This window comes from Rosa rugosa, chromosome 4 (assembly GCF_958449725.1).
Source record: "Rosa rugosa chromosome 4, drRosRugo1.1, whole genome shotgun sequence".
Taxonomy (NCBI): Eukaryota; Viridiplantae; Streptophyta; class Magnoliopsida; order Rosales; family Rosaceae; genus Rosa; species Rosa rugosa.
The window spans coordinates 37,424,393-37,496,481 of NC_084823.1; the positions used below are offsets into that span (position 1 = coordinate 37,424,393).

Consider the following 72,089-nt stretch of genomic DNA (forward strand, 5'->3'; position numbering starts at 1 on the left):
TTTGCTCCAACAGATTCCCTATAACTTTCTCTATTTTAGGGAAAGTGAGGAAAGAGAAAACCAAATTCCCTATATTTACAGCAATCTCTAAAATTTAAGGAAGAATATGGAGATTTTAGAGATTACTGTAAAATAGAGAATCTGTTGGAGTTAGAGAAGAAAAAGATGCTAAAGCTTTGACTTTTGCTTCCCTATTATACAGAAATTATAGGGAAGCTGTTGGAGTTGCTCTTAGTCACTGTTGAGACATGAGATCAATTTCATCCACACCTATTTCTTAGATGGAAGTTTAGCCGTTTTTCGAGTTTTGACTACTGTTCTGATGTTGCACCTTTAGTAATTAGTTAGTATGGACGATCTCTCAAATTTCAAACTTGAATATATATGCATGTGTCCCTTATACCGTCTCATCAATTAATTTCATCACCTATCACTACCGTGGTCTTCAATCTTCTATACGGGTCTGAAAGAGGCAAATTATATCAATCGTCTAAAATCTAATGATGACGAACTAAACTGAGGAGACATTGGAAAAAGTTGAAACTAGCTTTGGAACCATTCAAGATTCAAAATATGTTAAACTTTAGCCTTTGACATATAAGGAGCTACACAGCCTTTACACAACTAACATATCAGTATCGGATGGTTGTCAGAACCAACAGACGACAAATCAGTTGTTATTTTTCAGATCAGAACGAAAAAATGAGCAGATCATTGGACTAATTAACCCTAATGATGAATAAGATGAGTAAAGTTGAAACACGCATTCTGAATAGGACAATGATTTGAAATGAGATTGTATGGTCAATATGGGAGGGGTATTTGAACTTCGAACGCAATGAAATTGTTATCTGCTTTTCTTTCAAAATGAACTCATATATCTTTGTTAATATCTCGTGATTCATGTCAAACGAAATGTCGAAAATTTAATTTTTTGAAAGATAGGTTTGTCAAAATATTTATCCTGATCTTTTAGGAAACAATTGGCCCCGCTATGTATAAATTCGCTAATCGCACTAATTTTTAAGTTCATCGATTGCCACTACATAGATGATAATCTCCGATTTAATTAACTAATTTGGTTGGAGTGATATTGACATAAATCGACGGTTTGAATCATTAACTTAGATGATAATCTCCAATTTAATTAACTAATTTGGTTGGAGTGATATTGACATAAATCGACGGTTTGAATCATTAACTTAGATGTTGGGGCGTCATTCTTTTTTTTTTTCTTTTTTTTTAAAGGTAAAATTAAATTAGATACTAAAAAACCCCTTGGACAAGCAGAGTTTACACTGTCAAACAACAACGGCCTTGAGGGATTCAGAGGAACCTAAGGGCGTCATTGTCTTTACTTGTCTTAAATATAGGATTTCCTTCTTTGAGTCATTGTTAAGAGTTGAGACACTCGATCTCGACATGAGATTAATGTCATCCATACCTGTTTCTTAGATTAAAGTTTATCCGTATTTTCCGAGTTTTGACTACTTTTCTGATGTTGCCCCTTGTCAAGTATTTAGTTGGGACCATTCTCAAAAAAAAAAAAAAAAAAAAAAAAAGGGGGGGAGGGGGGGGGGTGGGGGTATTTAATTGGGACGATCCCTCAAATTTCGAACTTGTATATATATGCTTGTGTCCCTTACACCGTCAACTATCACTACCGTGCATGGTCTTCAATCTTCTATACGGGTCTGAAAGAGGCAAATTATATCAATCAACGAAAGCCTAACACAAATGAGAACTAAATTGAGGAGACTTTGGAAAAGTTGAAAATTAGGAACCATTCAAGATTCAAGGAAACATGTTGAACTTTAGCCTATGGCATATATATATGGAGCCACACAGCCTTTACACACCTAACACATCAGTACTATATTGGTGTCAGAACCAACAGACGACAAATCGGTTGTTATTTTTCAGATCAGAACGAAAAAAATGAGCAGTTCATATCGGACTGTTTAACCCTAATGATGAAAAAGATTAGTAAAGTTGAAACACGCATAAGACAATGATACGATGGTACTTTTTAAAGTTTTGATGAGAGCCATGCAATGAGAATATATGGTCAAAATGGGAGAGGTAGTGGAAGTTGGCATCATCAGTCCTCTGAAAACCCTAGCTGACCAAAAATAACGACCGTGCGTCCTCTGTAAATCCTAGATATATCATTCTGTGTATTTTCTTTGTGATTATTTCTTTATCTCTACTGTAGTTTCATGTACAATGGTGGGTCGACACATAATAGCATGGTCAAGTAAAATCATGGCAAATATCTACGGTCTTAACTAACTCAATGAGGCGGCCACCTTAGACTCCAAAGTTTTACCCAAAAAAGAGGGTCTGGCCGACATAGCTAGCTCTACATTCGGATCTAGCTAGCTTTTGCTGCATGCAACTTACCAGAAGAAGATGAAATGCATGTACCCCACACTGATGGAAGTAAAGGAGAAGAAGAAGAATAAATCACCCAACGAAAAGTAGTGAAGATAGAGATAAGCAAAGTTTGACACATATGGCATGGTGTAGCTGGTCTAAAGACAAAATTAAGTTATATATAGTAAAGGGCTGAAGGTGATTGCATGATATGCAAAGGCAAGGCAATATCATTTGGACTAAAGTAATGGTTTCTTGGCATCATATCACATGTATGCATAATTCCAATTCCTTATTTAAGGAAGATGACTCAGAGGAGATGACTTTTAGTATTATAATGTTCGTAGTTACTTGTTTGAATTAAGAAAGGAATTATGGTACGATCTCAACCTTCTCCTCCAGATAAGTCCTGATTTCTGATGTCCATTTTAAGGTATAAAGGATAAAATTAAGAAAGGAATTATGGTACGATCTCAACCTTCTCCTCCAGATAAGTTCTGATTTCTGATGTCCATTTTAAGGTAAAGGATAAATAATAATTAAGTTCCACTCTCTTTAGATCGATGAAATGAGGAGGACTTACTTATAACACGGATCCACCGGCGCGATTAAATAAAGTGATCATGAGATCACATTTCAACTTTATTCTCACAAACGAATCAAGGCTGGGAAAAGAACTGCGAATGCGGAACAACTTTTATGATACGGATCCATGCACCAATACTATTCTTTATTTCGAACACGATTCTAGGGTTATATGTAGTTGTTTGAGTCATTTTATTAGGACAATAGGACCATATGAGTTTGGAAATTGGATCTTATATCCAAGTGTGATTGACCAATAGTGTTTATCAGTTTATGACCAGAACCAGAAGAACGTCGTTCTTCTTAGACAGTGAGAGAGAAAGTTTCACTTGCATGGTGATTAGGAACGATTGTAGTGTAGTTGTTTGAGTCATTTTTGTCTAGCTAGGCTTCTGCATCTAAGCCCGCATAAGTACGGAGGGAGACGTTTTTAAGCATTGGTTTAAACTCGTACGTAACTACGTACTGCTATCCAGGTTACCAGGGAAATCATAATTAATCACCCACTGGTTGAACTCATACTTGGAAATATATTCTTCCCATTTCTAGGTCTTAGATTTAAAGGTTTAGCTTATTTAAGGAAGATGACTCAGAGGAGATGACTTTTAGTATTATAATGTTCGTAGTTACTTGTTTGAATTAAGAAAGGAATTATGGTACGATCTCAACCTTCTCCTCCAGATAAGTTTTGATTTCTGATGTCCATTTTAAGGTAAAGGATAAATAATAATTAAGTTCCACTCTCTTTAGATCGATGAAATGAGGAGGACTTACTTCTAACACGGATCCACCGGCGCGATTAAATAAAGTGATCATGAGATCACATTTCAACTTTGTGAGACGAATCAAGGCTGGGAAAAGGACTGCGAATGCGGAACAACTTTTATGATACAGATCCATGCACCAATATTATTCTTTATTTCGCGCGAACACGATTCTAGGGTTATATGTAGTTGTTTGAGTCATTTTATTAGGACAATAGGACCATATGAGTTTGGAAATTGGATCTTATATCCAAGTGTGATTGACCAATAGTGTTTATCAGTTAATGACCAGAACCAGAAGAACGTCGTTCTTCTTAGACAGTGAGAGAGAGTTTCACTTGCATGGTGATTAGGAACGATTGTAGTGTAGTTGTTTGAGTCATTTTTGTCTAGCTAGGCTTCTGCATCTAAGCCCGCATTTTTAAGCATTGGTTTAAACTCGTACGTAACTACGTACTGCTATCCAGATTACCAGGGAAATCATAATTAATCACCCACTGGTTGAACTCATACTTGGAAATATATTCTTCCCATTTCTAGGTCTTAGATTTAAAGGTGATTGACCAGGGTTTACTAACGAAAAAACACTATTTTACAGTGAGAAAAAGTGGCCGGCGGTTTTACGTGAATGATGATAAAATATAAAATAAAAATAAATAAATAAATAAAACGTTTAGTGGAGTTATACTTTTCTTAGTGACTTAATAAGTGTTGTCCTTGCTCTAATTTCATATAAGTTAGTGAGAAAATCATTGCCATTTCTTAAATTAATATATAAGTACGACACCTAGGAATTCAAATTAATATGCAGTATTGCAAACTTTGGAGACACTACCAATAGAAATTCAAACATGACGTAAAATATGTGTAAAAAAAATTTGACTTCCTCTACGGCACATTAATATATTGACACATCAATTAGATCAAAAATGATAATGCAAAAATTTAAATAAGCAGATAAACCCGTCCTAGCTAGCTCAGTCTTTTAATTATTTTGCTTCATTAATTGTCCTAACCTTCATGATGCCAACTTTGTTACTAATGCTTTCTCTACTCTTGACGGGAGTGTATTCCATGCACCGTCAGTGCATGGATACTTGCAATATGAATGGATGTAATTTTTTTGATATTAAAATATATAAATGAGTAGATTAGATGAGTGACTGTTATTTTTTTAGAGATTAAAATAACTGACAGTGCAAGTTGCACTGTCGGTGCATACAATCCTCTTCCACTCTGGACCATCATCAAATTTTAATGTTGTAGGTTTCTTTCCTCGGAGATCCAATAATGTTTTCACATTGTCGTTTTAGTTGTGGTGTGCCCCTGATGTTGAATCGCATTAATTAGTCGGTTTCGTTTGGATATATCTTGCAGATGCTCATTACCTTTCTGACTTTCTCCAAAACCAAGTAGAAGCAAAAGTATCGAAAGGGATAGGCAAAAGTATCGCAAGTTGCAAAATTGGAGCTATCCATATATATAGCTGGTGCATCCTGTACGCTGAACTCGCCTCGGATGACTAATATTCCCGTGCGTATTCCATGTGTCTCTGTTCTGTGTACATGTCCCTCTCTGAAAGTACTATAACTCTGCTCATTCGTTGATCTTAACCTGCATGCCATCACTATAGTCCACATCAGCTAGACCTCACTATCATTACCAATTGCTGCAGAATTGAACCGTGATCGTTTCGTTCAAAAAGGAACAAAGACCCAATAAGTGTCTCTCGCAGCAGTGGTAGGCTAGGCTAGCGAGGGCACTACCGAGTCTCAGAGAGTGCATGCAGCTGTGCCTCACTTAGTTGCACAGAGAGAGAGAGAGAGAGCGAGAGGGACTCAGCAGCATTGACTTTTGCCCTAAATGAAGACTTTTGCCCTAAACCAAAAGTACAAAGGATATGACGACAGAAGACCTAATGGCGGTGGTCCATATATATTGAATTTATTATCCTCTCTAGGCTCTTCTCTTCTTGACGTTTTTGTTCTCTTCGATGTGGGACTTCTCCACTTGTTGGCACCAACAAATTTGATAAGGCCAACAATATATACGTGTGGGTGTGGTTCTCGCTTAGTTGTTTAAGCTAAAATCTGGAAAAGGAAATAATCTACTTTGTGCTCATATGTCTGTGACTCCATAATTAGTCTCAACCATTCATGTGGTAGAGTAGAAATTGAATTAGAATATTAGATCTTACCAACTACTCTCATGCATGCCCATTAAAATTTGGGAAGGGGGCTCATAATAAATATGGACGACTCACCCTACCCACTAATCCACTATTGATCAAATGAGTGAAGAAAAGAAAACATAGGAATGAAGTCCATCAATAAATTCTCAGTTTTGTAAAGAAGAATATATACATAGGAAATAGGAATGACTCACTCTACCCATTATTGACCATTAAATTTGTTAGGTGATGAAGACCATAGATAGGAGCGGGTTGGAGATTTTGAGGCCATGCTTTCTTATTTAGAGAAAGAGAAACGACAATCTTAGGTCATTTTCTGAAAACAAATGTTTATAAAATTATAAGAAGAAGCTGGAGATTTTGGGACCCCAGTCTTGTATGAAAATGAACAATTCTGTTAGTACTTACATGCGGAGTTTAATCAGTTTATGCATGTAATTAAGAAAAAGTTTAGAGAATTGTGCCAGATTATTTTGGACATGAGTATGAATCTTGATGGGGTTGGACTCAGTTCTATCGTATCGGTCTTTTGGTCGTATATCAACTCATTTGGTTTCTCAACAATGAGAACTACCACTGGTGTCGTATATCACTTCTTTAGTTTCCCAAAGATGAGGATTACCACCGGTCTTATAAGGGTTAAAAGTTAAAACTATAAGTGCAGTACCCCATGGAGGTTTCGGTGCTTCAAATATCAAAGATAGTGACTGAAGAAGATGAATTATAGGATTTTCAATACCCGAGTTTCGATGGCTCCAAAATTTTTATGGATTTTTAGATAGGTTTTGGCTATGGGCCATGGTGTGTGTGAATTTTATGTTCTGGTAAAGATGCTGATTGCAGCATACTATAGTATGTCTGTACGTGAGATTGTGAGGCCTTGGACTAGACAAGGAAATTCTATATCTGTTGGATTGTCGTACACGAGTTCACAACAAAAATATCAACAGAATGGAGTTAGTGGACCATACGAGAGAAAAGAAACCCGGCCGTGCACCACAAAAAAGCACTATTGAAGATCCCAAATCAAGGAACAAAGCCCCAATGAATTGTCCCTCACAGATGCGAAAGAAGTGAAGCAACTCCTGTTAGCTGGACCACATCTACAGTATAGAGCTCCATCTCCAATACGATGAAAGGTAAGAACAGTTACAGACAATTTGCCAGAACTTTGGCATTGGAAATTTCCGACTGCCCAAACAGGTCTTCTCGGATAAGTCGAGCTGAGCTGAGAGTCTGGAAAAAATGCCATCAGAATCCAACATAAAGAAACAAAAGGAATACATAAGGAACACTTGCTGGCTAAGGATTCTCCCATTCATAAATTAAGCATCATTGGTTATTCAAAAAAAAAAAAAAAATTAAGCATAATTGTTTTCCAGACAAATTGACAATGTTTTTCTGCAGAAAAATTGACGATGCCCTATGTCTAGCAGAAACATTACGAGGAAGTAATGAATCAAAACCAATAGAAGACCACATCATTGTAACGGCCAGAATGTCTCGAGTTACTCTGTTCATAACACTATTCTTTATCCATAAGAAATCCTAACTAGCAGTACAATTTACACACCAACTAGAAATACATTTTAAAGGGAAGACGAGCCTGGAACTGAAAAAGAAATGTTGTACACAAACTCAACAAAAACAAAAAGACCATCCTCTGGAAAAGCTTCAAAAAGTTCGAACACAATGGTCCGAGAAGCGGTCTTTCAGAAACCAACTCTGTTTAAATTTTGGTCAAATCCACATCTATTTTCACATGATGATGCAGCGCTTCCTTTCTTCTTGTGGCTGAGCTGGAGGTTGCTGGAACCTGCTTGAATCGGATGGGTCATATGGATACAAAGATGTGTCGAGCCCATACTGGATTGATCAGCACAACCGGTCACCAAAAGAAAAAAACAGAGCATCAGAATTAGAACCATAAGCTGTGGAATAGATTGCAACTTAAAGCAAACTGACTGCAAACTTTTCACTAGGACCAATCAACAAATTGTCAGTATCCAATAGAACCATCAAATTATTTCCTAGACTCCATATCTACCTAGAACATACATGGTGTAGTAACTATCATGGCAAAACTTGCTTACCAATTCAAAACTTAAGACTACTACAAGTCTGGCTAAGGCCAATATTGCAGTAATCATATACAGATGCATGTTTTCCGTGCACATATACATGCATAGTTTTGGTTTGAGGATAGGGGAAGTTAAATGCGGTACCATACAAGAGTATAAGCAAGCCATCTTGACACAGAAGTCTCACCTTTTCCCTCATGCGTGCACTCCAAGCATCATTTCTGATTGCACGCTTACTGGGCCCAGCAACAGGTACACCAGTTGCTGGAACCGGTGGCGGCCTGTCGATCAATGGCTCTTCATCACTATCATACTCCACTGGTCTATTTACAGCTCTAACTCCGAGGGCTAGCAAGAACATTAGAGCCTGAAATACAATGAAAACTCATTACAAAAACCTGTTTAGAAATGATTCAAGTGCCTTCGGGCATCTCAATAACATACTTAACTAGACTCGTGATAGGAATGATTCTGTGCAGCTGATAAACATAGACATGAAGAAAAAATTTAGCCCGAAGGAAGATTTAACAAAGACCAGGGTCTTATAACCCACACAGGCTCCAGGCAGCTGGCTGGCATTTCCTCATAAACAGCAGTTCTAGAACCATTAATGTCAAATGTGAATGTTTCGATATTGGGGTATCATATGCAAACAATTGCATTGATATCATTGTCATGCAGATACAAATGTAAAGAAAATCATTCATATCATTTTCAGCCAACAAACAAATTTCCCAAGAGGAACAAAATCATGGAGAAATTTTATTTAAGCAAATTTCAATAAGATCCTGGTTCATGCGTTTAAGCATTCCCTTCATCACATTATAGAAAATATGAATGGTAACTGCAAGCAATGAAACAAAAGTCGAACTTGTGAAATAGACAGTACAGCTGACTTCCAGTGAGTAACATTTTTCTTCCTAATCTTGATTGGACAAATACTGGCAGGGATTTAATGAGTATTCCAGCAAATATATTTTCCACATAAGCACTACTTTGGGTCCCATTTTACAGCTTTGAATTATGCTTTTACTTTCACTTCAGGGTAGCATTGCTAATGAATTACAAACTCCAAATATTATTGGGAGGAAGGACTATTTTACTCAGAAAGAAACCGCCAAGCAATGATTCAATAGTTTGATACAAGGATCAGTAGAAAAATCCACAAAGGAAGAAATAGAGTTCATACATACCAAGAGGCCTAGAAAAGATTTTGGATATCGTATTTACCTCAAAGATAACAGCTCCAAGAACAACCCATTTGACAATATTCCAGTGCGTGTCCAGAAACTCATATATCATATCAAAATCTCCAGTTGCATCCGTCGGGATTTCCTATAAGTAACTTATGAAACTGATGAGATGGCCAACCAACCATTACCCTCTAAAATTTGAAAAAAGTTGATACAACACTTACGGTTTGCCAGCTTTTGTCAAAGAATATAAAGGCTGCAGCAGCCAGCTCTACCAAGATCAAAAGGATCAACAACACCGAATACTATGCTGACTTAAGGAAACCAATTTTGGGGAATGAAAACGAAAAACAGAAAACAACATAGAGCACATGCACATAAGCATATTTATCAGCCATCAAGTAAAGTGGCATATTGGCATCTAATGCAGCATGATATATGAAATGGTTGGCGGTGATTAACCCATTACAGATAGTCAAGGACTTAGAATCTGACATAATATTTGAACAAAAAGTAAAGATTTAGGATACACAACTCAAGCAGCAGCCATTCCGTGTTACAATTCCGATGCAACCGAAACAAGAGATGACAAATATAATGACTCCAACCCCAATAAACAAGTATATGAACCTGCAAAAGCATGAGATGCCAAAAATGTGAGGATTAGAGACTAATTAGACAGCTTAAACTCAACAGGTATCACAAACAGTTTCTGACCTTTAATAACTCCTTCAACAACTATGTAAAAATATATGAACATGCATACATGCATATATCTAATATAAGTAAGTAGTGGGTTCATTCAACAACAGAAAAGGCAGAGAGGAAAGAAAAAAAAAACTAAACAATAATTGTTAGAAAAATGACTTAATGCAGAAAATGAATGGGAGAGCATGAACTGAAACATGATCAAGTTAACCTTAAACCAAGACCAGCTAATTTAGGTGAGCTTCAAGTCTGATTAACTAACTTCAATCCATAGAATCTGGGTCCACAGAATGGACAGACCCTAGAGACCAGAAAGGAGAGTCGGGAGTTTAGAGTTTAAGTAGAACTGTAGAAGGACAAGAACATCTGCAAGATCTCTAGTTGATCAATTAGCCTTTCAGAGCTCCACCAAATTTAAAGAGGATGATCCACCCCTGGTCTTAAAGTTTAAAGAGGATGATCCACCCCCGGTCTTAAAGTTCACTTTTTAATATGTTAGAGATGCCACCATCAACCGATTAAGACGTTATGGGGTCCTCAGCTCTTCATTGTTCAAATTAAATTGTTAACGATGTGGATCAGATTTAGCCTTCTTCCCAAAAATAAAAATAATAAAAATAATTAAAAATAAATAAAATGAATAACCTTTATAGGCCTATCTTGTGAAGGGGAAGACTTTTCACAATTCATAGAATTAACGATACCACAATTATAACTTGAAGGTCTTCTTAGAGGACTTGAAAGCGTTACTTGGAGGAACAAAAGTGCATCCACTGAATCCATCCAAATCTAGCAATCTGGGGGGACATGGCTGTCCAAGACTTTTGGAGGAACTATCCTACTCATTTGTGCAAACGCATGCTTAAAGGAACAAACTAGAGGGGGACTGCAGCACCCAGAGCTAGTAGAGGTCATGTCATCATAGAGCTATGGAGAGGAAAGCTATCTCTATCAAAAAACAAATCTTCATCTAAAGTATGAAGGCTAACCCTATAGGTAGTTATATGCTAAGACCAATGAAGTTAAAGAGTCCATAACATCTCAAAACATGTTTCTGCTAGGTATAATCTTTCCAACATCATCTCCTCAGAATTACTTGAGAAAATGCAATAGATGTAATACATCTAGAAAATCCAATAACCTATCTTGTTGTTAATAACAAATTTCCGGGCCAACTTTATGGAGGCCAGATGCGATGTTTCATCTCATAAAATCTTGGCAAAAGATAGGAACATACCCACTTTATATTTGGAATATTGGACAGTAATATATTCAGTTTGAAACAATTTAATTCTAAAATATATTGGACAAATGATTCAAAGAAAAATGAAGAAAGATCTCTATGACAAACCTACTCGAGCCAAGTTTGCAATTATACACTCATTTAAACATCCATATTTCATTAAGATAGCATGGCAATTCAGAGAAATCTCTGGTTGTTTTAAAGATGAAAAACTATGAAGTGTGAGAGGTTTAAAATTGCAATGAACAAGATAATATCAAATGCAAGAAGATAGTCTATTAGAAGTATATTTAGTAACTTGTTCTATTGACTACAGCCTATCTAACATCAAGTTTGCAGTACATGACCTCAATTATACTAATATAAATGTTTAACTTGAAAATCTAAAACAGAATTATAGAGGGCAGTAGGCATACCAGGCTTTTGGCAACTTGTCAAAAAAATTAGAAGAAAGAGACACAGCCGTGAGCATAGGGCGGCCAAGCTGTATCAGAGCATCAGTTTCACCCACAGGTGAATGCATATTGGCACCGTCGGCTACTTTCATGTATTCTACCAGCAAGTAGATCCCATAACCCACAATGGCCAACCCAACGAGGGTCAATATAAAGTTCAATAGCTTCAATAGGCACTCCAAGCACCCTCTGCAGGCCATCTCGAACAAGTTCTTGGACCCCTTTAACCTCCGAATTCAAATCAACGGGGCCTCTTCTATTTCATCAATTAGCCTAATAATTTCAACAAACGGTCGTCCACATTTAGCCCGAGGATCAGTAACTCAACACACACACAATTCTGACTTCAAAAGGTCAACAGATAACTTGTAATTGAATTCAGCTGCCTACTCTAACCTTTTAAATTATAGACCATTCATTTTCTAAGATCAGGTTAATAAATTAACAAAAATAGCTGAAGCTTATAGAACTTCAGCTTTGTTGACTTCTACTTCTTCAAAACCAAGAACACGTCCTAAAACACGATCGACACAGAGGATTCCAGTCTTTTACCAAAACGCCATTACTTCAAATTCCCAAACCTAAACAACTATGATTTACAATCAACCACGAATTAAAATCGAAATCGCTCAACTAAATTTAATTTCAGGTCCATATGAAATGAATCATAAATCTTCCTGGATTAATTGTACAGTAAGAAAATAAATAAATTAAAAAAAAAAAAACAAAAAAAAAGAGCTTCAGAATCTCACGGTAATCAAACCAAGATCGAGCAATGAGCAAAGAGATTGAACACTTACAGATTCAAAGGCCACGATTCAGAAGGCTTCAACGGATTTGAAGCCTCTTCCGATTCTGATTTCAGACTGAGGAAGAGAGAGAGAGAGAGAGAATCAGACCAAAAAATGAGAGAGAGAGAAGCAGAAAGGAGGGTGAGACCTGTTTATTTGTCTAGTGGCCAGTTGGCATTCTGATTTCTTGCTGTGTTTAGTTTTTATTTTGAAAATGACGTTAGTGCCCCCATTGATGTTCGCGCATTTATGTGTTGGCAAAACAGTACAGGGTATGGGGATAGTTTGGTCCATTCATGAGCTATTTAGAAACAGAGACGTGACGGACGACACCGTGTCACCGCTTTTTTTAACGTCTTTTGCTTCGTCCGTGTCTATCCATTTCTTCTCACCGTTAATCTCTATCTATTCATTAATAATTTATTCTGTTTTTCTTTTTTATAATTTTCATTTTTTTAAAATTAGTTTAGTGAAAATCTGGCTATGCTAACAAGTAGAGGTGGCAAACGGGCCTAGTCGTACTTCGTGCTTCGTGCCGTGCTTGGGCCGACCCATTTATTATCGTGCCGGCCCATTTACTTAAACATTAAGCCCGGCCCGGCCCATGGCCCGAGCCCATATCGTGCCGGGCCGTGCTCGTGCCGGGTCAATAACGGGCCGTGCTCGTGCCTACCTACTATAAAGTACGATTTTAAAATCTTAATTTGAACAAATAAAAATTAATTTTATTTAACTATTTAGAAAATTAAAATAAATTAAGTTCTACAACGTTTTTCTTAATCTTAGCTTTTTAAGATTAGATTTCTAATAATTTTTTATATTCCACTATAAGAAAGAAAGAAAAAAAAACTCAGAATATATTGTTTTTAGTATATTATTGTGAGATTAATCTTTATTAATATAATGAAGATTTAGTATCTATTATTTTTTCCTTCATTCTATAGTTGTATTATTATGAGATTAGTCTTTATTAATAAACATATATTTAATATTTAGAAAAAAATACTTATGTCAAAACTCAAAACAAGGATATAATGTTTTGTTTCATTATTTTGACAATATAAAAGAAAGCATTGGTGGAATTGTCATGAGATTTTAAATAAAAATGTCTCATATTCAAATCTCATCATTGTAGTTTTTTAATATTTTTAAAAACAAAATGAAATTTTGTGTTTGTAACGGGCCGGCCCACAATATGTCGTGCTCGGGCCGTGCCGGGTCCATTACGGGCTCGGGCCGGCCCGGGCCAATGGGCCAATATTCTTAGGCTCAGCCCGACCCGTTATTCTAACGTGCTCGGGTCGTGCCGGGCCACTAACGGGTTTGGGCCGTGCCGGGCCGCTTTTAAGCGTGCCGGGCCCGTGCCGTGCTCATGCTTAGTGGCCCGTTTGCCACCTCTACTAACAAGTTGGGCAAATGTAAGCTGGATATTCAAAGATGTCCAGCGTTCGATCATCCACTTGTGAAAAACATCTCATGAAAAGAGTTTTATCCAAATCAGGTCCCGATTCAAAGTGGTAGCACACTTTGCCACCATATTTGTAACAAAAAAGAATTATAAATTTTTTTTTTGCCGATAACTAAATATTAAATGATAAATTTAGAATAGTTTCTTAAGTAAAAGATTATGAGTTCTACTCTCGTAGTCGGCTACCTTTTGATGTAAAAAGAAAAAGAAAATTTAGATTTTGAGTGTCAATTGAAGTTATACTCGCATCATACTAGTGTTTTGATAGACGTTCGCATGCCTCTAGTTCGTGACGAGCTATGTATGAGCAAATATATAAATAAGATGATTGCGCTCGTACTGACTAATGTTTTTGTGAAGATCTACTATGATGATCTATTATGATTACTCAAGCATGCTTATAGACCCTTCAAGACATGACTTTGATCATATTATTCTTTGAAATTTGATCTTTTAAGACGTTACACTTACAACCCAAATCTTGCATTGTCTATTGGTTACATTATTTTTTAGTTTAACTCTTTTTGTAATTTTATTTCACATGAAATTTTTTATATTACACTGGTAATATTTAGCCCAGTACCATTTGGTATAGTAGTATAATCTTTTCTTCGTAAGTGAGAGGTTGTGAGTTCGACTCATGAAAGACTAGTTGTAGCATTTGAGTTGTTTATCTGATAAAAAAAAATTCAAGACCCTCTAGAAGGCTGGTCGACTACTTATTCTTAATTTTGATATATTATACTTTCTCTTGATCATAATTTCTTTACAAAATAATAATCCCAGTACGTTTTTCAATTGTTGTGTAATGAAGACCTATACTCATCATGAACTAAGTGGCCAAAAAAAGAAGTCATTGTATAATTTACTTCTATCTCTCTGCATGATTAGGTATTCAAGGCAATGTCCCTTTCGTCAACAATCTATAAGAATGAAATTCTAGATCCAATCAGAGACTTACCTAACATTCTTTATGTAGTTAATTTATTATGAAATTACAGAAACCAAAATGGAATTAATCTTGAAATGAATGTTGTTTTTACTATATCTAAACTAATAATATCTGTTAAGAAAAATTATAGTATTCATTTTCTAGAAAAAAAAAAATTTAGCACGAACTTATAACCAAACTGAGCCATGTTCTATTCAATCAATTATTTATTCATTTATACTCGACTACATTGGATATAAATTAAATGGTGAAGAATAATAAATAAGTTACAATAGATTTATTTATCTTATTATATAAAGTTGTAATTAAGTAAGGTATTTTGGTTGTCTATCTTTGCTTGCTGAGGAACATGTTAGGAATCTTATTTATAGATCACTTTAGAGAATCATGTTACGCAGGCCCACTCTCAGAGTGAAAGCCCCATCTCAATGGGTGGGTAGCAAGTTAAACATAAATTTAGAAACGAAAATGGTCATGGACTAAATGTCATAATCATTTCTTTTTTGTTTGATAAAACAATAATATCATTTCCTACAAACAAAAGTAAAATTCAGCAGCGAGTTAGTTTAGTTGGTATGAGCGTACTTGTGGTTGAGCCTCAATTCAAGTTCGATCCCCTCTATTAGCAGTCTTACATTAGGTCAAGCAATATGTAAATCTCCCGTGGAAATTCATATATTTGGGGTCGTATAGACATGTACGTGTCAGCGTGTCCCACGTCAATCCTTTAAGGTCGAAGTTGTTGATCTGTCCTGGCGTGGAGATGTAGGATGGTCGTTCTCTCTCCAAACTTTTTGTAACAAAAAAAACAAGAAGGAAAAAAGTAAAAACCATTAGTGCTATACTTGTACTGTAATTGTAGACCCAAAGAAAATACTTGTACCAGAGTTCCAGATTGGTCCCTACCCAGAAGTCGGTAGAAGAATCTGTCCTCTTGTAACCTAACCGTCGTTCAAGCCATCAACTATAGGTCAAACAATATGTGTCAAATGCCTCAACCCACAAACTATCTTATTTCTCTTATTCATTTTGTTGTGGTTGTTGTTATTATTATTATTATTATTATTATTATTTTCTGTACTAACTTACCAAGGATGTTATGCACGTTTTTGAAAATTGAAATGGACAACTTGGACGCATTAGAGCCACTGCCTCGTTATACAATTATACATGGCTATTCTTTAACACTCCACATACTTGAGCTACCTAATCCAACATTGGGGAAATAAAATAAAAAATAAAAAAAACGAAAGAGGATGCATAAAGTCCATGGAAAAATTGTCTGAAATATCACTAAGAACTAACATCTACTTATGCATAAAATCTAGACGCTCAAAGTCTGTGTGGTGGCCTGCGTTCTTATTTGGGGCAGTCACTTCACTATCTTCGATTAGATGAGCCTTCTTACTTAGAGTAATTTGGAAGATGTCTTACCAGATTGATAGAGTACTTGGTTATTCGTTTGATGGCTTTTTTGCTGCGCGGCTTAATTGGCTAACGAGGAAAGTATATTTAGATCCGCTAACCTGACTTTTGGGTTAGAAGTATGTCATTCTCGACTCATGTTTGTATATGCAATCCTACTTCTAACTTTTCTTTTTATTAATATTGGAATGGATTGATTTTAATTATTAAAAAAAAAAAAAAAGTTAACTCAAGGACTGGGATCCTGGACTTCACACAGTTGGTAGGACTGGTAACAATTTCAGGCCATGAAGATCTCTTTAGTCTATTAATTTTAGTGACACCTCAGTCGCTATGCTGAATGCTCTTACTGTCGTGAGATGACCTTGGTGGTGTAAACCTAATCGGGGCATGATTGGCTTAGAGTAATTTCCGAGTTACACTAATGGTATCCTATGTAACTCATCAGGTGAAATAAACAGTTTGGTAATGGATATTTAGAGAAAAAAGAAAAAAAAAAACCATTATAGAACACATGTATCACCAACCTAGTCCAAATTAACCATGATGAATTGATGGTCTCCTTAATTGTAAGAGTATTTTGAATTGATCATAGTTAGTTTACCCAAGTCGATGCGACAATTTGTCATAAGCTTTTAGAACAAATAATCAAATTTGCATTCAGTGGTCGTATTTAACATGAAGTCTAAGTTGCAAATGAACTAAAAAGCCCATGTTTATTTGTTGAGAAAGCCCAGTTGAGATGAATAAGAACTTTAACCGGCAGAGTTGGGTACTTCCTATTAGGTTCCTGTTAGTTGAATCCTTCATAGGAGGGACTATTAGTTTTTTTTTTTTTGAGAATGTGGAATTGCCATTGATAACAAACGATCAACGTACATAAGAAGTTACAATACGAGACACCCAAGGAGGGCTGTCATTGACCCAAACATGAAAGTCGGGAACCATAAGCGCATTCCTTGCCAGAAGGTGCGCCGCCCGATTGCAATCACGTGGGGTAAAAATACAATGAACTGAACAAAAGAAACAAAACAAAGATTTAACTTCTATAAAGCACAAGTCCCTCCTTCTGTAATCTCAAAATCAATTCATAATTCAATCCCATGCATATCTGATTGCAATCCTAAACTTTTCTATAAAAGTGCTTTTGTTATGTAGGTCTTCCAATACATGCTGTTTTCACATAATATAAGTACTTTTTTTTTTTTGGTAAAAACACTTGATGTATTCAAGTAAATCCAGAATATGTGTCTGACCCAAACTCTAGGTTACTTGACCTAGTTGTAATAGGGTTTTGAATTGGAGATATTCTCGGAGATATTCATAGATATCCAATTAATTGTACGATTATCTTTCCTTGTACAATTCTGATTCTATGTTTTGTAATCCTCTATTGTCAATGAAAGCACGACTCAATTCTCTCACAATTTTGATTTTCCTTAAACACGTTATCAGCACGAAGCTCTAACCCTGAAACCCGAAATTTGTAGCCTTCAAACCCTAACCACCACCGCCGCATACCTTGAAGCCTCAAATCCCAGGAGTCCAGAACTGGCGGCGCCACCCCAAGAACCGGCCGGATTTATACCGAACCAGCCTTTAGAAGAAACAAAAGGTTCCCTGACCGGTTCGCATTCTTCCAGTCCTCCTCCTGCCGTGACATTTTTCCAAGATAGGCAGCCAAAACCCAGAAGTCGGGAACCGAAAAAATCACGGCAAAAATCGGCCTGCAGAACCTCTGTACCTTGAACCGCCAGCCAAATCTTCATCTGCACAAGTGCACAGTCACCCAGCAAGTGAGGAGCCCAACAACGCAACCCAGAAGGAAAAGAAAGAAAAAAAAAAAAAAAGGCAGCGGGCCTAGAAGGCGCGGCCCCGCATCAGAGAAAAAAAGAAGAAGAAAGAAATGCCAACCCAGAGAAAAAAAAAGAAAAAGAAAAGAGGAGAGGGCTTGGGCCGAGTCAGAAAAAAAAGGAGAAGGGCATGGGACGAAGCAAAGAAAAAGAAAAGAAAAAAAAAAGAAGGAAAAAGAGGAAAGGAAGGGCAGCCCACCGCCAAACAATTCCGGCCAACCACCGCCAAGCTCCGACCACCTCCGGCGACGACTTCCGGCTACCAAATTCCGACGATTTTTCCGGCAATTTTCTACACTTTTCAAGGTATGTTTTAAAGGTTCCTTTAGTTCCCATTTTTGAAGTTTTTATTGTTTTTCTCTTTTTTTTCTCGGGTACTTGCAACCTCCCTTTTTCTTCATCATAGGGGAGACCTAATTAAGTCGAGCTGTGGGGGTTCGTGCTCAGTGGTGTAGCCAAAAATCTCACTTAGGAGGGTCAATTTTTTTTTTTTTTTTTGAATAAAGGGCTGGTGCGGCTGCCCTCAAGCCTTGATTAATGAAACTGTCGAAGACAAGTGGGGGATATCAAGCCTAAACCCCTTATTACAATAAGCCTCTAGAGAATGTCCCGAAATAATATCAGGAACATATACCAAATACATGTATTCTAACAAGCACCAATTAGCAAAGAGTGCACAACTAGCAACTCTATTTACTTTGACATAGCAGTGACATACCGAAAAGATTACTCGATTATCACGAAGCATAATTACTAAAAGCACAGCTTTCCTACTATGTTGCCGCCGGAAAGTAAATCCGACGGCACTTAGTTTCATTTTGCCACTAGGAGGTTGCGACCATTTAACAATGGAACGTCACCTCGCTAGGCCAGACAAGGCACTTAGGGTGCATACACAGGCATTTAGCCCGACTAGACCTACAAAATACTTGTAGGAACTTATTACACGCCAAAGGCGTGACAATACTAAACAACTAAAATAAATAAAACTAAATAGAAAACTAAAGCAAAAAGCCCAGGCTGGGCCCAAAAAGAGAGCCCAAGCCCAAGCCTCAATCCAGGAAAAAGGAAGACCAATAGTCACCAGCTGAGCCCGGCCCAACCTCACCATGCTCACCGTCGGTAGACCACCAATTGCGCCGTCCGTCCATTGTCGCCGGACCAACATCATCATCATTCTGCCATCCCCGCTGAGCCAAAGGTAAGCGCCGCCTCCTCCAAGCAAATCGATCCCCAAATTGGATCCGTGAAACGCAATCCAGATGGGATCAGATCGATCCGATCCAATCCACGCCACCACAAATCCAACCTTGCCCGGCAACCTCCGAACCTGCATCTCCACACTGTTTCATCGACGATCCCAGCGAGGCAGCAACCCAAACACAGCTACCAACTCAATCTTCCCCTTCCAGCTAGCCACCGTGATCCCCTCGAACCCGGCCTCTCACCAGACCCACACGAAGTCAACAAGACCCGTCCGACGACGGCAAAAGGGCTCGCCGCCGGACAGGAAGGAGGAGCTCTCAAAATTTTAGGAGGGTCAAATTTTATTAACTAACAAATTAAACTCATTTTCAGTCATCCTATAGGAATAACAGAATCTTTGCCAAAAAAAATAAAATAATAACATACATCTTTCAAAACACATTAGTATAAGAAAATTTTAAGTGTAATAGTAATTGTACTAATGAAGAAATTCAAAAATATTTAATTCAAGTTGAATAAATTTTGGGATGTGAGATGAACTTAAATATAGAAAAAAAAATGTGTTACTTTGATTTAGCATATTAACAAAGAATCGTAAATATAGGCATATGGGCATAATGCCATTACGAGCATATATCGATCAATAAGGTAAGAAAACTTTGAAAAGATTTATATTAATTAGATATATGTAGTGTATTAATAGTGTAAACTTTTATTTCATTCGATTAAAGTTCAAGGATAATTAAGACTAATTAAGATAATTTTGTATTAAATTTTGAAAACTAAGACTAATTATGGATTTTCCAAAAAGTGAGAAGGGTCAATTTTATTTCATTCCATTAAAGTTCATAGATAATTAAGACTAATTAACAATTTTCCAAAAATTGAGAAGGGTCAATTGACCCTTCTCGCCCTAGGCTAGCTATGCCCTTGCTCACTCCAAGCTTGGAGCTTGTTGAGATCTCTAAATTAGAGTTTGTAGAGAATTTATGATCGACCACTTACATCATTGTTTTGATCTAATCCGGCCAATATCTCTTGGAATCGGATTTCTTGGAAGCGACTACGCTCAGAAATTTTATATGTTTTCGTGGTAGCTTTTTCCGCTCCGAAACTAACCCTTTTTCTTGTTCTCTTTCAGGATGAGTAACCTGAACAAATTGGACTTTGCTCCATTGGGAACAACTGGCTCTGGATATCACAGGTGGGTTCGTAATGTCTGCCAGCATCTCAAGGCCGATGAAATCTTGGATACGATTCTTGAGCCTAGCCAGGACGTGCTAACTGTAGAGCAAGCTCAAGCTTTGGAAGCAAATTAATAGAGCAGCCTTAGAGGCAAATAAGGCGAAAGTCATCATCCTAATGACTCGTCATATGGATGATTCGCTCCAGTACGAGTGTATGAATGAAGAAGACCCCAGAAGGCTGTGGGTCTCACTCGAAGAAAGATTTGGCAACGTCCGTGACTCCCTGCTTCCTAACCTAAAAGTGAGATAGCACAGCCTCCGCTTCTGTGATTTCAAGTCAGTCCTTGACTACAACTCGGAAGCACTTCGCATTAAATCCTTAATGAAATTCTGTGGTAAAGAGATCATATATGCGATGTTGATTGAGAAGACTCTCTCTACCTTCCCCATCTCTGCATTTATGGTTGCTAAGAACTACTGAATCGATGTTATTGCAGGACGGATCACAAGGTTTCATGAGCTCATTGGAGTTATGAATGTCGCTGAAAAGCATGACAACATCCTTGTGAAGAACTATAATTTGAGATCCATGGAAACAGAGCATATTCCGGAGTCCAATTATAGTCGCGCCCCTAAGAGAGGGTGCCAAGAGCGAAACCCTAATCTTAGGGATACTTCTAGACGTTCTGGTCCATATAATCGCTCTACTTGGGAAGGTAACCGCCAAAATAGGCGAACATGGAACCGAAGAGGTCAACGTGGAAAGAGAGAGAGAGGCAACGCCTCTGGCCATGTTGGTGGCACCACCAACACTAAGAGCCATCTAAATGACTCTTTCAAAGTGCCTCAATCAATGGAGTCTGAGCAAAGAGATGTATGTTCTCGATGTGGAGTATCCGGTCATTGGGCACACATTTGTAGAGCTCGTGAAGAAATTGTCACCGCCTACAAAGCATATTGTTAAGCAAGAGAAGCTCACTATGTGGAACAAGAAGATGAAGAAGATGATCTAGAGTGAAGGGTTGAAGACTACAAATCTGGCTGGGATCAATAGGGTCACCAATTCTGTTTAAGTCTTTATTTTTCCAAGAGATGTGATAAGCATTTGCCATATATTTTGTAGTAAATGTCATTGGTTTAGTTTTTCTTCACATAGGCTCGTCCAAAACGAGTATGATGTCTAGGAAGGTTTTGAGATAAGTGGTACTTAAGCGAGCTTTGCTCCACCGACATCTCTCTACTCACCTGGTCATATTTATTTTGGAGTTACCGAAAGAAGTCAAACAACTACCTTTGTTTTGCATTAGGTAGCATTTGGATTAGATTATCCTAATAGTTAAGAGACAATAATGTACTCCGTTGGTTTATGAATAAAATTTCGAGTTCTTTTCATTATGACTCCATTTTGATTCTGAGCATATATATTACTTTGTGACTACGATGGCTGGACCATCAGTATTAATTCAAGGACATGGAATAACCCAAGTTTCCCTTGCCAAATGGCATCTTGATTACTGTTACAGAAACTCTCTACACTCCTAAGGCAAATCGCACCTATGAATAGCCAACGGATTCTATGCGAAAACGCATGTACAGAACGGAAATGAGTTCCTTTGCAATATGATAGGAGCATTTTAATGCGATGATTTAATAGTTATTTCCTTACATAAATCAATTGTAATAAAGTTTCTATTTTTAGGTACCTTGGAGCAAATGGAGAAGAAATGAGCTTAAAGGCACATGAGAAGCAAGGGAATGTTGGAATGATAGAGGCAAGGCACGAGGGCTGCAGAAATAAGTTGAATTGAAGAAATAAGGTTTTCCTGGTCCAACTAGGAAATCCTCACTACAAAAAAGAATTCAAATGGCCACGGCGCAACGCCGTCGCGGAAAGTCAAATTACCGTCGCAAAAGACCAATGGCGACGGCAATTTTGCAGTTGTCGTTGAGGGCGTCGCCATTGCTATTTGCTACGGAAATTACGCCGTAGCTTGCAGTTTGACTACGGCAACTACGCCATCGCAAAGGTCAATAGCGACGCCACCTATCGCAATGGAATTTTTGCGACGGAAACAATGCGGTCGCAAAATATGAATTATTAATTAAAAAAAAATCTTTTCTTTTTTAACAAAACGCATACAATTGACATTCTGTTCAATTACTTAATTATGCAAACAAGATAATCTATAAGTACAGAGCCAACAAAATTGAAATACAAAGCTTGGATAGATAATATTTGAGGTATGATTATACAGATACAAAAATGCACTAATATTTAAACCTTAGCTAAAACTAGGCAGCTTGCCCATGCGATGCTGCCAGTTTCTGTTTGATTTTCTTAAATTTTATACAGAATCTAAATTTACTAAAATTTCATATCACTCTGGTCTTTGTGCCGAAAGGACTTTCGGGATGGTTGATTTCCAGGATATCCTTTCCCTGAGAAAGTTGAAAAATGTAAATCAGATAACGAATTCAACCATATTATAGAAAACTCTTTAGCCTCTAAACCAGCATCAGAAAGGAAATATTAATTGTAAATTAGAACTCAGCTGAGCTACAATAACAACTTTCCAGATAAAGCAAGATCACACATTCACTTGCAAACAGATAGAAAAAGTAGAGAGTTCATACCAGAAGTGAAGCAAATGATCACAGCAGCCTTAGCTGCCCAATAGTAATCAAATGATGTTTCCTAATTGTTTCAGTTGCTAACACCAGCCAAACAAACAATGCAGACTAAGTATCACATCAAACCCAATTAGCAAAATAAAAAAACAGGCACTGTGAGAATATGGTCGTTTATTTTGATTGGAACTGCATACAATAGTAACAAAAAAAGGAATCATGGTTTCAGGTCTTTTCATTCCAAACCATAAACTTGAATATTCACTACACAATAAAAAAGGTAAGTAGCAGATCAGAAGAGCAACGGTCGCAAGGTGGCTGTAATACCCCGGAAAATCCAAATTAAATTCCGTGGATTTTTAGAAATGATTTCACGATAGTAGGAGCGAGTACGAAGCTTGGAGAAGTTGTGGAATTAGTTCGAACGATTTTATTTTCGAAAACGAACGTTTTTAGGGGGTCAACAAAGTTGACTTTTTATACGTTCAAAATTTGGGAAAACTCCCTTCATGAAAGTTGTAGAGCTCGTCGATACGAGTTCGTGGACATGTGGAACGCAATATTCGGAGTTCGTATGATTAAGTTATGAATATTTGAAAATTGAGAATTTTCTATAAATAGGAAAAATATCAGATTTATTCATTAAGGACGAAAAAATGCAAATTTTGCATTTTGGCCCCCGGTTTCCTCCGTTCTCTCTCCTCCCTACGCAGCCGACCCGACTGACCCGACCCGGACCCATCTCCCTCCTCCGGCGTCCTCCGGCCACGACCCGGCCCTCTCCGGACTCGCCGTGCCAGGCCCAGCCGCCTGGTGGCCTCCCCTTGCACCGCCGCTGCCCCCAGACGTGGATCGAAGCCCCCCAGAGCCTAGCATTCGACCCGACCGGATCTTGGCCGTGCCGGCGTTGCACGGGCCGATCCTCCCCATTTTCGTGATCTCCTCCTCCCCCTGATCATCCCCATATAGGCCTTGCTTGACGATTTGGAGTGTGGAGTGAAAGATCACGAGTTGAAGATTTCGACGTCCCTGATTCAATCTGGAATCTGATCGGACGCACGAGATTAATCCAACTTCAACGCTTGATCTAGGACGATCTAGGCCAAACCAGACTTAGCTCCAGGTATGGAAGTCGATCACCCTTTCATTTTGAACCAGTTTGTAGTTGGTCACTTTGCCATCTGAGGTGGTTGACCGGCGTTGACCGCCCACTGACCACCGCTTGTGGCGGCGCATCAGACCATATTTCGAGTTTTCATTATCTAGGCGATGATCTATGCATCCATACGAGCGTTTTGATATATAACATGGTCATGTTAGAAAAAGTTGATAAATAGTGGATTTACGTTTTGACGTTACTATTTAACGTTTTTACGTTTATCTTCGGTTTACGATCTGTGAAGATCTGACCATCGTTTTTGCTTCAATTTTGGATATGTTGATCGTATGACTGTCCCGGTGACCTTGTGAGGTCACGGGCGAAGATCCGACCGTTGGATCTTCGTATAATTGAGAAATAGTGATTCGGAAGGCGATTCGTGAGAATCTGACCGTCGGATTTTCATATAATTTTATGGAGATGTTTGTTAGAGTGATTCAAGAAGATCTGAGTCTTTAATGATAATTTTGGAGGATGATCCTAAGGGCGATCCGTGAGGATCCGACCGTTGGATCATCGTATAAATTCGATCTGACCGTTGGATCATCATTAAATTAGAATCCGACCGTTGGATTTCCGTATATGTGTGCTTTTGAGTTGTTGGCTAAGTTAAGATCATTATTGGATTAGGTGATCGATGGATTTATTTGGCGGACGATTCGTGAGATTGTTAATGGAGCTGTTAAGAAGACGCAGCTGGATTAGAGGTGAGTAAACCTCACGTGGTTCATATTACGAACCCAATATATTTAATTGCTTTATTTTGCAATCATATGAACTATTGTTGGTGTATTAGACATTCCTGTGTGAATGTCTGTATATATATTATTACGTGAAATAATATGTATTGTTGGAGTTGTGTTGAGTTTATTGTTGAGAAACAATATATTGTGAGAGGTATTGAGTTTATTGTTGAGAAACAATATATTGTGAGAGGTGTTGAGTTTTATTGTTGAGGAACAATAAATTGTTGTGATCTGTGGAGATCACTAGGTCACGAGGTGACCATGGCATCTATTAGTGAATCACGCTCTCGTACCGGGCTGGTGGTTATTAATAGTATTAAATCGTAATCACGTCTGTGGCCGGACGAGTGGTTACGTTCAGTTAGAGCTCTAGTCTGTCTGCCAAATGTGGAGTGACCTTATGAGTGAAATTGAGAGTAACTCATAAGTGTCAATATATATATGGTAACCTTATGAGGGAAATTGAGAGTAACTCATAAGGGTCTATATATATATATGAGTCTGTCTACCAAATGTTGGGAAATCTTATGAGCGAATTTGAGAGTAACTCATAAGTGTCTATATGTATATATGAGAGTGAGTGATCTTATGAGCTAAATTGAGAGTAACTCATAAGTGTCTACATATATATATGAGAGTGAGTGATCTTATGAGCTAAATTGAGAGTAACTCATAAGTGTCTATATATATATATGAGAGTGAGAAAGTAACGTGGGTTTGTGGTAGTCTTGAAATCTAATAAATCAACAGTTCTTTCTTGTTTACTCATACTGGCTGTAAAAAGCTTACCGGGTTTTGTGTTGTTGCAACTCCCGGTACACTATTCAAATTGTGTAGCGGGTAATCCTACAGGACAGGAGAACCAGGACGGTGATCGTGCGGTTAGAGCAATTGTTAGAGTTTTACAACAATTGTAAGTTGTGAGGTGTGTTATGCTCATTTGAGCTTTATAATATATTGTGAGAGTGAATTGTAATAATGAACTCGAAGTTTCGAGATTTGGTTTTTTTGTAATTGTAATTATTCAGGTTTCGGATTTGAATTTATCATTCAAAATCCGGGGCGTGACAGTTTGGTATCAGAGCGTAAGGTACATATTTGGTGATAATCAGTACCTCCCGAGTGATGGCCCGTCTGCAGCGGATCCCCATCATATACTCTTCGGTACTGGTAAAATCATTGGGTATGTCTTAGTATGGGGTCTAGACAACGTGTAAGTCCGTAGGACGGTAGAGTTGTCTACTAAGTTCGTATTAGAATAAGTTTAGTTTCCGCGAGTTGTGATCTTCGAGGAATAGGAACCTCTGGATTTAACTCTGATGAGTCGGTGAGGTAGAGGTCGAGTCTGATGTAGGGACAGGACCTTTCTATGGAGACAGTTGAGGATGAGGTGGAGGCATTAGAGGTTGAGTTGCCTAGTCTACCTGTAGTTGATGTGATGGATGTTATTCTTGGGTTGAAATGGTGAAAGAGATTGAGACCCTAGGAATAGTTGAAAAGAGAATTGATCTCACCAACTCAAGATGATAGGAGTGTGAGAGATTATGAGACAGAATTCTCAAGACTATATTGGTGTTCGAGTGTAGTGATGTAATTTGGGAGATACTTATGTTACCTTTAATAAGGGTAGTATGTCAAGTGATCATGGCATAGGTTGACTTTGTAAGTGAAGTGGTGGAGCTTGTGTAGCTTCTTTGAGTTATCACCTTTGAGGAATGGGAACCTTTGGATTAAACTCTGGTGGAGTTATTGAGGATGGTTTTCACGAAAAACAGTATCCTTATGTGCATTGTAGTCGTTGGTTGTTGGGGTCATGGTGTTTGACCAATGCTTGTATCTAAAGTCGTTACGAGTATTTGACTAGTAGTTGTGATACTTTCCATTAGTTGGATATGCAGATGTTTTGAGTTGAAGAATACTTAGCAGTTATTGGTTGCTTAGTGATGGAATTGTGTTATAATGGAGCATTCATTCATGCACAGTTGTTTGGTGTTTAGGATAGCTACTATATATTAGCTAAATGTCGGGGTGTGGTTTGAGATCTGCGGATGGTATTGGAAATTATTGTGGAGTGCTGGTTCACTGACTATTGTTGAGTAGTAATGCATAATTCGTTGTTACTATGATGGATTTTGTGTATGGTTGACTTATGGAAAGATTGATATGACCTCGTGATAGAATTGACTGTGAAGAGACATTGTGTTGATGTATGAGCTTAGGTAATAACGTTGTTTTCAACTCTAGGAGTGCTAGGGTTGTATAACTAATTTATGAGGCCAGATACTGTTGTGAGGACAGATTATGGATTATGACGTGGTTAGTGTGAAGTGCTATAATCACAGAATTTTGACCCACTAGATGTTGACTTACCACCAAATGAGCAGTGAGGTGATTCGTGGGTGAGATACTGAGTGTGGTACCAGTATCGATTAGTGGATGCTAAGATGGTACATATTGCTTGTTGAAGCAATTGATAGATGGAGTGATCGAGATTTTTTTTTAGAGTTGTAAGTGTGACTCTAAAGATGTGGGTTTTTCCTAGCTAACTCAGGAAGTGTTTAGCTTTATTAATCCCTAATTCTAGCGACGAAATTATTGTGTTTGGTTTGACTCAGAGGATACTAGCTTGACCTCTGTGTGACTTAATTGATTGCTAGGTTTTGAATGATTGTTTGTGATAAATCATTTTGAAAGATGTGTGCAGCAGAGTCTCGATGGTTTTGAAAAGAGTATTAAGTGACCAAGGTTCGATCCTTGGTGTTGTTGTGGTTAAACAAAAAAAAAAAAAGAAAACATGCACACAATCTTATTGATTTTATATTACAAAAAGGGAAACGAGGACTATGCTATACTAAGCCTAGTCAGCAGCTCCGGATGGGTTGAGGCTGAGCTCAAGAGAAACGTTTGAGCCACTGTGGTAACCGCCTGAGCCACCAGAATAGTAACCAAAAGCGCTACCTTCCTCGGAAGTAGCCTTCAGGTTACCAAAGACGTCCTCGCCGTGCACGGGGAACAGAGGAAGAGTTTGAACCTCCTGGTGATCTCCTCCTCGTTGTTGCAGGGATGTTTGTCCTCCTGTTGTGCCAAAAGAGTTGTACTAGTATTAGTGTTGAAGTGTGAGGAAGAATATGAAACAGAATTTAAATCAAGAAATCCTTCATTACCAGTAGAATAGGTGGAACCAAAGTTGAGATCAATGGATCTACCATCATCAGTAGAACTAGTGGACCCAAAATTGATGTCAATGGATCCACCAGCTGGCCCAAAATTGATGTCGATGGATCCACCAGCACCAGTAGAACCAGTGGACCCAAAATTGAGATCAATGGATCTACCAGTACCAAGAGAACTAGTTCTCATGGGCACTGGAGCAGCCTGATTACACCTATTCATCTGCTTCTCTCGAGCCCTGACGTTCTGGAACCAAAAGTAAATGTTCTTACCCTCAACATGCCCATACTGGTTCAGCTGGAGACAGATCTCGTGAATCTGCTCTGTAGTTGGGCACTTAAATCCCTTGACATAGTAAAGATCCTTGAGGATTCTTATTTGTTCTGGAGTAGGAATCCACCTGGTACGGCTTCGCCAGAAATCCATGTTGGCACTACTTCCAGCTGCTTGGGTGTTTCCTCCCTCCTCTGTTGGTTGCTGTTGTTGTGGTTCCATTTGTTGCGGGGTTTGGAGCTCCATTAGTTGCAGAGTTCGTGGCTCTTGGGTCATGGGGTGAGAGGATGTGGAAATCGAGGAATACATGGTTTAGTGTTTGAGGGAGATTTTGTTAGAAGGATTGGAGTTGTTGAACTGGTGATTGGAGATCTGAGATTCTCAGAGGAAAGATGAGATCGAATCTTCAAATGGAAGAAAAGATCTGAGAAAGAAGGATTGAAGATTTGGAGGAAAATATTGAAGATCTGAAAGTTCAGAGGAAAGATGGGATTGAATCAACTAGATGGGAGAGAAGATCAGAAGAGAAGGATTGAAATTGATGAAGAAAGGATTTGAGAAGAGAAAGGCTGAAGAGTTGAGAGAGAAAGACTTGAGCTCGGAAGAAAAATTTCTTTTCTTTTGGAGTGAACAGTTTTTCTCCAGAATGCACCTATTTATAGAACAAGGTGAGCAGATCTCCACCGTTGGATGAACGATCTCAGAATTTGAATCCACGCGTTGGATTAAAGTCGCCCCGAAACCCGGAAAAGCTGTTGGCGCGTGTTGAGCGTGTAAGGGGACAGGCCGAACCTCGAGACGCTGTGGCAGACAGCTTTAGCCGAAAGTGATTTGCTTTCCGTAAATCACGGAAGAGACGTGTCGTGGCACGTGGAGTGTACCGACAGTTTGTTGTTATTCTATCGCTTATGATAGAATAAATAAAAGAAGTTGCATGGATAGTAACGAGAGCAGCTGGTGCTCTAGTGGTTGAAGAGCAAGGCTCATGTACAAGAGGTCAGAGGTTCGAACCTTGCCTCTCGTTTATTTTTATTATGTTCGCTTATGACATAATAAGTAAAACATTTGTACACATTATATTAAGCACAGCTTGTGCTCCAGTGGTTGGTGGGCAAAGCCCTTGTGCAGCAGGTTAAGGTTTCGAACCTTGCCTCCCCCGTTATTTTATTTATGTCGCTTATGACATAATAAATATAACACGTGAGCATATATTAATGAAGGCAGCTCTTGCTTCAGTGGTTGGGAGCAAAACCTTCGTGTTTGAGGTCGGGAGTTCGAACCTTACCTCTTACAAATATTTTTGGATCTCGTATATGCTTGATATACGGACGTATATACGGTATGTACGGTATACATACGTATATACGGTCTGTACGGTATGTATACTTATATACAGTTGTACAGTATGCATACGTATATACGGTCTGTACGGTATGCATACGAATATACAGTTGTACGGTATGCATACGTATATACGATCTGTACGGTATGCATACGTATATACGGTATGTACAATTTCATACCGTAGCCGAGCTGGAAGTTGGTGGGCCGATTGGTAGGCCCAAATAGTAAGCCCAAATAGTAAGCCCGAATGGTAGGCCCAAATGGTAGGCCCAAATGGTAAGCCCAATTGTTCGGCCCGAATAGTAGGCCCAAATGTTAAACCCAAAGTGGTTTGGGCCGGTTCGAAATGTGGATGGTCCGATTTCTTCAGGCCCAATTGGCCAGCCCTAGTGCTTAGCCCAAGGATTGAGCAAGCCCAAGTCATCATCATTGGATGACATAATTTATTGGCGTGCTTTTGGGGATGATTTGTTTTGAGTGATGCATCTCTATGGTTGTGAAGAGTGGTGCATGCTTAAGTTTTACTATGGAGATTTACCGTGATGCTAATTGAGTAGCGAAACACTTTGTGGGAGTGTTTACTGTGCTTGTATGCCAGTACAGAGTGATGATCTATGTGATGATCTATGTGAAGATCTATGTGAGGATCTATGAGATGATCCATGTGACGATTTTGTGTATGTGATGTGGAGTGTTGTTGAGCAGTTGTTGTGTGCGTTTACGTTTGTGATGAAAGGATTTAGTGGCCATAGGAATGTATTTTTATACAAGGGTTGAGGCTTTGTAGATTACTACAGCTTTGGGAAAGATGGATATTCGATGGTTAGGTCAACCTTAATCGAGAGGAATTGACTTACGCTCAAATTTCGGGACGAAATTTCTTTAAGGAGGGTAGACTGTAATACCCCGGAAAATCCAAATTAAATTCCGTGGATTTTTAGAAATGATTTCACGATAGTAGGAGCGAGTACGAAGCTTGGAGAAGTTGTGGAATTAGTTCGAACGATTTTATTTTCGAAAACGAACGTTTTTAGGGGGTCAACAAAGTTGACTTTTTATACGTTCAAAATTTGGGAAAACTCCCTTCATGAAAGTTGTAGAGCTCGTCGATACGAGTTCGTGGACATGTGGAACGCAATATTCGGAGTTCGTATGATTAAGTTATGAATATTTGAAAATTGAGAATTTTCTATAAATAGGAAAAATATCAGATTTATTCATTAAGGACGAAAAAATGCAAATTTTGCATTTTGGCCCCCGGTTTCCTCCGTTCTCTCTCCTCCCTACGCAGCCGACCCGACTGACCCGACCCGGACCCATCTCCCTCCTCCGGCGTCCTCCGGCCACGACCCGGCCCTCTCCGGACTCGCCGTGCCAGGCCCAGCCGCCTGGTGGCCTCCCCTTGCACCGCCGCTGCCCCCAGACGTGGATCGAAGCCCCCCAGAGCCTAGCATTCGACCCGACCGGATCTTGGCCGTGCCGGCGTTGCACGGGCCGATCCTCCCCATTTTCGTGATCTCCTCCTCCCCCTGATCATCCCCATATAGGCCTTGCTTGACGATTTGGAGTGTGGAGTGAAAGATCACGAGTTGAAGATTTCGACGTCCCTGATTCAATCTGGAATCTGATCGGACGCACGAGATTAATCCAACTTCAACGCTTGATCTAGGACGATCTAGGCCAAACCAGACTTAGCTCCAGGTATGGAAGTCGATCACCCTTTCATTTTGAACCAGTTTGTAGTTGGTCACTTTGCCATCTGAGGTGGTTGACCGGCGTTGACCGCCGCGTTGACCGCCCACTGACCACCGCTTGTGGCGGCGCATCAGACCATATTTCGAGTTTTCATTATCTAGGCGATGATCTATGCATCCATACGAGCGTTTTGATATATAACATGGTCATGTTAGAAAAAGTTGATAAATAGTGGATTTACGTTTTGACGTTACTATTTAACGTTTTTACGTTTATCTTCGGTTTACGATCTGTGAAGATCTGACCATCGTTTTTGCTTCAATTTTGGATATGTTGATCGTATGACTGTCCCGGTGACCTTGTGAGGTCACGGGCGAAGATCCGACCGTTGGATCTTCGTATAATTGAGAAATAGTGATTCGGAAGGCGATTCGTGAGAATCTGACCGTCGGATTTTCATATAATTTTATGGAGATGTTTGTTAGAGTGATTCAAGAAGATCTGAGTCTTTAATGATAATTTTGGAGGATGATCCTAAGGGCGATCCGTGAGGATCCGACCGTTGGATCATCGTATAAATTCGATCTGACCGTTGGATCATCATTAAATTAGAATCCGACCGTTGGATTTCCGTATATGTGTGCTTTTGAGTTGTTGGCTAAGTTAAGATCATTATTGGATTAGGTGATCGATGGATTTATTTGGCGGACGATTCGTGAGATTGTTAATGGAGCTGTTAAGAAGACGCAGCTGGATTAGAGGTGAGTAAACCTCACGTGGTTCATATTACGAACCCAATATATTTAATTGCTTTATTTTGCAATCATATGAACTATTGTTGGTGTATTAGACATTCCTGTGTGAATGTCTGTATATATATTATTACGTGAAATAATATGTATTGTTGGAGTTGTGTTGAGTTTATTGTTGAGAAACAATATATTGTGAGAGGTATTGAGTTTATTGTTGAGAAACAATATATTGTGAGAGGTGTTGAGTTTTATTGTTGAGGAACAATAAATTGTTGTGATCTGTGGAGATCACTAGGTCACGAGGTGACCATGGCATCTATTAGTGAATCACGCTCTCGTACCGGGCTGGTGGTTATTAATAGTATTAAATCGTAATCACGTCTGTGGCCGGACGAGTGGTTACGTTCAGTTAGAGCTCTAGTCTGTCTGCCAAATGTGGAGTGACCTTATGAGTGAAATTGAGAGTAACTCATAAGTGTCAATATATATATGGTAACCTTATGAGGGAAATTGAGAGTAACTCATAAGGGTCTATATATATATATGAGTCTGTCTACCAAATGTTGGGAAATCTTATGAGCGAATTTGAGAGTAACTCATAAGTGTCTATATGTATATATGAGAGTGAGTGATCTTATGAGCTAAATTGAGAGTAACTCATAAGTGTCTACATATATATATGAGAGTGAGTGATCTTATGAGCTAAATTGAGAGTAACTCATAAGTGTCTATATATATATATGAGAGTGAGAAAGTAACGTGGGTTTGTGGTAGTCTTGAAATCTAATAAATCAACAGTTCTTTCTTGTTTACTCATACTGGCTGTAAAAAGCTTACCGGGTTTTGTGTTGTTGCAACTCCCGGTACACTATTCAAATTGTGTAGCGGGTAATCCTACAGGACAGGAGAACCAGGACGGTGATCGTGCGGTTAGAGCAATTGTTAGAGTTTTACAACAATTGTAAGTTGTGAGGTGTGTTATGCTCATTTGAGCTTTATAATATATTGTGAGAGTGAATTGTAATAATGAACTCGAAGTTTCGAGATTTGGTTTTTTTGTAATTGTAATTATTCAGGTTTCGGATTTGAATTTATCATTCAAAATCCGGGGCGTGACAGTGGCACAGTCCCAAAGCAAGTAGGTTTGATGTGACATTGAACAAAAAAACCATGGATATGAAATTGAGACAATCTATGAAACTATGAAACACAGCATACCCCTTGAATCCTCTTCCCAGTGACATCCTTGTCCTTAAACTTTACAATAGACACTGCTGGTCTTCTATATCTATGTTTAAATTTTAGAACACTTGTAACTCATACAATGATTCTTCATACAAAGGACAAAGAACTAATGTGAAGTGTGGAAATTGACACACTGTTGGTCCTATAGACCAAGATAACGTACGTAAGAATATGTACCTTGACATTTTCCTTTCCAAATAGCATTCTGGACCAAGATTCTTTTGCAGGATATACTTCATCCATAAGGATGTCATGATATCTAGGATTCCTTGAAAATTTTGGTTTCTTAATCCCATTGTCTGCCTCACTGATTTTCAAAAAGAAAATAAGTTAGTAATTTACAAACCAAACACTACAAAGAAATTAATAACTCATGTTTGAGTACACTAGCTACTTTGTTCTATTGGCAATACTATTGCATGATCCAATCTAAAGAAGATGTGAACCATCGTGTAAGCAGTTTACATTTTGAAGGCCTAAAGATCCGAAGCTCATTTGATAATGAGAAACGAAAAACCAAAACAACCACTGAATCTCATTTTCAATACCTGACAAAGAACTAAATAAAGCAATCTGATTTCAGTTGTATCAGTCTTTGCATATGATCATATTTACAACCATATAAAAACTTTTGAAAACGTGTAGCAAAACAGAAACTGAACTGATTTCGTTCTAGTTTGAAGACTAGAGAAAGATTACAAACCTGAAATATGTGACTATCACTTATTTCAATATAATACAGAACCATGCAAATGATTAACAAATATATACGATTCCAAGTCTAAATGCAGTACTAGTCCTATTAGCAGTACTTAAAATCACTCAAATAACCTTGACAACAAAAATATCAATTCTGAAGGATCCAATCCTAGAAATAGAGTCAAATTCATGCATATACCAAAACACAGGACCAACAAATCATTCTGCAATCAAATTAAAAAAAAATTGTAAACTGAGCTGACCTTTAAGTGCGCAGCGGCTTTGTCCTTGTCAGTGAACACTCTAGTAGACTCCAACAACAATATCGGCACCAAACTGACCCCATGGGATCTCCTCTGGGTTTCTGTAACAAACAAATCCCATAATCAGGGGCGGAACCAGGATTTGACATCAGGGGGCGGGTCCAGACATATATAGTATATAATATTAAAATTTTGCAAAAAATTAATGTTTTGTATATTTCCCTTATAGAAGATGTTCATCTTCAAACCAAGCAAGATTCTATTTTATACATCTCCTAAACTCATATAAAGATTACAAATGTTCATGTGAAGAAAGTAATAACTTATTCATCAATTACTTTACGTTTTCTTGGTAAATTAATTACTTTCTATTTTTCAAATAAAACAAATCAATTACTTTACTTATTCAGACATAAAGACTAATCAATTTAATAATTATGTTTCTTAATATAATTGATTAATTATTCAAATTGATTGGTTATAGAAGTTTTTGGGGGGTGTAATACTTAAATTAAGCCTATTTTTAATATTAATAAGGTAAATACGTAACTAAAATTGAAGTATACCAAAAATTCTGGGGGGGGAGGGGTCCGGACCCCTTCGGGCCTATGAATAGGTCCACCCCTGCCCATAATTGATGTAGTACTTGGATCTACAATCCCATACTTAACAGCAACTACAAAATCCACTCTATGTAAACTGTTAGTATAATATTATTGGCAATTCCAAAACACAAAACTATAATCATGTGAAGCCCAAGAAGAATTGTTTAATCATGATGATTAACTAATTAAATGCAAGTATGGTTCCTATGGTGGTCTTGCTGTCAAGACATAAGATAAGACTACGGTGGTCTTGCATGGATTATTAAAGTATGGGTTCTGTTTTCTAAAGCAATAAAACGAAAAGAGAAGAGAATGTGGGAGACATGCTTTTTAAGCATGAACAACCTTTCTGTTACAAAACAAGGAAAAGCAATTGCATTCTATTTTTTTCTCCTTCATGGAGAACTAGCTGTCCATACACAAAAGGTAGAAGAGGACAACAACGGGTTCCATCTTCTCATGATGAAAAGCTTGTTGTCAAAGATATTTCAAAAAAAAAAGCTTGTTGTCAAAGAAGAAATGTCAAGCAACTGTATCAAATTTCAATCTCGTCTTGCTGTCGACTCGATTAAACCACTATGAACTAACATATATTGGCAGGAGTAAACCCCAAAAGAAAAAAAAAAACCTAAATCTCTTAAACGAAGTTACAGAGAGAGCTCGTAGCTCTTTCGATCATTGATATTTCTCAAGTGTCTTCTCCATGCTGAAATGAAATTAAGCAACCACCATGAAAATGACAAACAAAAGAGAGCAATGAACAAATACTAGAAAGAACATATAATAAACAGGTGGAGATACAACTTGTTTTAATACAATGATGCTTCACATCTGTAAATGCCTAACTAAATTAGTTCAAATCCAACACCAGGTAAATGCTAAACTATGAAAGACAACTAGAGGTGTAGATCTATGCCACACTTACTTACAAAACTGGTTTTCTTTCTTCGGGATTTTGAGAGGAATCAGATGTCCATTTCTTGAGCTGTGTAATCAACAACAATCCACAAGCCCTACATCCAAATTAAACAAATCCACAGATTAAACCAATCCATAAGCCCTGCACCCAAATTAAGCCAAAATAGCAACCAAAAAAATAAATGAATTGAACTGTGAAGCAAAATAAGAATGAACTTACTATATAAATTTTATTATCTTGGCATTGATATGCAGAAAGAGAATGAAAAATAGGAAGGAGATGGAGTTTGAACAATCGCAGATTGGGTCATGAGAAGAAAATTAGGGAAATCGAGAGTAGGAGAGGGGAGAGTGTAAAAAGTAAGAGCTCCCCATTGCAGACCCATTTGAAATTGAAAATGGTTTTGAGTAGAAAGATGAGCAAAAGTAGTGCTAGCCTTCTTCGTCGGCCACTCGATTGGGATTGATAAATTAGATAGCAATCGAACAATCTGGTGAAGGAGCCAATGGAACGACAGAAACAAAGAACCCAGGTAGAACAATCCTAAAACCCAGGCCAGATTCCTTCTATTTCCCCAAACCAACCCAGATCTTAAACAAGTTTCCACCCCTAACTCAAAAGTTACAGATCTTGACCCCTTTGACATCACCGAGTTCGATCTGCAACTCCACCAAGCACTCTCCTTTTCTCCTTACTGAATACCAATCCATTGAAAACAGTAGAGTGAACACGAAGGGAACTCAATGTTTCCCAACCCAAAAAACCTAAGAAGACATCTAATACGATGGAAAGAAAATATATAAAATAAAAATATACGACGGCATCAATTACGGTAGCTAAAAGAAGTAAATTTTGGCGACGGAAAGATATTGCCGTAGCAATTGAAGGCATATTTATGCAACGGCAACGCCATGCCGTCGCAAATAATTTTTCTCTTTGCGACGCCGTATTTGCCATAGCGAATTTCTGATCAATGGCGACGGCATTCTGACGCCGACGCTAACTGGTGAAGCCAAATGAATTCTTTTTTGTAGTGCCTGGTCTGACTAGGAAACCCAGTCAAAGTAGGAATCTTAATGACACAAGGAATCCCAGTTGAACTAGGAAAGCAAAAGAAGATTTTGGAAGGTTCAAGAACATTTCATATGAAGAGTCCTTGTTTGACTAGGAGTCCTAATGATTGCTTGCTTTCAAGGATCTTCAAGTTCTTCGTCTCAAGTGCCGGGACTGGGATTGGTGGGCAGTGCCTGCTAGGAGCCGCGTGGGGCTGCTACAAGGGTGGAGGCGGAGGTGGGGGGCGCTGGGATCTGAGCAGCAGGTGGGCTGGAAAGGAGGAGGCCGGAAGAAGGATCTGGAGGTCTAGCCGGACGTGGGGCTACAGGGATCGGTGATGTAGGAGCGAAGGCTGGTGGGCGGGTCGTGGTGCACAGGCACGGGGTTTTGTGCAGACGTGAGTTGGGGAGGTCTGCTGCAGGTGGGTGGGCTGTGCAGACGGTGGTGGGGCTGTAGGTTGGTGCAGCAGCGCGATGGAAGGTGGGGTGCTGCTGATGTGCGGCTGTGTGGGCTGAGGAGGCGCTGGTTAAGCAGCTTGCTGGGCGGCAGAAGGTGGATGGGCAGGGGCGCTGCCGTGTGTTGGAGGCAGCAAGGTTGGGAAGGCAATGTGCGCGGGGCTGCTGCACGGAATTTTTTTTTTTGTTGGTGGCGGCAGAGAAGAAGAAAAAGTTTTTTTTTCTTCTTCTAGGGTTTTGGTTTTGGTTTTTTTTTTTTTTTTTTTTTTTCCGACCGGAGGAAGAAAGAAACTAGAAAATTAGAGTTTTTTGCTTGGCTATTTGCTCTGAGCGTGCTGATAACGTGTAAAAGTAAAATGAAATTGAAATTGGTCTACTCATTTCATTTCATAGTCCCTTTATATAGGGAGAGAATTACAACGGAAATATCAATTACAATGATGACATTAAATGCTGATTGATCCGTAATCCTTGCTGATTGATGGTAATCGCTAATTCCTTGATTCCCTCTTCGTCAGTCACTTTGACGAATGCACATAATGTGTTTTTCCTTTAACAATCTCTTCATTTTCTGTTTTTACTGTTTGATGTATTCCTCTTTGACTCTTTCAGTTTCTTTTATTAATAATTTAATATAGAGAAAATTAATCACAATCAATATTATCCAATAAATCAATCTAGCTAATTAGGTCATTTATCAAGCTAGGTATAAGAGAATTATGTAAAGATTATACATGAGAAATTATGTTGTTAAACGATTTTTTTTTCAATGTAATAACTATTTATGTTTTGACCATCCTAGATGAAATTTTTAGCTACACCAATGGTTCCGAGCTAAAGTGTTTGAGGTCATTGGCTTTAGTACCCACTTGCAATGATACTTTTCCAAAAAAAAAAATCTTTTATTGCTAAATGATAATTCATGTGAGCTTACACTTTAATCTCGCCTCAGGCCTATAAAATTTTAGGACTGGCCTTAATCAAATGTTAGCGGAGAAAGGCAAGGTGGAAGTGGAGTGAAAAACATTTGATTGTCTTGTGGAAGTGTATTAGAGCACATGCAGCAGAGGGGTAAGAGCAAGTTCACCCGTTGGGTCACCATGTCACCTACTATTCACTATTTTTTAGTGTTTATTTTCACTCTCTAGGTCACGGGCACAGTGTATTTCGTGCCCTGGGATTGGTGGGCAGGTGAGCGAGTGCCGGGACTGGGATTGGTGGGCAGTGCCTGCTAGGAGCCGCGTGGGGCTGCTACAAGGGTGGAGGCGGAGGTGGGGGGCGCTGGGATCTGAGCAGCAGGTGGGCTGGAAAGGAGGAGGCCGGAAGAAGGATCTGGAGGTCTAGCCGGACGTGGGGCTACAGGGATCGGTGATGTAGGAGCGAAGGCTGGTGGGCGGGTCGTGGTGCACAGGCACGGGGTTTTGTGCAGACGTGAGTTGGGGAGGTCTGCTGCAGGTGGGTGGGCTATGCAGACGGTGGTGGGGCTGTAGGTTGGTGCAGCAGCGCGATGGAAGGTGGGGTGCTGCTGATGTGCGGCTGTGTGGGCTGAGGAGGCGCTGGTTAAGCAGCTTGCTGGGCGGTAGAAGGTGGATGGGCAGGGGCGCTGCCGTGTGTTGGAGGCAGCAAGGTTGGGAAGGCAATGTGCGCGGGGCTGCTGCACGGAATTTTTTTTTTTGTTGGTGGCGGCAGAGAAGAAGAAAAAGTTTTTTTTTCTTCTTCTAGGGTTTTGGTTTTTTTTTTTTTTTTTTTTTTCCGACCGGAGGAAGAAAGAAACTAGAAAATTAGAGTTTTTTGCTTGGCTATTTGCTCTGAGCGTGCTGATAACGTGTAAAAGTAAAATGAAATTGAAATTGGTCTACTCATTTCATTTCATAGTCCCTTTATATAGGGAGAGAATTACAATGGAAATATCAATTACAATGATGACATTAAATGCTGATTGATCTGTAATCCTTGCTGATTGATGATAATCGCTAATTCCTTGATTCCCTCTTCGTCAGTCACTTTGACGAATGCACATAATGTGTTTTTCCTTTAACAATCTCTTCATTTTCTGTTTTTACTGTTTGATGTATTCCTCTTTGACTCTTTCAGTTTCTTTTATTAATAATTTAATATAGAGAAAATTAATCACAATCAATATTATCCAATAAATCAATCTAGCTAATTAGGTCATTTATCAAGCTATGTATAAGAGAATTATGTAAAGATTATATATGAGAAATTATGTTGTTAAACGATTTTTTTTTCAATGTAATAACTATTTATGTTTTGACCATCCTAGATGAAATTTTTAGCTACACCAATGGTTCCGAGCTAAAGTGTTTGAGGTCATTGGCTTTAGTACCCACTTGCAATGATACTTTTCCAAAAAAAAAATCTTTTATTGCTAAATGATAATTCATGTGAGCTTACACTTTATTCTCGCCTCAGGCCTATAAAATTTTAGGACTGGCCTTAATCAAATGTTAGCGGAGAAAGGCAAGGTGGAAGTGGAGTGAAAAACATTTGATTGTCTTGTGGAAGTGTATTAGAGCACATGCAGCAGAGGGGTAAGAGCAAGTTCACCTGTTGGGTCACCATGTCACCTACTATTCACTATTTTTTAGTGTTTATTTTCACTCTCTGGGTCACGGGCACATTTCCCAATAAGATCTGGGTCACCATGTCAGCTTGCAGGTCACCAGGGTGACCCAGAAAGTGACCCAAGGTGACACACGGCAACCCAGGGCACGAAATACACTGTGCCCGTGACCCAGAGAGTGAAAATACAATAAAAATGTGTGAATAGTAAGTGACCTGGTGACCCACGGGTGAACTTGCTCTAATTGGATGACCAATTGGAGAAAATCAGTTTTTAGGCAATGCTGCGGCAGATTTCTGTCCAGGCAATTGGAGGGGGCCACATGCCCAGGCAATTTGATGACTTGATATATGACTGATAATTGCCTCTCCGTTTGCCCGACTGATGAGTGCCACATGGGCCTGCTGGCAACATTTTTTTTTTTTTTTGACTGATCCTATTTAATATGGTCATTTAATATCAACTGTAGGATCATTTGATCTAATGATTGCAATTAAATGACAACAGTAACATTTATTTTTTTGTTTTCACCCTAAAAAAAAAATTCTGAAGGTAAAAAAAAATCTTAAATTTATTTTTAAAATTTTATAAATATCAATTCCCTCACCTTAATTTCTCACACCAAAATTTCTAAAATTTTTACAAGGTCATCAAAAAGATAATTGTTTTACAAGTTATTGGGATGGTGGTTTAAGGCAAAACCAATATCCAACAAAAAATGTTAAGGTACAAATAGGATTTGTCAAGATGACACTCAAGCATTTCACAAAACTTGACTCAAACTATGCACAGTATGCTTCCATAACTTGGTGTATCGCATATTTGGGTTATCTTCACCACTGAATTACTTAAACATAAACATAAATATAAATTTAAACATAAACCTAGAAAACGTGGTGCACATGTACAACTTTTTGTTTCCACTCGACAGGAGTATTATAGGTGGGTCTCAATTTTTGCTGTTAAAGAGCTTCGCGTACAACTTTTTTCTAATGGTAACTTTGTTCTTCCGGTAATCCAATCCACTCCCATCACTATCCTCTTATTTCTTTTTCTCTTCTAATGGTAACTTTGTTCTTTCAGTCCACTCCCATCACTATCCGATTATTTCTTTTTCTCTTTCCCTATTTCTTCTTTCCACGAAGGCCCAAATAAAAAGAAAAAGAAAAGGTAAAGAAGCACTGGACAAAAAAAAGTCGAGAAATAGAACATCGATCTTTTTCCACGAGGACCCAAACAAGAGATTAAAAAAAATAAAGTAGGGAGGCCAGTCACCCACGATGGGAAGTTTTCCCTCTAAATATCCTTAGAAACCAAATGATTTCAGGGCTAAAATCGGAAAGTTGAAAAAGAAATTTGATGCTGCATCGTGAATCATGTATGGTGATTATCTTTAAGGTACACAAATATACAATAATGAAAACTTTAGGTGACCAAGCGGGACCGCAGCAGCCCTAATATATATAGTAGACGGTGTGCTTCAATGAGTGAAGCATCAAAGAAGAGAAGGAAATCTAGAAGAAACAAGAGTTAGTGAAGTGAAGATGAGCGGACACTCCTCATCAGCGGCCTTTCTGTTAGCAATGATGATGGTGATGATGACAATGTTCATCACCAAAACTGATTGCTTCAGCATCAACCAGACAATCACCGTCTCCTCTACTTGGTGCGATGGCCTCAACGACGACTTGTCGTGTCTAATTGGACAAACTGATTTGGATTCGGACGAGTTCATGCTGGACTCCGAATTCAGCAGAAGAATCCTGGTTGCAGGTCAAGGATCTTACTCTGGTAAGACCTTGAATGCTGGAACGGCTGTGTCGTGTGACCGAACTGGGTTTCCTCCGTGCCACACTAGCGGGGGAAACAAGAACCCCCCACCAGCACACTGCAACAAGGCGCCCACCAATCGAGATTGCTACGGCTATTCCTAATTAGTTTATCTGCTTCTGGTTAATTGTCACTGTCATCAGATTGGGTGCATGGAGCGAAATAATAAGGATCTGATAACTGTCTTTGATTTTAGTTCTTGCAGTATATATGCTGCAACTGTATTATCAATCAACTTATTTCAAGTGTGGATTTTGTTACTTTGTTTTGCTTCCTATATATGCATATCTGTGATTTATTAGGAGTCTATGGTAGTCTCTAGTAACTTTTTATTGTACATTTTCTCTAGCTTAATTTCTTTTTAATCATGATTGTACTGTCTGTGTTTAATATTTAAGTTGTTGTCGAGGGTGCATCAAATGGATTCATTATGTGTAAGTTTTGTCCTGTATCGAAAATGCATGGATGGAGAGGGTTTTTCCTTCTTTTTGAAATGAGCCTCTCTGTTTCATCGGAGAGTCTTCTGTCCACCACGGTAACGATTTACCGGAGTTAAATCATGCGCGTGAGCAACACGCAACCAGAACGGTAACCAGCCTTAGTTAGCAAACGTTCGACCAAAGCTGTCCTCGTCCTCTGTCCTCTTCGTTCACTGTTCATCCTACTTCTAATCTTCAGACCAAAGCTGCTAACCCAACCACTGTGCCCATATCATAAGACCAAAACTTTCTCCATTAGAATTTGAAACCAGAAGCCGGATGAACATTGAACTTGAAACCATTCCAAACAATGGGCAATTACATAATTGATTCAATGGCATACTTGATCGTCTCTGTAGTTTTAACAATGGGCAATTACATTACTGGTTCAATAGCGTAAAATTCCGAAACAAATTGGACTCAAGAACAAGCAAAACCGCCACTGGAAACAGAACCCGCGGCGGTGGTCGAAAATCCCCAAACACCCGATCTTCAAAAAATAACCGAAATTGAAAACTAACTATACCTCGATATATGTATAAATCGATGAGAAGACCAAGTTACATATCTCATGCATCGCTAACTAACTGTCGCCGGAAAATTCTTGAGAACCGCCGGGAAGCTCAAAGATTTTGACCTTTGATTCTCCTTCCTCGTTCGAAGATGGGACGAACCAAAAGCAGAGGGAGGTCGGCGATGTGGAGGCGAGTTTAACTGCACCGGTGCTCCGCCGTGATGTGGCCTGAAGCCGGAGCTATGGTCAGGAATAGTGTAGCGGGTCGGCGGACGAAACGGGTTGGAAAACAAGAGAAAGGAGAGGGATGATGGCTGAAGGGATACGAAACACGTTGTCAGCAATTTTTTTTATTTTTATCTAACTTTGTTTAATTAAAGTGATGTACTGGTGTTGGCTGACTGTGTTATTTTCAAAATATGAAAAATATGTACATGTTTAAGGATATCTCTATTTGTGTTTGGCCCAAACTCTAGGTTACTTGACCTAGTGGTAATAGGATTTAATTAGAAGGATCTAGAATCCTAATCAATGTAGAATTACTTTCCTTGTATGATTGAGATTCTATGCATTGTAATCCTCTATATAAAGAGGCCCCTATTATCAATGAGAATACACAGCAAATTCCTCTCAATTTCAGTTTCTCTACAACACGTTATCAGCACGAAGCCCTAACCCTGAAAACCCTAATTTCGTAACCTTCAAAATCCTGAAACCACCGCCCCACATATCGAAGCCCTATTCCCAAGGAGCCCAGAACCGGCGGCGGAACCACCGGAACCGGCCGGAAACCCCCTGAACCGGCCGTCGGAAAAATCGGACCGGCCCCTGCCTTGTGCCTACCCCTGCGAGCCCTGCCGAGCAGTTGCCGAGATCTGCCGAGACCTGCCGAGAGCTGCCGAGACACCTGCCGAGACCTGTGCCTGCCCCTGTCGACATCTGCCGAAAGCTCCAAATAGCACCTGCCGACACCTGCCGAGCACCTGTCGAGCACCTGCCGAGACCTGCCGAGCACCTGCCGACACCTGCCGAGCAACTGCCTGCCAGCCCTGCACATCCCCTGCACAGCCTCCGCACACCTCCTGCACAACCCCTGCAGCAACCCTGCCTAGCTTCGGCCACCAGTTTCCGGCCACCTCCGGCCACCTTTTTCCGGCCACCTCCGTCATCTTTTCCGGTCAAGATTTCCGGCTATTTTTCAAGGTAAACTTTTCTAAAAGTTCCCGTTTTTGAAGTTTTTCAATTTCTTCTTCTTTTTCTCGGGGACTTCCAACATCCCTTCTTCTACCCCCCTTTCTTCTTCATAGGGGAGACCAAAAGCCGAACTGTGGGGGTTCGTGCTCACTCCGAGCTTAGAGCTTGTAGAGTCCTCCAAACTTAGAGTTTGTTAAGAAGAAAACGATCGACCACTTACATCGTCGTTTCGATCTAATCCAAAAACCCCTCTTGGAATCGGATTTTCTTGGAAGCGACTACGCTCAGAAAATCCCTAATTTCTTGGAAGCGACTACGCTCAGAAATTTTATAGTTTTTCGTGGTAGCCTTTTTCGCTCCGAAACTAACCCTATTTTCTTGTTGTTTTTCAGGATGAGTAACCTGAACAAGTTGAGCTTCGCTCCACTAGAGACAACAGGCGCAGGATACCACAAGTGGGTCCGTGATGTGCGCCAGCATCTTAAGGCTGATGGGATCCTGAGTACGATCCAAGAGCCAAGTCAGGACGTGCGTACTCCTCAACAAGCTGCTGCTTTTGAAGCAAATAGAGCTACGAGAGAGGCGAATGAAGCCAAAGCCATCATTCTCATGACAAGGCACATGAATGACGCGCTCCAAAATGAGTACCTCAATGAGGAAGACCCAAGAAGACTATGGGTAGAACTCGAGCACCGTTTTGGCAACGTCCGTGATTCCCTGCTTCCAGACTTAGAAGTGAGATGGTCTAGCCTCCGCTTCTGTGATTTCAAGTCTGTACTTGACTACAATTCAGAAGCACTTCGTATCAAGTCTATGATGGAATTCTGTGGACAGAACATCACTGATACGATGTTGATCGAGAAAACTCTCTCCACCTTCCCCGTCTCTGCATTGATGATAGCCAAAAACTATCGGATTGATGTCAATGCCAGACGCATCACAAGATTTCATGAGCTAATTGGTGCCTTGAACGTAGCTGAAAAGCACGACAACATACTTGTGAAGAACTATAACTCCAGACCCGTGGGAACCAAGTCAATTCCGGAGTCTAATTATAGTCGCGCCTCCAAGGGAGGACGCAAGGAGCGAAACCCTAAGAGTAGGGATAATTCTGGACGTTCTGGTCCATATTCTCGCCCTAAAGAGGAAGGAAATCGCCAAGATAGGCGTGCACGGAACCGTGGAGGTAAACGTGTGAAGAGAGAGAGGCCAAGCCTCCGGTTATGGTGGTAACGCCACCAAAGGCAATAACCGCCAACAAAACGCTCCCAGAGCGCCTCGATCAAGGGAACCTGACCATAATGATGCTTGTCTCAGATGTGGATCAAGTGGACATTGGGCAAAGAAGTGTACTGCATCCCAGAACGTTGCAAACACATACAAGTTGTATCGTGAAGCAAGGGAGGCAAATTACATGGAACAAGAAGATCAAGATGGAGATCTCGATCTAAGGGTGGAAGACTACAAGGATCAAGACCCAGAAACTGGCGATTTTGATTAAGTCTTTTTATTTCCAAGAGATGTAGGCAATTGCCATATTATTTTTATAGTAGATGCCAATGCTATTAGTCTTTCTTCAAAGTAGGCGTACTCAATGTGAGTGTGATGTCTAGGACGGATTTGAGATAAGTGGTACTTAAGTGAGCCTCGCTCCACCGACATCTCTCTACTCACCTGGTCACATTTACATTGGAATTACCGAAAGGAGTTAGACGACTACCATTGTTTTGCATTAACTAGTTTATTGGATTAGATTTTCTTTGGTTAAAGAAACGATGATGTAATTCCGTTTGGCTTATTAATAAAAGTTGAGTTCTTTTCTTTATGACTCCTTTTTTTTAATTCCGAGCTTTTCTTTTAGGAATGGATGAACTTCAATGTCATGCGGATAGTGCGACTACGCACACCATTCTACGACATAGGCAATTATTCTTGGAGATGTTGCCTACATATTCATCTGTGACTACGATGGCTGGGCCATCAGGTTTAGTTCAAGGACATGGAATGGCCCAATTCCTTTTGCCTAATGGCACCTTGATTAAAGTCACTGAAGCTCTCTACGCTCCTAAGGTAAATCGAACCTTATTGAGTTTTAAAGATATTAGAGCCAACGGATTCCATGCGGAAACGCATAGTGAGAACGGAATAGAATTCCTTTGCATTACCTCTAATGATTGTGGAAGAAAGCGCATCTTAGAGAAGCTTATGTGTCAATCTAGTGGACTTTATGTCACTACAATTCGACCAATTGAATCCCACAATGTCATAAGAGAAGATCTCTTGGATTCAGACACATATTGGCTTTGGCATGACCGACTAGGACATCCTGGTCGTGATATGATGCTCCGTATACTAAAGACTTCACACGGACATCCATTCTTCAGAGTGAGAAGAAGCAAGAATCGAAAATTGATTCCAGGACTTAGCAAGACCGCAACAATTGCAGCATCTGGAGCTGCAGCCATCTTGGGGCGCCATAGGGCCGCCCAAGTCCCATGTGATGACGCCATTAATGGCGCCAACCATGAGCATGACGCCATGGTTGTTCCTCCTAGTGGCCATGACGCCACACACACCAATTTCCATGGCTCTAACGCCATAATGGGAGATGTAGTCACACACTTTGCTTCTAATAGCGCTACAGACGCTCAGCCCCAACCAAAATCTTCATTGGTTGCTTCTAAGGCCCCTCGCTCTTTCTGCAAAGCCTGTTCCTTCGGGAAATTAGGACCGAGACCGTCCTACGCAAAGGATCCCAAAATACTCATTCCGTTCTTACAGAGAATCCAAGGGGATATCTGTGGACCCATTCAACCACCATGCGGACCTTTTAAATACTTTATGGTTTTGGTTGATGCGTCGACACGCTGGTCACATGTCGTGCTACTGTCCACTCGAAATGCTGCTTATGCTAAACTCCTCGCCCAGATTATCCGTCTACGGGCTCACTACCCTGACCATCCTATTAAGTCAATTCGATTTGATAATGCTGGGGAGTTTACATCGAAAACATTCGATGACTATTGCATGTCACTGGGGATTGATGTAGAGCATCCAGTTCCCCATGTTCATACCCAAAATGGTCTCGCAGAAGCCGCTATCAAACGACTACAGATGATAGCACGGACATTGGTTATGCGCACCAATCTCCCTGTTTCTGCTTGGGGATATGCAATATTGCATGCAGCGACGCTAATTCGTCTACGACCCACTGCCACCCAATCTTACTCTGCGTTACAGCTAGTGACTGGGTACGAGCCCGATATCTCGCACTTACGCATTTTTGGGTGTGCCATTTATGTGCCTATTACGCCGCCACAGCGTACTAAGATGGGTCCACAACAACGAATGGGCATTTATGTTGGATATGAATCTCCAACGATCGTCCGCTACCTTGAACCCTTGACAGACGATCTCTTTACCGCTAGATTTGCGGATTGTCACTTTGATGAGACAGTCTTCCCATCGTTCGGGGGAGATAAGAACACATCTGTTCAACAGGAACGACAGGAATTGTCGTGGTCTGTCCCCACTATGTCTCATCTCGATCCCCGTACCGCACAGTCCGAACTTGAAGTGCGAAGAATAATCGAGCTCCAGAACGTAGCAGACACTCTACCTGATGCGTTTTCTGATGTTGCCAAAGTGACGAGATCACACATACCTGCTGCAAACGTGCCTGCAAGGATCGATGTCCCAAATACTGGACATCACGCCTCTCCTGTGACACCAGGAGATGGCGCCATTGCCCAACATGGCAATGATGTGGCATCTATGGCCACAGGTCCCGCAAGAAAGCGCGGTAGACCGATTGGTTCGAAGGATACTCGCCCTAGAAAGAGAGCGAATGAGGCACAAACAAATCCTTTGATCATCGATACTCAAAATCCGTCCCATGAGAATGTTCCGGATTATGGTTATGTCCAAGAGACATCATTGGGGGACACCTCAATGTCAGAACCTATCCCTGAGAACGTAGAGATCTCTGTTAATTACACTAGTGTACATGGGACATGGGAAAGAAACTCCATCATCATTGATGATGTATTCGCGTATTCAGTGGCGCGTGAGATTATTGAGACCGATGACATCGAACCACGCTCCGTTGATGAATGCCAACGTAGAGCTGATTGGCCAAAGTGAAAAGATGCGATCCAGGCAGAACTTGATTCTCTAGCGAAAAGAAAGGTATTCGGACCGGTTGTGCCAATACCGCCCAACACCAAACCAGTTGGTCACAAATGGGTATTCGTTAGAAAGCGTAATGAGAAAAACGAGATTGTAAGGTACAAATCTCGCCTTGTGGCGCAAGGTTTCTCACAACGCCCTGGAATCGACTACGAGGAGACCTATTCTCCCGTAATGGACGTCATAACGTTCCGCTACCTTGTCAGTTTGGTAGTTTCCGAAAAACTGAACATGCAGCTTATGGATGTGGTTACTGCGTATCTATATGGGGATCTAGATACGGAGATATACATGAAGATTCCAGACGGAATTCAGTTACCCAAATCAAGTGGCTCTAAACCACGGAGCGCGTTTGCGATTAGATTGAAACGCTCACTATATGGATTGAAACAATCCGGACGGATGTGGTATAACCGTCTAAGTGACTACTTGATTGGAAAGGGATATGTCAACAATGAACTGTGCCCATGTGTGTTCATAAAAAGGACAAGTTCCGGATTTGCAATAGTAGCGGTTTATGTCGATGACATGAACATAATTGGCACCCTTAAAGAGTTAAGGGAAACCGCTGAACGCTTGAAATCCGAGTTTGAGATGAAAGATCTTGGGAAAACACGGTTTTGCCTCGGTTTAGAACTTGAGCACCGTAGAGATGGTATCCTGATTCATCAATCAGCTTATACCCAAAAGATGCTTAGGCGTTTCAACACTGATAAGATTAAGCCTTCAAGCACCCCAATGGTCGTCCGTAGTCTTGATCCAAAGAAGGATCAATTTCGTCCAAAAGATGACGATGAAGAAGTGCTAGAGGCAGAGGTGCCCTACCTAAGTGCAATAGGCGCATTATTGTACTTAGCTCAATGCACAAGACCGGATATCTCATTCGCTGTGAACTTGCTAGCTATATATAGCTCTGCGCCTACACGACGCCATTGAACTGGTGTTAAAGATATCTTTCGATACCTAAGTGGTACGATCGATATGGGCTTGTTCTATCCCTACAGAGAGAAGATGGATTCGGACCCATCAAGTGCCAGGGACGCCACACATGGTGGACTGCGTCCCCTATCCCCATCCCAAAACGATATAAGTGTTTTGGAAGGTTTTGCTGATGCTGGGTACCTCTCTGACCCACACAAAGGTCGCTCCCAAACTGGTTATGTTTTCACCATGGGAAAGACAGCGATATGTTGGAGGTCTACAAAACAGACCTTAGTCGCTACTTCTTCGAATCATGCAGAGATTATTGCTCTTCACGAAGCAGTTCGTGAATGTATATGGCTTCGATCCATAGTTACGCATATTCGAAGCAATTGTGGTTTGAAGTCTACCACAGATGAGCCAACGAGCATTTATGAGGATAATGCTGCTTGCATTGAACAAATGAAGCAAGGCTACATCAAAGGCGACAACACCAAGCATATATCGCCCAAATTCTTCTACAATCAGCAACAACAGAAACTCCTCAAGATCAAAGTGAACCAGGTTCGATCTGGGGACAATGAGGCAGACTTGTTTACTAAGTCATTGCCCAAATCCACGTTCGAGAAACATGTGGCAAGAATTGGCTTGCGGAAATTATCTGAACTCCCATGATCGTAGTCATCAGGGGGAGGCGCAGACATCAGGGGGAGATGTCTACATGTTCACCTCGAAACGTGAAGGGTGTGTTGTGCTCTTTTTCCCCTTCGACCGAGGTTATTTTTGTCCCACTGGGTTTTTGTTACTCGGCAAGGTTTTTAACGAGGCAACGAGAGAAGCACCGCGTTTGGACAACACAAGGGGGAGTGTTTAAGGATATCTCTATTTGTGTTTGGCCCAAACTCTAGGTTACTTGACCTAGTGGTAATAGGATTTAATTAGAAGGATCTAGAATCCTAATCAATGTAGAATTACTTTCCTTGTATGATTGAGATTCTATGCATTGTAATCCTCTATATAAAGAGGCCCCTATTATCAATGAGAATACACAGCAAATTCCTCTCAATTTCAGTTTCTCTACAACAGTACATTATTAATTTAGATCGCACCACTTTAATATCTTCGTTTTAATAAATAATTTCAATAATTTTAAAATTTCTAAAAATTGTAGTAAATAGCTTTTGTATTCGAAAAATTTTCTGAAAATTCTCACTGACTCTTCGTGACGCTTATTTTATTATTGTGTCCCAAGTCTTGAATTTTATGTTGCAATTGAATTTATTTAATTTTTTTTTATTTAATTAGTGTTATTCTCGTGTAAAAAAAATTATAATGAATAAATTTATTACATTAAAATAAGAAAAATATGTACACATATTGATTTTAACGATTCAGATCGCACAACTTTAATATTCTTCTTTAATAAATCATTTGTATAATTCTGAAAATTCTAAAAATCGTAATATATAGCTTAGTTATCTCAAAAATTTCTTGAAAATTCTCATCAATTCGTCGTGATGCATATTGTATTATCATGTACCAAGTTTTGTATTCTTTAACGATCTTGTCATTTGAAGTGCGGAGTGAATAGAATAAAGAAAAAAGCCTTACTAGGTTGACCAAACAGATCGAAGTCGAAAAAAAGACAAAATTGGATGCATTTTGGACCAGAAGTCTAAAATAATATATTTTTGACATCTAACGGTCGGTGTCCCATGTTTTACATTCATTGAAGTTCATGCTCTTTTAGGGGTATAATTAATAAAAAATAGGGTTATAATGCCTTATGCGATGGGTCCTTGACCCAAAGCACCAAAATAAGCCAAAGTTATCCCACTTACCCCAGCAACAGATTTTTGTTCCCATCTATCCAATTTAACACCAAATGACCATTTTGCCCTTAATCTAATTAAGAAATTACATCCTGCCACTGTCTATCTCTCTGACTCTCTCATTCCCTCCGGCAGATCGATCTGTCTCCTCTCTCTCTCTCTCTCTCATCGAGCTCGTACAGCTTCAGCGAGTCAGCAATGCGCGCCAGCAAGCTCCCCTCAAGTTGTTCTCATAAAGATTCAGGCATTCCAGCCGAGTCAACTCGTCGGGAATCGGCCCCGTCAGCCTGTTCATGGACGCGTCAAGCAGCCGGAGCTTTTTCAACTTCTCTCTCTCTCTCTCTGACGCCGTAGACCATTGTCGTTGGGGCCATGGTGGAGGACGAACCGGGCAAGAGTTGCGGGGGCTGCGCCGGCGCAGTTGCACTCTAGCTTGCTGCCGTAGTCGCTGGTGAGGCAGGAGAAGTGGTTGGTCGAGTGGGAGCTGCCTGTACGGGCCCAGATCCGGCCCGACCAGGTCTGGGTCGGAGCAAGGAAGGAGCGGTGGGTGAGGCTGGGGAGGGCGAACCCGTAATTTTCGAGGACGGGGCTGCCGGAGTTGGGTTGGATGGCGGGCCAGATAGGGAAGGGTCAGTTGTTGAATTGCAGTTTTTTGTTTTCTGGTGGTGACCTTCTCTACACATTCCTGGGCAATCGAATCACAGTCACCACGATTTGTTGTTGTTTCGGTCTTGTTTTTTTTTTTTGAATGTCTATTGGGGGGTAATAGACGTCTATTGGGGGCAATAGACGTTTTTAAATTGATATAATCTCTTCGTTTTTTTTCTTTAAGCAAAGTTTTATTGTCTAAATTTTAGGAGATTAGTTCATATTCTTGCAACCGAAAGTTCTATTGAGGGGCAATAGGCGTCTATTGGGAGGCAATACATGGTTGATAGACGTCTATTGGGGGGCAATAGACGTCTATTGGGGGGCAATAGACGTCTATTGGAGGGCAATAGACGTCTATTGCCCCTCTATTTGAGGGCAATAGATGTCTATTGGGGCAGTAAATCTTTCCGGTGGGTGGCGGCCGATGATCGGAATCCGGCGACCGGTGATCGGATTCCGGTCATCGGCCGCCGGAATCCGGTGAAAGTTTGCCGGAATCCGGCGACCGGTGACCGGAATCCGGCGGTCGGTGACCGGGCTCCGGCGAAGTCTCCTATAGTTTCTCTCTCTTCCATTCTCTCTCTCTCTCTCTCTCTCTAAATAACAAAGGGGTGAGGTTATTCAAAAAAAAAAAAAAATGTGAGGGTAAAATGGTATTAAAAAAAAAAAAAAACAAAAAAAAAATCTTAATGGGGTATTAGGGAAGACCTCCTTAGAGTGTTTTGGGTAGGAGGGAATTAAAAAAACTTAATGGGGTAAGTGGGAAAAAAATCCCTAGAAATGGGGTAAATGGATAAAAACCCTTATGCGATTGACCAAGTGAATCAAAGTCATAACTATTATGAAATTGGCTTAAATTTGAACCTCATCATAAAATAATGTGCTTCTCACATCTAATGGTCTGTTTCTCAAATCTATGATCCAGTGACGCTCTTACCCTTTGAAGTGTGTAGTTAATAAAAATAGGGTTATAATGTTTTACTCGATTGACCGAGTGGATCAAAGTCATAACTATGACGAAATTGGCTGAAATTTGAACCCAAAGTCTAAAATAATGTACTTCTTACATGTAATGGTCGGTGTCTCAAGTCCATGATCCGTTGACGCAACTTTCCTTTTGAAATGTGTAGTTAATAAAAATAGGGTTATAAAGTCTTATTCGGTTGACTGAGTGGATCGAAGTCATAACAATGACAATCTTGACGGAAATTTGAACCTGAGGCAAAAAATGATGTGCTTCTCACATCTAATGATCGGTGTCTCAAGTCTATGATCTGTTGAGGCTCTTGCCATTTGAAGTGTGTAGTTAATGAAAATAGGGTTATAAAGTTTTACTCAGTTGACCGAGTGGGTCGAAGTCATAACTATGACGAAATTGGCCGAAATTTGAACCCGAAGCCTAAAATAATGTACTTCATACATGTAATGGTTGGTGTCTCAAGTCTATGATCCGTTGACGCTCTTTCCCTTTGAAATGTGTAGTTAATAAAAATAGGGTTATAAAGCCTTATTCGGTTGACCGAGTAGATCGAAGTCATAACTATAACAAAATTGGCAGAAATTTGAACCTAAAGCCAAAACTAATGTGCTTCTCACATCTAGTGGTCGGTGTCTCAAGTCTATGATTCGTTTACTGTCTTGCTCTTTGAAGTGTAGTTAATAAAAATAGGGTTATAAAGCCTTACTCCTTTGACCAAGTGGATTGAAGTCGAAACAAAGACAAAGTTAGATGCATTTTAGATGAGAAGCCTAAAATAATACAAAGGCGTAGCTACATACGGGCTCCGTTGGGCTACAGCCCACCCCAAATTTAAAAAAAAAACACAAATTTATAGCTTAATTATGGTTTAAAATATTAAATATTAAAAATTAGCCCACCTCAAATTTCTAAACTTAGCCTGATATGTTATTAAACTTAGCCCATATGTTATTTCTTTTCTTATTTTAGTCATACATATGTTATTTCTTTGCTTGAAGTATTTGATTTTATTTTAGGCTGATTCTAGTTGGACCTCCAAATTCGATATTTGGACCTCTATTTTTTTTTTTCAATTATCAATAAACTTTGTCAACTCATATGAAAAGACAACTAGAGACGTAGATCAAAAGGAAAAAAAAAAAAGGTACTCTTCTTACCTCCGCCATTAATATAACATTCACCAAATAAATTATTTTTTCTTCTTCAGAATTTCCTTATATTACCTACATAATTTTATAATTTACCTAAAACAATTAAGTAGAAATAATAATTTCTATACATGGCCCTATCATTTAATACAAAAATAGATTCAAAACAATTTGATTTGAAATTTACTTAAAATTTAGAATATTTTGGTGTAGATAGTACTAACTAAGATTCAAGATCAACTCATTTTAATTAGATTTAATCGACATATGTTATTTATTTGAGAAACAAAGTCTTTTCTAGAACCATTCATATTGCAAAACAAACAAAAAAACTATGATCTAGAATAGCAAAAAATCTTTGTAATTGTCTACTTATTCGGCATCTCCAAGAATCACTTTCTAGTTCCACTAATGAAAGTACATCAAAGATGTAGGCAGCTCTCTCACAAAATTCTTCATCGATGAATTGATAGAGATAAAAAAAAAACAACAAATTGTTGAAAATACAATTTTAATTGTTCAAGGATATTTTGGTAAAATTAAAGAGGTGTACTTAGCTTTTTAAGTAATCAAAAAAGTGAATTTGAGGTTTAATAAGTAAGCGAGGTCCAAATATCAAATTTAGAGGTCCAACTAGAACCATCATTTATTTTATTTTCTATTATGCTTTAAGAGACATAGTCACATAAAAAGTTTTTTTTTTTTTTTTTTTTTTTTTTTTTTTTTTGTGTGTAAATTAGGTCTGAAAAAGAGCCGGTTGAGAATTATAATACATATTCAATAATTAAATATTTTTGCTTCTATTCAAGGGTGCGGGGTACAATTTGAGTAGGTGTGTTATTTTGTCTTAAACTTTTGTTATCGAATTTCTATTACACATTATAATGTTGCTTTTTTAGATCAGTTAGCTATTTGATTATTTAATATATAATGTGGTTTAATTTAAGAAAAGAATAAAACATATTACTTGTAAAACTTAAGAAAAAAATAATTTAAAAGCATTAGTAAAATTTTAAGAAAATATTTTTTTTTTTAGCCCACTCTCTTTTTAAATCCTAGCTCCGCCATTGAAATAATATAACTCTGACATCTAACGGAATGATGTCCCAAGTCTTACATTCGTGGAAGGTCTTGCTCTTTGAAGGATTTAATTAATAAAAATAGGGGTATAAAGCTTTGTACAGCTTGTTTGGACCCAAAATGAACATTTTGGCCTGACAAGGCGTGTCTTGGAGAAATTGAGCCAATGTCAGTGGCTCAAGCTATATATTGTCGACAAGCTCGAAATATATATTTAGAGGCTAAATAAAGCCTACTATGGAAGTATGACAAGTCAACTTTAGCATATTTTCCTACTTCGGCTAGGAAAAAACCGAGCTAGACAAGGAAGGAGGGGTGGCAGACTAACCAAATGAAATCGAAATGTGCTGAAACTTTCCAGATCCATTCTAGACAGCCCAAGGATCATTTCTTATGAAGAGTGCCAGAGATGTTTTTGAGTGGAAGGCCTTCAAACAATCAGTCCAATCTTTTTCAGAAGCAAAACTGGAAAACTGGACCTGTAAGAGGTCCAGCAGCGTTTTCGGCCCAACCACTATACCAAAAATTCTGAAATTTTTCCAGGGTGATCTACACTCATAATGGAACATGTTTTATGAAGAGGTCATAGTGAAATTCGGAATGCTTGTTGGAGAAATAATTGAAGGAATAAAGGGGCAGAAACTGACCTAAAACCAGCTCAATATTCACATGTTCATGTTTCCTACCCACATGAAGAAAGCTAGATGCTTTTCTTCTTTTCCTTGGATATATTTTTCAAGACAATCTCTTTAATAGATCATCATCACTTCCATGTTGTTGCACCTTCATGCCTTGCTTTCATTTCATCATTTCTCTATCTTTTCCATATTTTACAAATCACTTTCATATTCCACTTTCATTATTTTTCTTCCACTCATCATTTCACTCTTCTTTTTCTTCCCTATATAAACACCTTCTCTTCTCATTCTAATGACACATTCACAACACAACAACAACATCTCTAAGATGATCTAAGTTCTCTCTAGAGCAAACCTCTCTAAGAGCAACTCCTCTCCCTTCTCCTTCTCTTTCTCTTAGCGGTGATCTCACTCCTAGTCCTAGTCTTCTCAGAAGCCGACTTTCAGTGCCACCAAACCCTCTGTCAACGTGCTTCGGTCCTAGTCTCCTCGGGAGCCGACGGTAGTGCCGCGACCACAACGGTTACAGAACCAGCCAAGCAAGGGTAACGCCCTAGCAACCCAGCCAAGCTAAAGTCACGCTTTAGCAAGATCTCAACATTTCCCGGTGATTTCGCTCTGCTCAATCTGCAATATTGAGTATCGATTGTGTTAACAAGAAGAAACTTCAGCAAAGTCTTCACCACGAGGCAGAAAGAATCCCACGACGAGGTTGGTGCTCTCCTCGTCTACAATCGCTCGACAGAAGTCAGGTCAAGGGACACCCCCGACGACCGCACCCGAACGGTGCTGGCACGCCCGCGCAGAAAAGAGACTGTTGACCAGCTGCAGCAAAATTGAAGCCAAACATTTTGGCACGCCCAGTGGGACAAGGTTAGAATTTTTTTTTTTCTTTTCTTGAAGCACATTCAACCACCGGGCTTCAAAACAAACATTTTGGCACACCCGGTGGGACCATATCAGAGTCTTTTTGTGTTCACCATCATTGGGATGCCAGAGGAAAATCTTTACCAAAAGAAATTCCTGAAGTCATGGCGACGATAGAAGGCTATGTGCCCATTCCCATTCCAGAGAATGCGAGCATAGAGGAGCGACTTGCTATCTTTCAACAGAACACTGCTTCGTATTATGCGAATTTGAAAAATGTCCTGGCGGCGCAGCAGAAGAGGATGGATGAACTTTTCCAATCAGCCCAACAAGATTCGTGGCAGACTTGGGAGCAGCTGGCTGACGTGACCCAACCAGCCCAAGAAAACCACCAGCAGTCGATGAATGTCGTCGCGACCGAGCACAAACAGACCTCATCGGAGTTCGCGACCTTACGCGAGGAAGGTTTCAGCTTGGCTAATTCGCAGCAAGGCAAATTGGAACATCAAGAAGCTGCTCGCGAAGAGGTCATTTCTGAGACTAACTTGCCTATAGGTGGCAATCAACCTAAGGGTCTCACTGGTGAGTCACAGCCTTACACAGAGGCTGTGCATGGAGAAGACGGTCCACAAGAATGTTTTTCTGACAATGAAATTGTCTCTGAACAGATAGCTGATTTCTCCACTGATCAAGCCAAATACGTGGCTACTGATCAGATGCATGGGGGGCAAGATATGGCCCATGATCATCCCTTTGATCAAAAGAAGCAAGTTCATGATCATTTTAATTGTGACTCTGCTACTGGACGTCTTGGTGAAGGTGATCAAAATCAGAGCCAACTTAATTATCAATTAAGTTGTGGTCTACAGAAGCCAATTTGTGGCTTTATTAATCAATTCAACTTGAAGTTCTTCATATATTCTTCAAGGCCAAGCGGTGGCTTTGATATATGTGGAGGGCACATCTACAACCCACGTTGCATGAATGGCCAGAACAATTATTCTAGTGGCCAAGTTGTCCTTCGCAACTGTAAATTTGAGTATCATCAATACAAGTTAACTCTTGTTTACAATTATCCAGCAAGTGAAGCTCTTGATATGGAGAATTCAGACCAGCAAGTGGTCGTCTATAATGGCCAATCTGTGGCTAATCCTGAAGACACCATGTTCTATGACATGGTAGTTGGCAACAAAGCCGATCTTGGAACATCTTCATCGCCAAAGGTGCAATTGAAGATCATGTTTCGCCAACCAACAAAGATACTTGGGGGGCAAGATTACTCCTCCTACGAGCCAAATTTTTCCCAAGTTTTTGATGAGAAGTATCTTTTTTCTTTTCCTACAAGCTCTCATAGGAGGGATTTTTACCCTACAAATTTTGATACATCGGAGCTTGGAATGAAGCATAGATGGCCTCCCCCGTGGTCTTCTAGAGGTTAGCCAAACATGTTGCTGCTAGCTTCTTTCTTTCTTTGCTTTTAATTTTCTGTTAATTTTTCGTTTCTAGTTTTCTTTTCATTAAAAAAAATAATAATAATAATAATAATAATAATAACGGAATTTGGTAAAATAGTTGAATTTGGTAAGGGTTTGTGAATCATAACGGAATAGGTGAAGTCTCTTTTGTTAATATTGGCCTAAACTCCTTATTGGTGCCTAGTTCAGGTCCCTTAAGGTTAAGGGCGGCTTTTATTAACACTTGTTGAACTGTCTTCACACTTATGACCTTTCTCATCTTAGTAAGTATAGCCTATGTGAAATGGTGTCTAGAAATGGGACAACGTTCATGACAGGTTCTTGAATCCAGAAGTGCGTGCAAATGGGCCTAAACCACTATGTAAGAGTAGCTCATGCCAAAATGGATTCTGCCTCTCTTGTTCGCCCTCCCCCACCTGGCCATTTTAGTAAGGTTGCCCAAAGGATTTGAAAGAAAATTTGTGTTTAGGCGACTATACTTGGGCCGCATGTCTAAACCTTGATTCACATTGTCTTATTGAATTCAACTACTTAAAATAATAATAATAATAATAATAATAATAATAATAATAATAATAATAATAATAATAATAATAAAAAAAAAGTCATTAATACAACTCTTAAGGGGCAATTCTAAGTGTTCCTACACTCGCAAAGCTACTAAGCCGAGTCAGCGGCTCCAGAAACTTTTTCCAGCTTTGCCCTCGCAGGAAAGGCTGAGCTCAAGGGAAATGTGAGAGCCACCACCGTGACCGCCACCTCCATCGGAAGTAGTCTTCATGTTACCAAAGATGTCCTCACCATGCATTGGGAACAGAGGAAGGGTTTCAATCTCCATGTTCATAGATCCATAACCACCATAGTTCCCCTTCTGCCCGTTAAAAGCAATCACACCAGCTGAAGAAGCAGAAGCAGATGCAGAAGATTCGAAGTTAATATACTGATCCTCAGGTTTCCAATTGGTACCATTGTCATCACCAACAAGCCCTGATCTTTGCATGGGCACATGAACATCCGAAGTGGACCTCTTCTTCCGCTTCTCCCGAGCCCTTTGGTTCACGAACCAAAAATAGACGTTCTTGAACTCGATCTGGCCGTACCATTTCAGCTGGAGACAGATCCTCTGAATCTGCTCTAAAGTTGGGGACCTAACTCCCTTATTGTAGAAAAGCTCCTTGAGGATTCTTATCTGATCTGTAGTGGGATTCCACCTGTTTCGCCTACAAAGCATGTTAGCACTACTCCCGGCTGCTTTGTTGCTTCCTCCATCCTCGGTTGGTTGTTGGGTTTGTGGTTCCATTGGTGAAGGATTGAGAGAATGCGAGAATTGAAGAATGGTGGTGACAAGTAATATTGGAGTTGATGAAATGGTTTTGGGATTGGAGATTGTGGAGGAAGATATAGGCATGCAAATATCCACCCTTGGATGGACGGTTGAAAAGAAGAGTCAAACCGATGTCAGTAAAGAGTGATTAGTGCCTTAAATCTCGGAAAAGAATGGAATAATAGCATGTGGGGAAACCGAACGGTTTTCAAGGAGGTAACTGTTCTTTTCACGAGATTATTTTTCACGACTGTTGTTTTTCAACGAGTGATTAGTGCCTTAAATCTCGGAAAAGAATGAGTTATTGGCGCTAAGAGTTTTGAGTTGGGAGCCAGCAAGTGGATCCAAAAGATACATATTTTCTCAAAACCCTCGCCGCGAGGCTCTTTTTGATGCGGAGCATATTTAAAAGTTCGTATTATTTTCAATATACAACTATGGGGGCCTATATTTGGGGCCTTGCGAGACACGTTGACACAGCTTCTCACGGATATTTGAATATCAGGATAAGAAAATATTATTGTATTCATAAAGTGGCTTTGCGGCCAAAAGCAGTACATTCATTACAAAGCCAAAAGTGGCTAGAATACAAAACATGAATCTTCGGATTATCTTCTAAATCTTTTCTCAAGTGGAAGCAGCTATGGAATCCAACGCCGGGTTGAGCCGCGCCATTATCTCAAGGAGGGGCAGAGAGTGAAGGAACCAAATATCAGCTTGAGTCTCTGCACCCCCTCTAGCCTTGGTAACCACCATTAGCTGGACGTGAAGTACAGGAACAGCCATTCTGTAGCTTGAACCCATTCCTTCAAAGAGTCCATCCCTTCTCATCCCTCCAAGATTCTATCAAGAAGAGAAAGGGGGAGAAGGAGGTGAGAACCAAATCTCCTTCCATCTGGAGGGCACAACACGGGCCAGGTCCAGAAGAAAGGAAATAGAGGAGGAAAGATGAACCTCAATTTGGCTTCCCTCCTCTCCCCGTTTCGCTCCGCGTATGGGATTTTCTCAAAAAATGATCTTACATGACCGGAGATCCCACACTCGGAGCCCCCTCGCGTTTCTAAACCAATCTGAAGCCTGGCATTGTTGTTACAGACTCCCAGAAGGACGAAACAAGGGTTTGCCTAAGATTACGCCATGAGGCCTAACCCAGGCTTAAGATTACGCCATAAAGCCTAAAATTTAGAGGCTAAAGGTCATTTCATGAGGGGAAGATTTGTGAAGAAGGAGAAAAAGAAGCAAGGACTGAAAGGCCATTTCTTGAATATTTCAGAAAAATTGTTGTGAGTATTCCCTTCCCGAAATACAACTATTTATAGGAAATTCAGGCAATGGCACTAAATTGCTGCAGGGTCAATGCCTTCTCCTGGCAAAGATACCTTAGGGCTTCCAAGACTCGCGAGAGGATGTCAGTCTCCAATACCTGAGGACCCAGATGTTCGTGAAGCACCATCTTAGCCTCATCCACAGCAGAAGGAGGAGTTACCTCTAACACCCTCATCAATCTCTCGAATCTGGTAGGAGGCGGCGGATGCGCCACAGGATCACGAACCACCAATGCAAAAGGGTGGACAACTTCCTCAGTTTCTTCATCTTCAATAGGTTGGTCTGTCCCTTTAGCCGCGGGAGAATCTGGAAACTCAACTCGCGGCTCACCATGGGCAAGTGGAGCAGATTCAAGCACAGGGCCCTCGGCTTCGACGGTTGTCTCATTTATTCGCAAGACTTGGGGGGCACCACCACCGTCAGTATCATTTTTCATCTCTTGGGCGACTGTCCTACCGATAGGACCCTCAGCTTTTGTAGCCACCTCCTCGGTACAAACAGAATCCTGGTTAGATTCAGAAATGTCAGAGAGTGGGGTTGGATCAAAAGGGAAATGGAAAGCATTGGCCAACAGTGGCTTACCTCTCGAGTTGTCGGGTCAATATCTGGTACGTGGTCACCAAGAGGAAGAGGCCTCACTTCATTCACCTCTTGGACCTTTAGTGCCGCGAGAATCTCTGTCGTCATCAGTTCCTCATAAGCGGCAGAATCCTCAGAGTGGCTTTCCACACTTTCATGCTCCGAGGAGTCGTCATCGGAGATCGTTATTAGAATGGTAGGACCTTGCAGATGCTCTGTAGATGTGGGAGACGGAAGAGGCGCCACGGGGTTAGTTGATGCTTGAACTAGCGAGAGAGTTGGCTTTTCTGCAGTGGCTGAGGGTCCAACCTCGCTCAGGCGAGAGGGATTAGTGGTCCTTTGACGGACCTGTCAAAAGATACATAGTGAAGATCCTGCCCAGATTCTAAAATTTAAAAAGGATAAGACGGGGTCGGAGTTTACCAATCGTATTCCCAGAGGTTCGTCATCTTCAAAACTCTCTTCGACGAATTGAGCTCGATCGCGTTTGCAAGTAAAGACAGCAGTGGCCTGTACGAGAAAAGATTCATAACTCAAAAAGGGGGGAAGCACCAAATATACAAGTTTGGGATCATTCTTAACTAAATTACCTCAGCGGGATCTTCATCATGCGAAGACTCTCCCTCAGAAGTCTCCTCTGCTATTGCCTTTTGTTTCCCCGCCTGAACAGAGGCTATCCTGCTCCAGGTAGTTTGCTGCAAAACACACTCAGGAATAAGAGCGGGAAAATCAACACAAGGAAAAAGAATGGTGAAGAAAGACAAAAACTTATTGTTGCCCTAGGCTCGTGGATTTGTATCCCTGGACACAATAAGCGAGAAGGTAGAATAGGTCGCGGGGGTTGTGCTGCAGGGTTGGAGAAGCGCTCAAGAATCTTGCTGTCCTCCGGACCAGGACTACTCATGCCACGAAAGATCAGGACGAAGAGTTCGTCATGTGGCAGGTCCCAACAGTTCACGGACATTTCTTTCCACCAATCAACATAATCATCGTCGACATCGTTGAGGGGGTACAGCGCTCTGACCCAAGGGGGAATCACTATCAAAGTAAACTGACTCTGAAAGGGGGCAGACCCAGGTGGGGCTAATCTCCGCCAAGAGGTGTAGTAATTGGCAGAATCAACCAGAGGCCAGGGTACCAACTGGGCCAACCCAAATTGGCGAGCAAAATGGTTAGGGGCATAGAGCTCATAACTTACGCGTTCAGTGGCAAGACGAATATCCAAGCAGGAGATGGCGCGACGAAAGGCCAGGAAGGCTCTTTCGCTATGATCCCGTCCACTGGGCAGAAAGCCATCATCAAGGGGAGGAGGGAATCGCCTAGAAAGGACTATTTTTGGGTCCGGCATCTCTCCCAGCAAGTACAAGTAAATAAAACACTCGGAGTAGGGTGGAGCTCGATACCTTACGTTGCGGCAAAGCCAGTTCCCCAAAAGGGAATCAACTGGAGGTTCCTTTGGAATATCACCGCGACGGAAGAGAGGGAAATAAATCTGCAGCCAAAAGGCAAGGATCCAGAAGGGGCCACTAATTTCGGTATCAAATGGGCGCATTACGGCTCTATAAAGGGAGCGATATAACGCACCCAATACAGGTTGCCCAAGGCCAACGCAAATACCATTGTAGAGAGCAGTGGCCAGAGAATTCCAAGGTCCAGTAGGTTTGTTGGAAGAAGTGCAAAAGATAAATTTGCAAAGCCAGAATTCCAGGAATGCGATACCTCCTGTATGGTCACGCCGGGTGCAGTAATATTCGCGCCAGGATGGGTAGGATCTGCTGTGATGCCCTCGACCAGCCATATCCATTCTCAAAGAAAATTGAGTGCCATCAAACTGACCATGCACATAGGGGTCAAAGTCAATGGGCAACCCCGTGATGGTAAGAACATCCAGCAGAGTTATGCTCATCTGCCCAAACCGGAAATCGAATGTATTGCTGGAGGTGTTCCAGAAGCAAAGAGCGGCAGCTAGCGGTGCAGGGCTAGTATTATTGGGAAGACAGAAGCATAGATCGATGGTTTGGGTGATACCCACCGCATCCCATCGGGCCAAATCTCTCGCTCGGACCTCCTGATACCAAATATTTTCCTCGGGAGCGACGGTAGGCCAGTAGCCCACTTTCCTCCTTGGTCCCCAACTGCTAAAATCACCAGGCTCCTGCCGAAGAGCCGCTATGGGACGGCGGATGGGAAGCCCATAATAGGCCATAGCATCATCTGGCAAACGATCGCGAGGTGTGGGACCCAGACTCGCTTGACTATCACCGCCACCAAAGCCCATCAGTCGACTTCTCTCCTCTCCGTTCTGACTTCTACATCGAACACTCATGTTAGTTCGCCAGGCGAATGCGGCTTTCTCAGTGATTTCATCTGCCTGATCGATAACGAATGGTTTCTTGGATGCCATTTCTAGGTTGCAAGGAATACTTCTCCAATACGCTTTGATTTATAGCTCAAATATGTTTGGAGATTAATTTATTAGCTGGGCCAGTGAGTGGCCCTAGTTGATAATTAATGAGTCATTATTCCATCTTGAGAATCGCATCTAAGGCGACAGTGAAGATACTTCTCCAATACGCTTTGATTTATAGCTCAAATATGTTTGGAGATTAATTTATTAGCTGGGCCAGTGAGTGGCCCTAGTTGATAATTAATGAGTCATTATTCCATCTTGAGAATCGCATCTAAGGCGACAATGAAGATATTCCACCTTTTCCTATCACCGCAGGGCCAGCATAGTGGCCTGATGTTTTTTAAAACATGATTAAAACCGATGCGGTTTTAGATGCTAAAGTTGCAGCAAAATATGGTGGTTTCAATTGATCACACGTCATGATGACGATAGCCATGATCCAATCATCCTCTTTGGCATAAGACTCGCGAAGGATTAAATGAAAGCAAACAGTTTGCTATTTTGCATCTTATTTCGCCAAGTACTATAGGCCTTGATCTAGCCAGGAAAGCGGCTCCAACACCTACATTTGAAAAAATCAACAGAGAGCCAGCAAACAAGGCAGATACTTGTTGCTATACACATGGCGAAGCTACCACCAAGGAAGAGAAGGATCCTCATTCGCGATCAAAAGCAGTCTCCTTCGCATGGGGGGCACGCAAAAGTTTTGATTGCCTACAACCTGCCCAAGTTTCGCTAGATCCATGGGGGGCAATAAAGTTGGCAAAGGAAGCGTCAGTTCATGACAAAGGCAATTCAATAGTGGCATTCAAGCTTTATGGCCTATTTAGAGGCCTATATGGAAACAGTCAAGCCAATACAAGTGGCTTTGGAGCAATAACATTATAAGAGGAGTGCTGATTCAAGACCTCTTTAGTCAAGACGAGGACCTTTGACTTCGAGGTCTGGGGGGCAATGTTTGGACCCAAAATGAACATTTTGGCCTGACAAGGCGTGTCTTGGAGAAATTGAGCCAATGTCAGTGGCTCAAGCTATATATTGTCGACAAGCTCGAAATATATATTTAGAGGCTAAATAAAGCCTACTATGGAAGTATGACAAGTCAACTTTAGCATATTTTCCTACTTTGGCTAGGAAAAAACCGAGCTAGACAAGGAAGGAGGGGTGGCAGACTAACCAAATGAAATCGAAATGTGCTGAAACTTTTCAGATCCATTCTAGACAGCCCAAGGATCATTTCTTATGAAGAGTGCCAGAGATGTTTTTGAGTGGAAGGCCTTCAAACAATCAGTCCAATCTTTTGCAGAAGCAAAACTGGAAAACTGGACCTGTAAGAGGTCCAGCAGCGTTTTCGGCCCAACCACTATACCAAAAATTCTGAAATTTTGCCAGGGTGATCTACACTCATAATGGAACATTTTTTATGAAGAGGTCATAGTGAAATTCGGAATGCTTGTTGGAGAAATAATTGAAGGAATAAAGGGGCAGAAACTGACCTAAAACCAGCTCAATATTCACATGTTCATGTTTCCTACCCACATGAAGAAAGCTAGATGCTTTTCTTCTTTTCCTTGGATATATTTTTCAAGACAATCTCTTTAATAGATCATCATCACTTCCATGTTGTTGCACTTTCATGCCTTGCTTTCATTTCATCATTTCTCTATCTTTTCCATATTTTACAAATCACTTTCATATTCCACTTTCATTATTTTTCTTCCACTCATCATTTCACTCTTCTTTTTCTTCCCTATATAAACACATTCTCTTCTCATTCTAATGACACATTCACAACACAACAACAACATCTCTAAGATGATCTAAGTTCTCTCTAGAGCAAACCTCTCTAAGAGCAACTCCTCTCCCTTCTCCTTCTCTTTCTCTTAGCGGTGATCTCACTCCTAATCCTAGTCTTCTCAGAAGCCGACTTTCAGTGCCACCAAACCCTCTGTCAACGTGCTTCGGTCCTAGTCTCCTCGGGAGCCGACGGTAGTGCCGCGACCACAACGGTTACAGAACCAGCCAAGCAAGGGTAACGCCCTAGCAACCCAGCCAAGCTAAAGTCACGCTTTAGCAAGATCTCAACATTTCTCGGTGATTTCGCTCTGCTCAATCTGCAATATTGAGTATCGATTGTGTTAACAAGAAGAAACTTCAGCAAAGTCCTCACCACGAGGCACAAAGAATCCCACGACGAGGTTGGTGCTCTCCTCGTCTACAATCGCTTGATAGAAGTCAGGTCAAGGGACACCCCCGACGACCGCACCCGAACGGTGCTGGCACGCCAGCGCAGAAAAGAGACTATTGACCAGCTGCAGCAAAATTGGAGCCAAACACAGCTTACCAAGTGGATCGAAGTTATAACTATGATGAAGTTATAACTATATATGACGAAATTGGCTGAAATTTGAACTCAATGCCTTAAATGCTTCTCACATCTAATGGTCAGTGTCTCAAGTCTATGCTCCGACTGACACTCTTGCTCTTTGAAGTGTGTAGTTGATAAAAATAGGGTTATAAAGCCTTATACAGTAGACCCAAACTATGTACAAAATTCTTGCATATCTTGGTTTCTGGCATACTTGGGTTATTTTAACTATTGAATTAGTTTAAAACGCGGTGGATTATTCGACAAAAGTATTACAAAAGGGAGAAAGTATTTAGTGCACCGACGTGCACTTGCACCAACATGAATGGACGGTTGGGTAGTATTAAATATTCTTTTTTTTTTATTAAAAATAAAAAATTACCTATAAATAAATAAAAAAATTAAGATATACTGAATTTAATAATTTATTTATACTGCTGTCTGCTGGTGCATAAAAGAATTTTCCTACAAAATATTTTAATTTTTGCCGTTGAAGAGCTTAGCATACAACGTTTTCTTTCCACGTACTCTCCTCCCATCACTGTCCTCTTGTTTGTTTTTCTCTCCCCACTTTCTTCTTAATTTTCAGGCAGGCCCCAATAAATAGAAAAACAAGGAGAACTGAACAAAAAAATATTCGAGAAATTGGACATCTTTTTCCACGACGACCGACAAAAGAGATGAATAGAAAACTAAACAAAATAAAGTGTGGAGGCCAGTCACCCACGAGGCCACTATGGGAATTTTTCCCTCTAAATAAAATCGGAAAGTTGAAAAAGAAATTTGAAGGTGCATCGTGAATCGTGCACGGTGATTATCATTAGGGTACACACAAATATAAAATGACAACTTTAGGTGACGAAATGGGACCACAGCAGCCCTAATATATAATATCAAAGAAGAGAAGGAGAGAAGAAATGAGAGCTAGAGAAGAAATGAGAGCTAGTGTAGTCAACATGAGTGGACACTCCTCATCAGCAGCAGTTCTGTTAGCAATGATGGTGGTGACGATGACTTTGTTCATCACCAAAACTGATTGCTTCAGCATCAACCGGACAGTCACCGTCTCCTCAACTTGGTGCGATGGCCTCAACGACGACCTGTCGTGCCTAATTGGACAGACCGATTTGGATTCGGACGAGTTCATGCTGGACTCCGAATTCAGTAGAAGAATCTTGGCTGGTGGACCTATAACCTTCACTGGTGACACTGGAAATGGTGGAAAGGCTGTGTCGTGTGACCGAAAGGGGTTTCCTCCGTGCCACACTGACGTGGCAAACAAAAAACCCCCACCACCAAACTGCGACAAGGAGCCTACCCTTCGCGGTTGCTACCGCTATCCCTAATTAGTATATCTACTAGCTTCTGGTTAATTAGCACCGTCATCAGTTTGGGTGCATGGAGCGAAATAATATGGATATGATAACTATCTTAGATTTTGGTTCTTGCAGAATATATGCTGCAGTTGTACTATATATCAATCAACTTATTTCAAGTGTGGATTTTGTTGCTCTGTTTTGCTTCCTATGCATGTCGATCTGTGATTTAGGGGTCTATGGTAGCCTCCAGTAACTCTTTAATTACTGTACCTTTTCTCTAGCTTATTTTCTTTTTAATCATGATTGTACTGGCTGGGTTTAATAATTAAGTTATCGTTGACGGTGCATCAATGGGTTCATTTTGTGTAAATTTTGTCCCGTATTGAAAATGCGTGGATTGAAAGGATTTTTTTTATTTTATATTTTTTGGAAATGAGCCTCTCTCTTCCATATCAAGAATTTGATTGTAGAAAATCAAAGTATGTTGTGTATATATGTGACAATTCGCCCCGTTAAAACTTAAAGGAAGATCAAATAGTAGTACTACTAGCATAATGATGCAAAGCGGGACTTTTGTTGGTTATTTACAATAATGAAAGATATAATTGAAAATGATTTTATTCTTCATTAAATTGATAAAATACCATATATTACATTAATCGGAATAGTATGTGTGAAGAGACGCAAACTGTTCTCGATTGAACTGCTCCAATATCAATTTCTCTCTTGAATGTTTGTAATGGGCAAGCAGTTATCCACGATAGGGAAGGTTGTCATTGACCACAGACACTTGCTTGAAATTCTGAGTCCATGCGTGTAAGCGAGGCAGACCGCTGGCCTGTAAAATCTTCACTCCTACGACTTCTTCAATGCCAGTAAGCTAGCGTTCCAACTGTGATGTCCACCCAACCTATAGTATTGTCACTACGAAAAAATTTCTGGTCTCCAAGGTCTTGTTCTTCCACAATTTTCAGGACTTGTTGGAATTGTTTTGCATTTTCGCCACCTTCTCTGGTAGCTCAGAAATATGCAGAGATAGTGGGCCTTATCAGAACTTGATTTGGCAAACCAATGTCAGTATCAGCCATATTTGAAAGAAAACAAAGAACATACAGATTTAATGTACAGAATCTGAGAAAATGCAGTAGTCTCATCATCAATCCACTCGATGCATGGTGCAATTATGACCAGGCCAACTACATACTCATTCAAAATCTAATGTGGTTAGACTTGTGCGCACACCTAGTTCACTCAGCTAGAGCAATTTGTTCATATATAACTATGACTATTAACCACAACCTTGAGCTTTTCTATTCCAAAACTAAATCCACAACTCTAAATAGTTTGTGCAGCTCTTAATCACCAAATAACAAATTAAACAACCAATAAATTGGTAGATCTTTTGCTATTAATTCAGATTAAATGCCACACTTCTCTGTACACTTCCATTGGTGCTCAACAATAATTTTCACATTCTATCTGATGATCTGAACTATCTAATTGAAGAAACTAAGAACAATACAAAGGTTTATAACATAAACATACATACGAGTACTTATTTCAAAGAAAATAACAATAACTGGGTAACTCACACAATGCTAAGCAATCAAAGGCCCGAAATAACTCCCAAAAGGCATGCCCAATTCAAAACTGAAAAGCAAACAATAATCAACCACGACCACAATAGAACATATAGGGTTGTTCAAAGTAATCCAAAAGGAAAGTAGAAATCTTGAAAAGAGGATATCAATTAGCAGAGACTAAGAACTGACTTACAGAATGTATCTTGTGATGGTTGATCACAGAAAATTTGAAAGGGTACTACAAAGTGCTTAGTGGCTTAGTCGCCAAGAAGAAGCTTTTGTTTAATGTCTCGATGTATCATCTTTAAGTCCATGGCCTTGTGTAAATAAGCAAGGCTGCAAAAAGTATATCTTGTTAAATAAGAACACCACCTTGGCATCAAAGGAAAAGTGAGATATCTATGGTGACGCATACCTCCATGAAGTCAATGCTCCAAAGGTTTATAACCGAATGCTCCGTGATCTCCTGAGAAGATGACCCAATTGGTAAAATTATAGAGCCCTACAAAACACACAATTTATCCGAGGATTCCAGTAATGAAGTTAGGACTACTTGTAGAAACTGCCCCGAGAAAGGTCATCAATAATCAGAAATGAGCCAAGAAGGTCCAAATTCCTACTTCCTCAATACTATCTCCTTCAGAAAAATCCAAAATGAATATTTGCAGACCAATGTAAACATTTGCAAATCAAAATATTTGTCACAATTTCTAAACAACAACAAAGATGAATGAGATTAAAAACCAAACCTCTTCTATTTGTTTCCAGTCTGACCTCTCCCTCTGAGAGTGTGAAAAAAGTTTGGTTCTCGGAGCTACTCCAATATGCACGAATGATACTCAAAACCTAAAGCACACTATAAAACAAAACCAAATTCCACACTTGAACAACAGAAGCAAATAAGTTTCAATTAACAAAACACACAACAAAAACTTTCACCTGCAGATATTGTGAAACCTGGAAATCGATTACAGTAGCTGGAAACATGAAAACAAATGAGCAATTAAGTTCCAATCGATTAGAAGAAACTTAAAAAACAACTACACAAATCATAACCTAAAGCATAACATAATGAGTTAGATTTCAGAAAACAATAGAGATTCCAGAATTGGTTAAGGTGTTCTATTGTAATTAAGATTTGGATATCATACAAAATAAATATGATATCTGGTTTGAACATGAGATTCTCACCTGATACATCAGATGGAATTGAAAGACTGGAGGCTGAAATTTGAAATTTTGTACTTGTTTTTCCTGTGGTCGTAATTGATGTGATTAGAATTTGTCATTCAGAATTATTAAAAAGGAAAAAAAAAACATAATATAGCTAACTTATTTAAACCTTCATCCTAAATCTATTAAGCAGCTCAGAGTTTTCATTATATATATTTATATTATCTGCTATTAGTGTCACTCAAGTACACCATTTAAATCATTAAGGTTCTATTTAAGCAATGAAAATAACTACACTGTGATTAGTGATGGAAACCCACAGATTCTAATGTTTGACATTCTTTTTTCTCAGTCTCTCTTGCCAAGTGTTTATTAATGGGAACAAAAACTAAATAACAATAGATGAATCTATTAGTTCCTGCTGCTGTCGCTGTTATTAAACTATAGCAGTGAAATAGTAATAACATCAATGTTTGCATTTAGATAAATATTTTGTGCAGCTGAGGTTCAAATTTCAGAAGGACACGATTTAGAGTGCACTTGATTATCAATATATATATATATGTATGTATATATTTTGAGAAACAAATTGACAAAGCAAAAATACATAATATATTTCAGAAACTTTTATCATTTCAGTTCTCATCTGTATATATTCTTCCACTCCCTCTCTCAGGCATTTTCACAAACACTTGGTCTGCATTACTTACTGAACCACTAAAGCTACAATAAACAAACACCCAAACCTAGTTCCAGTACACTCTAATTAACTCTATGAATGGCTTCTGGTTACCAATTAAGAACAACTAAAGAGAGTTCAAGTCCAAAGGAGATAACAAAGCTAACTATCATTAAGAGTTAAAAGATGGCTTCTCCTATTGCTGCCTTTCGTTTTACCATTGCTTCCCCTATCATGATTTAGTTGTTTTAAGTCCTAAAGATTTGAGTTTAAGGAGGAAAGAATCTATGAATGAGCATGGAGTAACTGCTTGCCTCAAATACATATTTTGACTTGGCCACCGGTTGAAAGCGCTCAAATGTTGAGGATTCGAAACAACTAAATCAAAAACTTACAGGAAGATCGACTTAAAATGAGACCGATCGAGGCCTGACCTGTAAATCAAAGGAGATTGGGACATTAATCTGATTGAGGGGTGCGAATTTAGATTTTGATCAAACAGCAACGCTACTTAATTAGTTTGGGGGTGATCGCATGTTTTCCTTTCTCCTCATATCATCGTGTGGTTTTGAACAGACCAGAGTTATCTGGTATGTGCCTCTTTCTACCTTTTGCATTTTATATGTAAACGTTATCATTGCTTTCTTTAGTCTCAATCTCCTCCATTTTGGCTGCAAGGGACAAACAAATAGTAGCCAACTGCAAGACAACCATAACAAACAGAAATTAGATAAATTGTTAGCAGAGTAGAGATATACCCATTAAAGAAAAACTAAAAAGAATAACAATGAGAGTGAAAAGACAGCCTTTAGGTGGAATCTAAGATTGCAAATCTTTGTTTTTTGGCATCAATTCAGCACACTAAAACAATTATAAACCATTGTGACATGAAATTTCAATTCTCTGCTCATCCAATCATACCCAGAATCATAGTAGAAGTGATGAGTAATTAAAGCTAACAACACGTACAAAGGCTACCTCAACAAATGAAGAACAAATCTACAAAATTACATGCAACCAAAGACCAAAAAAGAAAAAAACCTGAACCTTCTAGAGTTCTAGACTTCTACTGTGGCGGGTGTTTCATATCCATCGTCTCCAACTATAAACAGATCTTCATTTATACCTCGAGCAACATTTTCATCACCCCTCTTAATTTCATTTCACTCCGACATCCATTAGATCCTCCACCAATTTCTGGACAAAACACTGTAACCAAATGAATTCCTAAATGAACTTAATGTCCAATTCGGAAATAAATAAATAAATAAATAAACTATTCATTTATACCTTCAGCACGTACTATTTTCACAATCACGTGTAAATTGGCTTTCATTCTGACATTCATTAGCTCCTCGGCTAATTCCTGCGCAAAACCCTTGCACAGACATAACTATTTTTCTTGACACTATCTATAACTATAAATGTTTAAGAAACCATAAAAGCTACTCTCACTTCTTTTC

At 39.8% G+C, this 72,089-nt stretch overlaps 1 protein-coding gene and 2 long non-coding RNA genes across 18 annotated transcripts in view; all 3 read right to left on the reverse strand.

Moving 5' to 3' along the window:
- Nucleotides 1-7,371: 7,371 nt before the first annotated feature.
- On the reverse strand, nt 7,372-12,558 carry LOC133743262 (tobamovirus multiplication protein 2A). Its single transcript, XM_062171129.1, has 7 exons — nt 12,397-12,558; nt 11,558-11,869; nt 9,721-9,820; nt 9,415-9,495; nt 9,228-9,332; nt 8,185-8,364; nt 7,372-7,782 (listed from the first exon to the last, which is right to left on the reverse strand). Exons 2-7 carry the CDS (start codon nt 11,794-11,796, stop codon nt 7,675-7,677), a joined length of 813 nt encoding a protein of 270 aa, XP_062027113.1. The 5' UTR covers nt 11,797-11,869; nt 12,397-12,558; the 3' UTR covers nt 7,372-7,674.
- Nucleotides 12,559-22,680: 10,122 nt separating this feature from the next.
- Nucleotides 22,681-36,750, reverse strand: LOC133745873 (uncharacterized). 2 transcript variants are annotated; one of them, XR_009863855.1, is made up of 5 exons: nt 36,197-36,750; nt 35,984-36,071; nt 34,454-34,554; nt 33,669-33,798; nt 22,681-22,917 (listed from the first exon to the last, which is right to left on the reverse strand). It is a non-coding gene; the product is annotated as an uncharacterized LOC133745873 (long non-coding RNA). The 2 variants fall into 2 exon arrangements; XR_009863854.1 differs by lacking the exon at nt 22,681-22,917 and having other exon boundaries at nt 33,373-33,798.
- Nucleotides 36,751-67,131: 30,381 nt separating this feature from the next.
- Nucleotides 67,132-72,089, reverse strand: part of LOC133745124 (uncharacterized) — a 6,070-nt gene continuing 1,112 nt past the window's right edge. The window contains exons 2-11 of one of the 15 annotated variants that reach the window (XR_009863468.1): nt 71,917-72,089; nt 71,674-71,823; nt 71,061-71,325; nt 69,966-70,028; nt 69,714-69,751; nt 69,524-69,630; nt 69,190-69,276; nt 68,968-69,110; nt 68,784-68,841; nt 67,132-68,202 (exon numbers count right to left, since the gene is read on the reverse strand). The exon at nt 71,917-72,089 is cut by the window's right edge and continues 116 nt beyond it. This is a non-coding gene — a long non-coding RNA (uncharacterized LOC133745124). The other 14 variants (XR_009863467.1, XR_009863458.1, XR_009863461.1 and 11 more) reach the window with 14 other exon arrangements.

Coding starts and splice junctions, on each gene's coding strand:
- LOC133743262 (XM_062171129.1), bottom strand. CDS start 11,796: ATGGCCTGCAGAGGGTGCTTGGAGTGCCTATTGAAGCTATTGAACTTT. Junction 9,496..9,720: donor ATGGCTGCTGCTTGAGTTGT/GTATCCTAAATC, acceptor AAGTCAGCATAG/TATTCGGTGTTGTTGATCCT. Junction 7,783..8,184: donor GTGCACGCATGAGGGAAAAG/GTGAGACTTCTG, acceptor TGATCAATCCAG/TATGGGCTCGACACATCTTT.